Source organism: Hyla sarda, chromosome 8 (genome assembly GCF_029499605.1).
Source record: "Hyla sarda isolate aHylSar1 chromosome 8, aHylSar1.hap1, whole genome shotgun sequence".
In the NCBI taxonomy this organism is placed as follows: Eukaryota; Metazoa; Chordata; class Amphibia; order Anura; family Hylidae; genus Hyla; species Hyla sarda.
The window spans coordinates 212,700,579-212,761,526 of NC_079196.1; the positions used below are offsets into that span (position 1 = coordinate 212,700,579).

General features: G+C 43.5%; 1 protein-coding gene across 1 annotated transcript; it reads left to right on the plus strand.

The window, feature by feature from the left end:
- The first annotated feature begins 14,238 nt into the window (after nucleotides 1–14,238).
- Nucleotides 14,239–60,656, plus strand: MSLN (mesothelin). The gene is made up of 29 exons (XM_056536172.1): nucleotides 14,239–14,375; nucleotides 15,666–15,781; nucleotides 18,179–18,340; nucleotides 18,445–18,650; nucleotides 21,282–21,376; nucleotides 21,542–21,657; nucleotides 22,107–22,253; nucleotides 22,710–22,915; nucleotides 23,236–23,330; nucleotides 25,045–25,169; nucleotides 25,803–25,924; nucleotides 26,683–26,836; nucleotides 26,980–27,192; nucleotides 27,275–27,436; nucleotides 28,110–28,256; nucleotides 28,517–28,566; nucleotides 31,406–31,526; nucleotides 36,162–36,247; nucleotides 37,239–37,368; nucleotides 40,110–40,300; nucleotides 44,025–44,115; nucleotides 44,842–44,953; nucleotides 48,290–48,471; nucleotides 49,349–49,495; nucleotides 52,873–53,006; nucleotides 53,117–53,250; nucleotides 53,340–53,434; nucleotides 58,033–58,237; nucleotides 60,458–60,656. The coding sequence occupies exons 1-29, from the start codon at nucleotides 14,303–14,305 to the stop codon at nucleotides 60,529–60,531; spliced, it is 3,891 nt and encodes a 1,296-aa protein (XP_056392147.1). The 5' UTR covers nucleotides 14,239–14,302; the 3' UTR covers nucleotides 60,532–60,656.
- Nucleotides 60,657–60,948: the final 292 nt, after the last annotated feature.

Consider the following 60,948-nt stretch of genomic DNA (forward strand, 5'->3'; position numbering starts at 1 on the left):
TGTAAATTACTTCTATTAAAACATCTTAATCCTTCCTGTACTTATTAGCTGCTGAATACTACAGTGGAAATTCTTTTCTTTTTGAAACACAGAGCTGTCTGCTGACATCACGAGCACAGTGCTCTCTGCTGACATCTCTGTCCATTTTCGGAACTGTCCAGAACAGCATATGTTTGCTATGGGGATTTCCTTTTGCTCTGGAGAGTTCCCAAAATGGACAGAGATGTCAGCAGAGAGCACTGTGCTCATGATGTCAGCAGAGAGCTCTGTGTTTCAAACAGAAAATAATTTCCACTGTAGTATTCAGCAGCTAATAAGTACTGGAAGGATTAAGATTATTTTAATAGAAGTAATTTACAAATCTGTTTAACTTTCTGGCACCAGTTGACTTAAAAAAAAAAAAAAAAAAGTTTTTCACCGGAGTACCCCTTTAAGTGGACTCATGATGGGGGCTGTTGCAGTTTTGAAATAGAGCATACATCCCCAATGGAGTAACCAGGTGACTCTGTTCAGCCAGTGAATAGGGTCCACTGCTCCTAATAACAGTATATGTTGGCAACACGTTTTCGGTGGGATGCAGTCAAATACTATTAACGGAGGCCAGAGAGTAGTGGGATTGTAGCCTAAAACAGTGGTGTCCCTACGATATCCAGCAGACACTTATGTTAATAGATAGTCGTGTAAATTATTTCTTTATCTTTATGTCAATTTTCTTGTCTTTGATGAAAGTCCCACCAAAAAGTTTGGGATCCTGAAGAGCAACATTCCAGTCCTCTTGACTGCCCAAAAATAACGTAAATGTGGTTATGTATAAGCTCTTCCCAGCACAATGACCTGCAGCCACTCCACCCCTCCTATAATAAAGCACCTCTGGTGACAACCATCCTCACTGAAGGGCTGACAGCTGCAGGACAAGGTAAGATGCACCCTGCCCGGCACTCATTATGATGCAAATCTAATGTTACCTGTAATATTCACATATATTCAAACTATTGCCGGGAATAGATGTGACCATTGTTGTCAATTTGCCCCAAATTCTTGCTATTTTGAACTTCAGCATCTGTTGTCATGTTTGCATTTTTGGAGTTAAATTTGCTACCAATGTTTTGATTAATGAGAATGTTGTAATCTACCAACATCCAACCAGCTGTCTGGGCATGATGGGATTTGTAGTTTTGCAACAGCTGGAGAGCCGCAGATTGGGAAACACTCTCCTATAGAATTGCCAGATGCAGGAAATTGTCTGACACATACCTTATGGAACAAGTTTGTAGCGTTGATTGACCATAATCAATCATCAATGGGATATAAAGCTTCCATGGGTTCTGAATACACCTGTATACATGTAGTCAAGGGTCATGAAGCTGCTGCATGGCCCCTGGAGACAGATGGAGACCATTGTAAGAGGCTCTTGTCTCTTTGCCCAAGGTCGGCTACGTGAGTCACCATTATAGGATAAAAGTACTAGGAGGACCTTCCATTACAGGTGCTTATGTCTAGTAGCTCCTGGATGGGTCCTCAGAGGGGCTGGTGTCTAGCATCTAGTACAAGGGGCATCAATTTGATCACTGCAATGGAGCTCCCCATCTTCTATGTACTCCACTACTTGTAGTACCTCTTTAGTATTAGTAGTTATGGTTTTAAATGTTGTGAGTCCATATGTGCAGTCCATAATTCTTCTATATCTGTGGGACGATGGCTGAGGGTTGAGATGGGGATTGTCCATGCCAATGAAACCCTGTTATTTTCTGAAGCATGTCATGGTTATAGTAGTTGGTAAGGAGCTGATACCCTTGAATGGGGGATTCAGATTCCTTTCAGACATTTGTCCTTGATAAGAAGGATCTGGTATTCCTAGTAAGTGTTTCTAGTCAAATACATTTTCTGTCCCCAGCCTCGTCTTCACAGTTTTTGGATGTTTTCCTGCTTCTACCTGATCTGATTCTATCATAGGACCTCGTGTCTTGTATAACTGTAGGGCACTAATATCCGTCCCACAGTCTCTGCTTCTTAGGGCACCTTCTGTATATTCTGTAGTTACACCCGCAAAGGACTATTTCAGAGATTTGTCATCTATGGAGCTGTTTTACCAGATTCTCCGAACTCCACAATAGTATTAGAAAATGAGTGACGAGATGGGGCATACTTTTGTTTGAAGCAAGCCCCTGGTTGATGAGTGTAGTCCATAATTCTTCTATATCTGGGGGACGATGGCTGAGGCTGGAGATGGGGATTGTACATGCCGTGTCCATGCCAATCTGGAGCCCCCTCCCATAGACTTGCTGGCTGACCCCCGCAGTGAGAAAACAGCATTCGGGACATTTAGTTCCAAACACTGGCCAGTGGAGTACCCCTTTAATGGCTCCACATTCTGGCACATATAGAGCTCACCTACTCTTTCTCCTTTATAGGAAATATAGACACGGTTGTCTTTATGGGACATTTCCACCATTCATGGCATATCCACAAATGTGGGTCCCAGCTGGGAGTACCTCTTAAAGTTTTGGGTGGGAATACCCTGAAACCGAACCAAGTATGTCATGGTTTTAGTAGTTGGTAAGGAGCTGATACCCTTAAATGCAGGGGATTAGAGTCCCCTCAGACGTTTGCCCCTGATAAGAAGGATCTGGTATTTCCAGTCAGCCTTTCCAGACAAAAAAATGTGGTGCCCCCAACCTCGTCTTTCCAGTTTTTGGATGCTTTTCCTCTCCCACATGATCTGATTCTTTCATAGGACCTCATCTCTTGTATAACTATAGGGCACTAATATCTGTCCTACAGTCTCTGCTCCTTAGGGCACCTATTCCCTGTAGTTACACCCGCAGAGGACGAGTTCAGAGATTAGTCATCTATGGAGCTGTTCTACCGGATTCTCTTAACTCCACAATAGTATTAGAAAATAAAGAAAGAGATGGGGCACACCTTTGTTTAAGTAAGCCCCTGGTTGATGGCTCATGGGCCATCAATACAACAACTATCAATGTGTAAATTTTGGTTTCCTTTGTAAACAGACACAGGTTCAGGTCCACCTATGGTACTCAAGAGGATTTTAGGTGAAGTAGTGAAGGATAGCTTTGAGATGTCACATGGCAGGGTAGTCTTGCTCACATGAAGGTGTTCAGGGTGCCCAAATACTATTTTGTCAAACAGGTGATACCCATGAAGTGCAAATCAAAGTAAAATCTAATTTCTTTTCATCGATTTGTGATGTATAATTTTTAAGCAGATAAGTTAAGGGTTGGTCATTGTCCCTTTCTGAGTTGTATTGATAACATTTACACTGACTGGAAAGTGTCTTTAGTGATGTACCTGGTAGTAATGCTGTTGCATTTAGGACACAAGAACAGTCCAAATACATGCTCTCTACTATGAGGGGCCTATACAGGTTGGCTTACTATGATGCAGACCATTGCATTAAAGGGTTACTCCACTCCCCAGTTCCGAACGCTGTGTGCGGGCTTCCATGTTCACGTCCGTCCTCTCGTGATGTCACGGCCTGCCCCCTCAATGAAAGTCTATGGGAAGGGGGCACGACAGCTGTCCCCGCCCCCTCCCATAGACTTGCTTTGAGGGGGCGGGACGTGACATCACATGACGGGGTGTGGCGTCACAAGGGAGCAGGCGTGAACAAGGAAGCCCACACACACAGCGTTCGGAACTCAATGTTCCGGACGCTGGGTAGCGGAGCAACCCTTTAACTCAGTTTTGCGTACTCTGGAGAATTTCTTTGATGTGTTAGCCACATAGGGCTAACACTGACTGTAGTTTATTGAAGAGATTAGTGTATGCAGAGGGGCCCTTGTACAATGATTCCCCTCCTCTGATGAGTAGACACTCCAGCTTGCAGCTGTAATAGGATATCAAAAGTACAATGGAAGGAATTTATCAATCTGTGGATGCTTTTTGGCACTGTTCTTAGTTAAAGTATTTATGATAAATTTGGAGCAGCCAAAAAAACATCTGGGTCACAGTTGATGAATTAAAGGGGTACTCCAGTGGAAAACAAGTGGAAAACACATGTTTTCAAATCAACTGGTGTCAGAAAGTTAAACACATTTGTAAATTACTTCTATATTAAAATCTTAATCCTTCCAGTACTTGTCAGCTGCTGTATGCTCCACAGGAAGTTGTGTAGTTCTCTCCAGTCTGACCACAGTGCCCTCTGCTGACACCTCTGTTTCTGTCAGGAACTGTCCGAAGCAGGAGAGGTTTGCTATAGGGCTTCGCTCCTGCTCTGTTGGCTGTCCAGGCATGGTAGGTGTTAAAGTTTGCAACATCTGGAGAGCCACACTTTGAGATCACTGCAGTATAATATTAGATGTTGTACAACCCAAAACAATGGCAGATCTTTCCTTGGCACCAATACTTCCCACTATAGATGTTTTTTTTTTTAGATATTTTGCATAATGTTGGATGTTACCATGTTCTATCGATGACCTTTGCGTTATGTTTTTGCAGGCAGCTTCTACTGACGCCAGCATGAAAAATCACGCTAGACTCTTTTCCGTGCTTCTTTGCTCAGGTAGGTCTGAAGGGCTTCACCATGGTGTCCCCAGGGATACTGTAAAAAACCTTTCTGCTTGATCTGAACTATCTCTTCCCTGTTCTCATATACTGGTCATGTGATCATTGGGATGGCGGTAGTAGGAGGCTATGGCTGGTTTCAATTAGACCCAGCTCAGCCCTAAAATTAGCTTAGGGTGTGTTTACTTTATTTGCAGTGGGTTTCAAGCACAAAAAACCCTGAGGTATTCTCGTAATTGGAGAGTTTTCCTGCACTCATATACTGCCTGAAGTGCACAAAAACACAGAGTACATGCTATAGGACTACCTGCAGATCTTCATGCTTGAACCCCATAACAAGTAGGGTTGTCAAATTGGCAGCATATACAGCACATGTGAACATAGCCCAAAGGAGCAATTTCCCCCTGTAACTAGGGCTGCTGTACAGTGTAAAATACTATAAAAAACTAATTTAAATGGGCACTGTCAGATCAAAAAAAATGTATATGTACTGATGAAAATTAAAGACCTTTTGTAATATGGTTGTTAAAAAAAGTTCATATTTTATAAAGAAAATGGCTCCTGAAAATCCAACCACTAGAAGTTCCTTATACTTACTGGGACACTAACTAGTCCTGCAGCAGCATCAGGCTTGTCCATGAGTCATGGACAAGGCTGCATGAGCAGACACACCAATCACCTCCCACCACAACAATGGAGGACACGCCCCCTCCCAACAGACACCAATCACCTCCCACCACCACAAGGGAGGACATGCCCCCTCCCAACAGACATCAATCTCCTCCTACCACCACAAGAGAGGGACAAGCCCCCTCCCACCACACACCAATCACCTCCCACTACCAAAAGGGAGGGACAAGCCCCCTTCCCCTTAGAGGATTTCTAACACTGTGAGCTAATGGAAAGAGGGATTTTTATAATAAATATACGGGATAGAGGCAGAAAAATTAGATGTGCATGGTAAGGATTAGCTACTAAGTAACATAATAATTTTTTTTGGTGTGGTATCTGACAGGTCCGCTTTAAAATAATAAAGGACACCCAATTTTTTTTTTACATTTAGGGGTATTCCACAGAATAAAAAATGAGCGCCTGACCGTGACTTTAGGAACAAGGTCCCCAGTCTCCCATGGAGAATTGGTCACCAGTAAATTGTCTGTGGGAACACCAGAGATACCGAAGTACAGTGCTGTGGTCTTCACTTTTCTCGGCCAAAACACCCTATGCCATGAAGCCCCCAGCCAGGCACAATGATGGTGACTTTTTTGCGCTATACATTTCAGTGCCTGGTAACTCTGCTCTGTGGTCTTCACTTTCCTAAAAGCTTTAATTTCTCAATAATACCGATCACAGATGGGGTTGTATTTCCAGCTTGTGCTGCCCTAGGCACTCGCACTGATATAAGTTCAGTCGATTTGTAGGTAAAATGTGCAGCAGTTGGGCCCCATGTGGTTTCAAAGGCACAAAGTAGCAGCTACATGACTGAAGTGCTGCCCCCCTCATCACTGCCCTAGGCCCAGGCCCATTAACCATTGTCATAATGATAGCCATAACCCAATAACTATAAAGAGACATATAAAATATGAATATTAACCGCACACAATAATGATCACAAACACTATACGATTACCAGAAAAATCTATTCGAATGTGAAATATAATTTTTTAAAACTATATTTAGAAGCATAAAAAAAACGTAAAAATGGTGTGTAAAAATGACATAAAAAAATATTTACTAGGTATAATTGTGGTCGTGTACGTATAACGGGTGCTGAAGTTGATTAAGGTGTGCCTTGGTCGACCCAATAGCTAGGCTTAAAGGGGTACTCCGCTGCTCAGCGTTTGGAACAAACTGTTTTGAAAGCTAGAGATGGGAGCTCGTGACATCATAGCCCCACCCCCTCAGGACGTCACACCCCGCCCCCTCAATGCAAGTCTATGAGAGGGGGCGTGACGGCCGGTTCTGACTTCCTGAACACATTGAAGGTATTGTTGTTGCATTTTACCCTTGGATCTATAAGGAATATGTCTGAAGGTTACGGCCAAATGTAAACGTCCATAATCCCTTTTGTGTTTGCAGGACTTCTGGTGACTTTGTCAGCTGCAGTCAGTACGGTAAGTACCTACCGTAGCATGATATTGTACATTCTTTTGGGACTTTAATTTTTTATATAAGATATTTCATGATTATACGGATTTTCACCCTTATTTTGCCTTTATTTATCTATTGCGACCACCCCCCCCCCCCCCCCCCCCACACACACACACCTTTTAAATAAAATTATAGACAGTGTTATTCAGAATTGGCAAAATCATGTATAGAATAAGTCAATATGATTGGAAGGTGAAACCCAAAAGTCATGTAACGTCCTGGATTATTACTTAGGCATGTGACAGGGCGAGATGTAGTTTTAGGACCTGAACAGTGGAAACTTCACCTGTTTCCTACCATTGACATGTCGGCAATACATCTCTGTGGGTGGCACCTAAGAGACCTAGGTTATTGTGAGTGCATGCAATGTAACTTCAACATTTAACCAATTCATCTCTGCTACTTGTGTACATATACTGTATATGCAATGATAACAAACCCAACAGACAATTTAGTCACAGCGCAGTGTATAGTTTTATCACAACATATTTCTGCTTTGCTAACTTTGCCTATTCTCTGTTTTTTCCATAGTGCCCTGGTGGTCCCGGCAATGGTAAATTTCCATAATGCTCTCTACAAGTAACGCATATATACTGTACATCAATAGCTGTCGGCCAATTGTGGCTAAATATTTGTAGGGTAGGAGACAATCGCCTACCAGCAATATATGGCACCACTTGTCTGGAAAGAAAAAAATATTACTGAAAATATAATAAGCCCTAAGTAAATTTGGGTAGGCTCAGGAGCAGCCCCCATAAACAACCAACAGAACTATAATACATTATAATATATTAACAAAACAAATAAAATAAAATAAAACACACTGAGGTAGAAATGATGGATTGCTGCAAAACTTGTCATGCAGTTAATATAAATGATTACAGGTGTGATCTGATTAGGCACTGGGTCCTCCCACAAGAGGGAGGAAAAGTGCTTTCCCAGCTGCCCTATAGAATGGCTCTCTGAGGTTACTTTTGGGTAGTGTACCTGTTGGTGAGAGATCAGTGACAGCTGGACATGCCTCTATGACATACTTGAAGGCATTTTTTCCAGTTAAAGGACAACTGCAGTGGTACACATTTATATATGCCCGTGCCCGGGCCTCAAAAATGAACAAAATAAACTCATACACACCTTCCTACGAGCCCCTTTTGGTCCGGCACAGGCCTCACGGTCCGGCAGTGCTGACGTCATTCCACTTCCTGGGGACGGGGACGCCGAAGAGCCGTCGGCGTATCACCGGCCGTAGCGATGTCCCGCCCCGGTCGGTGATAGGCTGAGCCCACTGTCATGTAAGAAGCCGGCCAGAGCTTCTTACATGACAGTGGGCTCAGCCTATCACAGGCCGGGGCGGGACATCGCTACGGCCGGTGATACGCAGACGGCTCTGCGGTGTCCCCGTCCCCAGGAAGTGGAATGACGTCAGCACTGCCGGACCGTGAGGCCTGTGCCGGACCAACAGGGGCTCGTAGGAAGGTGTGTATGAGTTTATTTTGTTTATTTTTGAGGCACGGGCACAGGCATAGATAAATGTGTACCACTGCAGTTGTCCTTTAACAGACTTTTAAGAGAGTGTGCATCATGGGGCTGGAAGAAGAAGGATGTTCATTTCAATAAATTGCCACCATATAGACTGTTCTGACCAAGCGGTAGGAAGGTACTGGGAGCAGTGGTTACATGAGGGCACACATGGTGAACAACAGGCTCCAGATGGCCCAGACAGATCAGCAGTGAAGAGGATTGTTTGATCTGCCAACAAGAAAAAGTAACTTCCATAGTTTCCTTGTCCATTATCACATGTGGTGTGTTCATTACACACCCCTACCCCTTCAAGACATCCCCCCTCTGTCCGGACCATTTCCAGACCCTTAGCAGAAGAAAATTTGGTGTCATGGTGCCCGATATTTGTCCTGCCATTGGCAGCCAGCCACCGTCACTTTAATTTGGTGTCATGGACAAGAAAAGGCTACAGGACTGCTACAGACTGGAACCATATCCCCTTTAGTGATGAATGTATATTGTCTCATGCACCTCAATCTGTTGCAAAACTACTGCATTAGATGCTCTAACAACTTTAGGGTGGGAGTTACAGTTTCGCAACAGCTTGAGGACCACAGTTTGGAGACTGCTGATGTTTGATAACCTGTTCTTTTTTGTTATTGCAGAAACCTCACTATGTCAAAATATAGCGGCGTAAGTACCTAATACATAAGCTTTCTTTCTTTTCATTGCAAATTTGCATGCGACCCTGAGACCTCCAACACCATACTTCCCTAAAGACCATTCTGGGCAAGGAGAAGTGGCTGCACATGCATTGGCTTCATAGTCTTCACAATTCCCCCTATACATCTTAAAGTATATTCGAAAGAAAGCTTCGTTAGGAGGAGGATAGAGGCGCTGACCGGAACAAAGGATCAAGAAGCCAGGATAAAATCCATCTGTTTTATTTCCAATAATGCAACGCGTTTCGCTGCGCATGCGCAGCGAAACGCGTTGCATTGTTGGAAATAAAACAGATGGATTTTATCCTGGCTTCTTGATCCTTTGTTCCGGTCAGCGCCACTATCCTCCTCCTAACGAAGCTTCCTTTTGAATATACTTTACATGGGCTCAGGAAGGCTGCAGACGGAATTTATTCTACTACACACCTTTCCTATTGTTGTGTATGTAGTTGCACAACCTGATCTGGTAAGCGGTATTGAATCTACCCAATTGTCTACCCTTACCATCTACGTTACTCTACAAGGAGCGCCTCTCCCGCTTTCTTTTTCAGCCCTATACATCTTAGTAGAGAGGACTGGCATAGGAAAGGTGTGTGTGGCCCTCTCCTCTGGCCTATACAAGTTCTGGTGACAATGATTTTCTTAGGCTTCAAAGAAGAGTTCCTTTCCTTTGGACAGGTCTTCTTTATCTCTTCTTGGTGGCATAGGATCTCTAAATGTCCATTAGGTTCCACTCATTTTCCTAAGAGATGATGCCCTGTGCCCTCCCTATTTCCAATCCCTGCACATCATAGATCAGAAGATCATTTTCCCTGGATTTCCTCTATAATAGACTTTCCCTTCACTGCATAGACTTTCAGAGACATCTTGTCCGTTCTTTTCCAGGCTCAACCTTACAGCAGGAATCTGCAATAATACCTTTGAACAATATGCCTGCTCCAATGTAAGTATTCTCGCCAGTCACTGTAGGGTATGATCCCTATACCCATAGATACCACTGCTCCTATTCGCTGTATCTCTGTCTTTCCTCAGGCGTCTGTCTTGGCTGCTCTCCCAGATGATCTGCCGGTCAACCTGTCCTCCTGTTACAATAATAACACCGTTCAAGCGCTGCGCTCGGTCCATTTCATCTTGTTTTCCTCTAAACTGGACGTCATCAAGGCCAGCGCCGTGCTCTCCCAACTCAACAGCAAGGTGAGTAGTAATGATGCTAGGGCTGCTTTGAATTTTTTAGGGAGAAATGTGGATCTGTGTCATGGTATGGCAGGGTTAGTCAGAAGTATGGAATCACCAATATATCTTCAAGGTGACCCCATTTACATGAAGAATGACAATGGAATTTAGCAAAGAAGAATAATCAACACCAAAGCCTAAAAACCGTCTGTTTTTCCTGGTGCGTGTTGTGGTTTATTCACATTCACACAATGGAAATAGCAAGGCGTGGATGGTATTTCAGTATTAAAACATACAAACATAAAATCTTTGAATGATGTCTAGAATGTGTACACAGGACTGGTTATAATGTTCAGTGACTCTGGTATGTTGAACATGGGGCTTTACATCATTTTTTACGGTAAATCTTCCTTATTCAACTTTTCAGTAGGAGCCCCCTAGGGGTTGTTCAGGGAAAGAAAACTTCTCCTCTATCCTCTTGATAGTTGATAAATGTCTTATCGCAGGGGGTCCCCCTCACTACAGATCTCCAGAAGGGGTTCCAAGCTCTCAGAGAGAGTGTGTGCTACAGATAGCAGGTGCTCTATTCATTTCTATGGTAGCGCCAAAGATAGCCGAGTACAGCACTCTGGTATCTTTGCCGCTTTGATAGAAATGAATGGAATACCCGTTATCTGCAGCACTCTCTCTCTCTCTAAAAGCCAGGCCCCTGTTCTGGAGATCGCTGGGACAGATCTTAATCCCCTGTCCTGTGAAATGGAGATATGTTGTTAACACTACAAATTGGAATTATACATATTCTGAATTATCTTGTTATTTGTAAGGGCCCAATTAGACGGTCAATGCTCTATAGTAAAAAAAAGAGACAGTCTCATAGATCAGCACTGGTGTACAGAGCCTTTACATGGCTGAAACATCGCTGGATCATTTGTGTGGCCTTCTGATGCACTAAGCCATTGGCAGCACATCCCCTAGGAATAAGAGAAAGGAAGCCATGCTGGGAACTAGACATAAGAGGGGAGCCATGTTGGGACCAGGACTGAGATGGGAGCCCATAAGTAGCACCCATCTCACCCCATTCACTTGGATTAGGCCATGTCAGTCTGCAGAGGACCCCCTCTTTGAAGTTAAAGGTGTTGATGGCGAGGCCTTTTGACCTTGTATCCATGTGTTTGGTGTTTCTTTATGGGGGCTTCTATGCTATGTAATGTAAAAATGTGATTGTTCACAAGTCAATCTTTTATGTCCTGTTTAATTTGATCAGTTTTCTAGTATTGGACCGGTCTGGAGGAAACTGTCATTGGATGGGATCTGGTACCTTATGATTCAGAACCTAAACCACTCCATGGCTCTGTCACCATGGGTCCCCAGTGATGTCCAGCCATTCCTCATCAATGTTAATCCCGGCATGATCCAATGTCTGCAAGACATAAATGGGAGCTGTGCGGCTTTCCAGGAACTGTAAGTAGTCTTCATAAGGATATATTCTACTTACTGGGAGGAATTCATTCATAGAACACATAGTACTGCAGTGTTATTCTTGGCATCCTCCATCGCCATAGTGGGAAGTATAATCCTAATAGACAATGGGGCAAAAGTCATCTCACTGGTTGGTGCAGTGATTGGGGGGTGTTAGTAGTCTTTGCCCTGAGCACACTCTTTGTAGTAGTGTGTCTGGAGGAAGGTAGTGTGCCTTTGATGAGGGTAGTGCAGAGACTCAATTGCTCCAATTGGGGTACTTACAATACTTTAGCTGCAATATCCACTATGGGATGCATGTCTTAAATTAGGTGTATCATGGAATGGGCCAGGCCTGAAGCCTTTGCAGGTACCCGAAATGCTAAGAGGTTTTTGTACACCTTTGAATGTTAAATCACCTTACTAAAAATCCTTTCTAACTTCAGATAGGGAATGCACTAAAGCCAGGCGTTTCTCACTCCTCCTTACACTAAGATGGTCTACACGTAAACTGCTCTAAGCCAGATTCCTTCTCTCTAGCTAAGATAAAGGTTGGGCTAGGGAGGCTCCTCTCACACATAAGCATAATACATTGTATAGGTAGTGCGTCTTTTGAAATAGAGACCTCACTCGTAAGAGATAACATAGCTTTGCCACTAGAAGGCAGCAAAATAAAACGTAGCAACAGTACAGCAATCTTAGGATACGGCAGACTGGAGGTGGATCCTCTATGTCAGCGGGGGATTGGCGTGGACCGTGTCGGTGGACCGGTTCTAGGTTGCTATTGGTATTCACCAGAGCCCGCTGCAAAGCGGGATGGTCTTGCTGCGGCGGTAGCAACCAGGTCGTATCCACCGGCAATGGCTCAACCTCGCTGACTGCTGAGAAGGCGTGGGACAGAAGGACTAGACAGAGGCAAGGTCAGACGTAGCAGAAGGTCGGGGCAGGCGGCAAGGTTCGTAGTCAATGGAGATAGCAAGAGGTCAGGAACACAGTAATGGCAAACACAGTAAACGCTTTCTCAAGGCACAATGGCAACAAGATCCAGCAAGGAAGGGAAGGGGAAGTGAGGTTATATAGACAGGTGCACAGGTGGAAGCTAATCAGACAGATTTAAATCTTAGAGAGCTGGCGCGCGCACGCCCTAAGGAGCGGAGCCGCAGGTGCCAGGACGTGACAGCCGGGGACCGGGACAGGTGAGAGACTTGGGATGCGAATCGCATCCCCGCCGGCAGGGTCAGTGCAGCGCCCCCGGTCAGCGGGTCTGACCGGGGCGCTGCAGAGAGAGGAACGGAGGAGCAGGGACCCGGAGTGCTCGGCGTAACAAGCCATATGACAACCAATATTATATGGGAAGCAGGGTTTGTGCTGGGATACTGCACACTTCCTAAAAAATATTCCATATTTAGCAAATAATAGTTATCCTTTGTGTGCTGAGAAGTTATTCAACATTTCAAATTTTTTGTACCTATTTTCTGTGGTTGTTTAGGTCTCTGGGTGCTGAAATTCAGTAGGATCATGCATTGTTTACTTTTAGTGGATAAAGATCTTTATTGGAAAGATTAGGATAAGATAGGATTCCACTGAATGTTCTTAAAAATCATTTGAATTTAATTCTTAAAATCTTTTTTTTTTTGTTATGTTGCAGAATTCTGCTACAATAATAACTATGGTATATAGTTTTTCCCATTGTTCTGCAATTAGTTCCCTATAATGAGAATGTGAAAACAAAATGTTATAAATCTTTGCTAATTAATATAAAAAGAAAAACTAGAATATTCCATTAACATAAGTCTCTCCAGCTCTGTCAGGTTGGATGGGGACGGTCGGTGGAAGCCATTTTCAGGTCTCCGTAGATGTTGCATTGGGTTCAGATTTTAATTAAGAATTTCTCTGTACTTTGCTTTTTGCTCTTTGTTATTTTTTGTACTTGAGGCGGCTTTCATGTGTCTCTTTTTGAGGAGAAGCTTCTTTCTGGTCACTTTGCCATAAAGCCCAGATTGGTGGAGGCTGCAGTGATGGTTCTGGACCTTCTGGAAGTTTCTCCCATCTATACACAAGATCTTTGGAGCTCAGCTGAAGGGACCATTGGGTTCTTGGTTACCTCTCTTACCAAGGTCCTTCTTCCCCCATTACTTAGTTTGTTGGGGCGGCAGCTCTGGTTGTTCCAAATTTCTTTCATGTAAGAATTATGGAGGTCACAGTGTTCATAAGGAACAGACAGTGCAGCAGAAGTAGTTTTGTGCCCTTCTTCAGATCTGCGGCTCAACCCAATCTTGTCTCTGATCTTTACAGGCAGTTCTTTACCCTCATAGCTTGCTTCTTTGCTCTGATATACATTGTCAGCTGTGAGACCTTATATAGACAGAGCTGTGTCTTTCCATATCTCGTCCAATCAGCTGAATTTACCACCGGTGACTCCAATGAAGGTGGAGAAACATCTCAGAGATGATCAAGAGAAATGGGAGGAGTCAGGGCTAAATCTCATGTGTCATAACAAAGGGTCTGAAAACTTATGCCAATGCAAAAAAATGTGTTTTTCTTTCATAATAAATTTAAAAAACTGTTCAAAATTCACAAAATTATCACTATGGGGTATTAAGTGCAGATCGATGGAGAAAATGTAGAATTTTGCTGCTATTAGAATACGGTCACCGCATAACAAAATGTAAAAAAAAGAAAAAGGGAAAAAATCGAAACACTTACCAAATGCATTGTACATATAACCTCTTTTTATTATTAGGGTGAAGAATCTGGACAGTGTGTTCCCCAATATGACATCTGCAAATCAGTCAGACCTTTACCCGGCTTTGGCATCCTTCCTTAAAAGTCGCATGAGTCTGTCAGGTAAATTATAAAGTATTTAAAAAAAATATATATATGTTATTTTATTATTATTACTATTTTCATTATTATTATTATTACTATTATTAATCATAATAATATATTAATGTTAATGATAATGTAATAATAATGTAAAAATATTAATAATAATAATTTCTAAAAATAATAATGCACCTATTATGTAGCTGTCATATGACTAAGACCGGACTACACACATATATATATATATATCACATACATATTTTAAAGGTAATAGCGGGATTTGCATTTGACGTTGATTTTCATTTCAAAGTTGCATTCTATTTACATGTAATACAGATATTTGTATCAACATTCCATGTAAAATGTTTCCACTTCTGCTAAGTGCCCGAGGGGCGGGGCACGACAGTCATTCTCTTTGGTGTTATTTGAATACCCGTGTCATGCCCCGCCTTCTTAGGAAAAAGTGAACATTATGCATGGAGTGCTCCTTTAAAGGGGGTTATCCAGGAAAATACTTTATATATATATATATATATATATATATATATATATCAACTGGCTCCAGAAAGTTCAACAGATTTGTAAATTATTTCTATTAAAAAATCTTAATCCTTTCAGTACTTATGAGCTTCGGAAGTTTAGGTTGTTCTTTTCTGTCTAAGTAATCTCTGATGACACATGTCTCGGGAACCGACCAGTTTAGAAGAGATTTGCTATGGGAATTTGCTTCTAAACTGGGCGTTCCCCGAGACAGGTGTCATCAGAGATTACTTAGACAGAAAAGAACAACCTTAACTTCAGAAGCTTATAAGTACTGAAAGGATTAATATTTTTTAATAGAAGTAATTTACAAATCTGTTTAACTTTCTGGAACCAGTTGATATATATATATAAAAAAAAAATTTTTTTCCTGGAATACCCCTTTAACTTCAAAATGTTACCATATGTCTAATTGGGGCCGGATGTCTCTAGCAGTGGCAAAACTACAACTCTCAGCATGCCCGGACAGCCTTCGGCTGTCCGGGCATGCTGCAAGTTGTAGTTTTGCAACAGCTGTAGGCACCATGGTTGGGAAACACTGTATTAGAGCATACGAGAGCAGGGACTCTCATTCTGGACTACTTCAGCTTATTTCATACAGTATACGACCATTCATCCAAATGGCCCCAGCAGAGGCCCCCTTTAACCATAGCTGAACCTATAGCACCATACCTAACCCTATTACTATTATACATTCTAGACTTTCGCGTTAGTGGCTCAGTATCATCCCATTGGTTAAAGTCCCTTTCCTCTGTTATTCTATCTGTGTAGGTTCGGCCTGTTCTCAGAATGTCAGCAGCAGCGCGTGGATACAAGGGAACTTCGGAAGATTTGCGCAGTTTGCAAATTTCAGTGATTTTGCTGCACTGAATGCAAATTTCAGTGCTGTAAGTAACAGAAACAAGTTTTAAAAAATTTAAATATATATATAACTGTAGGGGTCTGTATTATCAAAGTTCTTCAATTCCTAATAGCGCATTCTGAACTGATGAAGGCAACGTTCAACTTTGGAATACAGCTCTGGAGGATGACCATTTATTACTGTTATATGTTCTTTTTTCAGTAGGATATCCTGTCCCTACTCCCTCTACCACAAATGGCCTAGATGGCACCAATAACACGGTTGCATTTACACTGCTGCTTTGTGAGTTGGTCACTCCGTGCATTGGTAGAGCCGGGGCACCGGGCAGCAGATCGCAGGGGGTCCCAGTGGTCGCACCACTCGCAATCAGGCTCTTATCCCCTATTCTGTGGACAAGGGATAAGTTCTTAGGTACCGGAGTTCCCCTTTAAAGGGGTACTCTGGTGGAAAACTTTTTTTAAATCAACTGGTGCCAGAAAGTTAAACAGATTTGTAAATGACTTCTATTAAAAAATCTTAATCCTTCCAGAACTTATTAGCTTCTGAATACTACAGAGGAAATTCTTTTCTTTTTGGAACACAGTGCTCTCTGCTGACATCATGACAACAGTGCTCTCTGCTGACATCTCTGTCCATTTTAGGAACTGTCCAGAGCAGCATATGTTTTCTATGGGGATTTTCTCCTACTCTGCTGACACCTCGGTCCATTTTAAGAACTGTCCAGAGTAGGAGAAAATCCCCATAGAAAACATATGCTGCTCTGGACAGTTCCTAAAATGGACAGAGATGTCATTGTCAGCAGAGAGCACTGTGGTCATGATGTCGGCAAGGAGCTCTGTGTTCCAAAAAGAAAAGAATTTCCTCTGTAGTATTCAGCAGCTAATAAGTACTGGAAGGATTAAGATTTGTTACTAGAAGTAATTTACAAATCTGTTTAACTTTCTGGCACCAGTTGATTTAAAAAAAAAAAAGTTTTCCACCGGAGTACCCCTTTAAGTGCTTTCCTCCCTGTCTAACTGCGATTTCCATCTCATTGTATAAGACAGGTTCATAGACTCATAATGAAGCCCGTCGTATGCAGCAAGACAAGAACAAAGTGAGCCAGGGAATAAAAGACATAAAGAATGTGTCCAGCGCAAAAAAAAATCCAATTTATGGGGCCCCAGCTCTGCGCCTGTTTGTGATGTTTCGTACCAAGCTCGTCAGCTGGCCAAAACACGTCACCTCCATTCACAGCGTTCCTGTGTCTCCACCTCTCCTATGGATATGAATGGAGGGGGCATGTTTCAACCAGTTGACGTGCTGGGTACGAAAGGGGCATTAACAGAGCAGAGTCGGAGCCCTGTACGGGAGATGGCGGGGGTTCCCTGCGGTTGGACCCCCCGCGATCATACACTTATCCTCCATCCTGATGATAAGGAATATATATATTTTTGCGCTGGACATCTTCTTTAAGTGTGCAATTCTCCCGAGTGGCTCTGATGATCAATGGGAGTTTGAACACCCAAACCCAACTACCCCTGACCAATCCAAACATTTGAAATGTGACAGGAAAACTTTTAAAGGGGTACTCCACCCCTCGACATCTTATCCCCTATCCAAAGGATAGGGGATAAGATGTTTGTTCGCGGGGGTCCCGCCACTGGGAACCCCCGCAATATAGCATGCGGCACCCACCTGTTTCTGGTCCGGCCCCTACCATAGACTTGCATTGAGGGGATGGGGCGTCACGTCACCCGAGGGCGGAGTCGTGACGTCACGAATTTCCGTTCCCGAGGTCGGGACCCAGACCCTCCAGCGCTTCCGGACCAGAAACAGGTGGGTGCTGCATGCTATATTGCGGGGGTCCCCAGCGACGGGACCCCTGCGATCAGACATCTTATCCCCTATCCTTTGCATAGGGGATAAGATGTCTAGGGGTGGAGTACCCCTTTAAGTACTCCATTGGAAAAAAAAAATCTAAATCAACTGTTGCCACTAAATTAAACAGATTTGTAAATTAATTCTATTTCAAAATCTTAATCCTTCCAGTACTTATCAGCTGCTGTATACTACAGAGGAAGTTCTTTTCTTTTTGAATTTCCTTTCTGTCAGACCACAGTGCTCTCTACTGACACCTCTGTCCATGTCAGGAACTGTCCAGTGTAGGAGCAAATCCCTATATCAAACCTCTCCTACTCTGGACAGTTCCTGACATGGACAGAGGTGTCAGCAGAGAGCACTGTGGTCAGGCAGAATGGAAATTCAAAAAGAAAAGAACTTCCAGTGCTAATAAGATTTTTTAAATAGAAGCAATTTACAAATCTTTTTAACTTTCTGGCACCAGTTGATGAAAGTGATGAAAGAATGTTTTCCAGTGGAGTACCCCTTTAAGCGGCAGAGATCGGTATTGACTCATTGATTTATTTATCATGTTCTACAGCTGGATGCGCTGCCCATCCTCACTGTTCGACAAAGGGTGAGCTTTAGCTTGGAGCTGAACGCCTCTAGTGACCCTGCCGCTGCAGCCAGCATTGTTGGAACCCTACAGAACACCAATGATCTATATGACTTTTTGGCTTCTCTTAACACTGGCGTTGCCTCAGTAAGTGTCCATGGCATCTCTTGACTTCAACCAGAAACGTTTCCCTATTCAGTTGTGAGGAGCTTCAGTCATCTATATTTACACTGTGACAAAATATCTTGCAGAAAAACATAAGCTCGGTGAATGCGGCTTTGTCCCAGGCTCTGCTGAATAAGACATTTGATGCCATAAAAGCCAACATCTCCATGTTCAACAAGTCAGACTGGACCCAGCTCTTCCAAGATAAGCTCAGCGCCCTGCTCCCTCAGATCTCTTCCCAACAGATCAGCCTTATTCCTCTTAACATCACCTGCGACTCCTACCAGGTCATGTAAGTACTGTCAACGCCTTTGGTACAAAGCCAACGATGACCAATACATACCATTCAACATTCCAAACACACATGAACAGGATATTTCTATAAACCTTGCCAATCTGAGGGTCCAACTTGGATTACATTTTGACACATACTAATTTGTAACTATTTTCAATTGAAATTTAATTTAAAGGGATGTACTATAATAGTCCTTTGATAATTTGCTCTATTGGAAGATCAGAACCCTAGAGTCATTTCGGTTGCTAAATTTTCCAGGTAGAAAGGAATCCTATTCAACTGGTCTTGTGTGGTAGACAATTACATATCTAAGACAAAAAGAAGCAGGGCTCCTCATAGGGCAATATGTCTGATATGTGGAGAAATGTAGAAGAAGGGAGACCCTGTAAGGGGTCTGCTAGCCTTTTCTGGTTGTGTCTGCTAACCACTATGCAGGCAGAGTATAGGCGGTGCAGTCTTCTGGGTATCGGCATTGGAGAACATGTCCCCCGAATGGTGCAGTTGTCCAGTTGAGGAAAGAAATACAGGTAATGTGGTGCAATCCACCAGTCAGGAAGTGTTATGTAATAATACAAGAATCTTTCTATTGTAGAACCAAACACAGCGTGTTTCTGGGCATAGGAGCCCTTCGTCAGGTGTACTGGTGTGCTTGCACGCCAGGACACCTGACAAAGGGGTCCTATGCCCAGAAACGTGTTGTGTTTGGTTCTACATTGAAAAGATTTTTGTGAAATTATCTATCACTGCCTGACTGGTGGATTGCACCACATAGGCTTTTTTTCTTCCCTCAACTGGGCAACATGTGTGGTAGACAGTAAGGATATCCCGATACCGATATTGGACATTTGCATGAGTACTTGTACTCATGCAAATGTCCCTGATATCTAATCGATACTTGCCGGTGGGACCCCCGCCGGCAGATATCTTGGAGGTGCTGAACTATGAAGCGCACCCAGCAGCTAAGCGTGCATCCTAGCCGGGACCTGTGGCTAATGCTGAACATCACCGATCGCTGAGATGTCCGGCATTAACACTTTAGATGCCGCAAAGTTGATCACGACAGCTAAAAGTCCTGAAGTTAACTGTTGGTTAGCTCAGGGATGCTGATCCCGCTGTGAAATCGTGGTGTCCCGTTCAGCTGTGTGGACGGCCGGAGGTCCCTTACCATGCTCTGTGCCGTTCAATTGTCGCTCCTTTACTGCAGCCATCCTTTGCAGGCAGCAGTAAAGGAGTGCCGATAGCACTGATCAATGCTATGCTATGGCATAGCACTGATCAGTGTATATAACCTACAGATTGCATGTAATAATGCTTTATGATGTCTAAAAATTTGGAAAAAAAAGTGTAAAAATTAATAAATAAATAATAAATGTGCATTAAACCTTTCCCTAATAAAAGTTTGAATCTCCCCCCACTTTTAAATAAAATCTGTTTATATATATATATATATATATATATATATATATATATAAATAAAAGCCCTTCCTCTAATAAAAACTAAAAAACACTCCTTTTTCCCATAAAATAAAAAAAAATTTTAAAACCCTGTCACATGATCTCGGTAATTGGTATCGGCGAGTACTTAAAGAAATGTATCAGTACTCGTACTCAGTCTTAAAAAAAAATGGTATCAGGACATCCCTAGTAGACAGGCAACCCTACTCAACATGTAATTGGCTAAAAAGCTGCACATGATCAGAAATAGTATACTCCTCTGCATAACTTATATGATGGGTGGGAAAGAATTTGGGCTTTTGATCTCCCTATTATAAGAATTTCTGTAAACGAGTACACTTCCTGTTATATTTTATCTAATTTAAAGGAAATCTGTCACCAGTGTCACCTGCACTAACCTGTCGGTTAGTGCAGGTGGCACTGATGACAATGGTACTCACCTTGTCCCGTTCCGTGGCTGGGATCCTCGGTAATCTCCTCCGTTAGCTCCGCTCCAGGCACCCATCTTGGGGCACTGGCGGAGCTTACCGACATCACCGCTGCTGTTCTCTCACAGCAGGACCAGCAGGGAGCAGCAGCGGTGACGTCAATAAGCTCCGCCCATGCCCCAAGCCGCTGCTGCTCTCTGCAGGGTCCCGCTGTGAGAGAACAGCAGCGGTGATGTCAGTAATCTCCGCCTGTGCCCCAAGCCGGGTGCCCGGAACAGAGCTAACGGAGGAGATTACCGGAGATCCCTGCCATGGAACGGGACAAGGTGAGCACCGTTGTCATCAGTGTCACCTGCACTATCTGTCCGTAATATATTAAAGATTTAAAAAAGCATAAAATTGCATCTTATGAATAAGAAGAATAAATAAAGCACATTATTTTTATAATATATTTTACAAATAAATTAGAAAGGAAGATATTGTAATCTTTATAGATTTTTGGGCTACAACATTGGCAACATGTTATGGGGGTTATAAGATAACTGGGATCTAGCAGACCCTGCAGCATTAGAGAATTGGTAGAGTCCCCGAAGAAATACTGAGTGTCTATGGGTAGTCTAGAAGTATTGTATTATCTTGCATCAAAAATAGGTACTAATATTTTTTACTGGAAAACTAGAATTTTTTATTTATTTACTGTATTTGGCTAATATTTTATTATTATTATTATTATTATTTTCAACAGACTGAATAGTTTGGACTTGAATTTTCCAAAAATGAGTTCAGGAAATCAAAAGGACATTTATAATTCTCTGATCAAACCTTTTATGACTCAAAAAGGTAAAAATAATTCAAAAAAAAATCTCTTTTTGTTTTTTAATTTTAGAATTTTTTTTTGTCATGTTTCATTTTTGTTTTTTCATGAGAAAAAAAGAAATACAAATAAAATCAGTAATATTAAAATAGGAAACAAAAAAACCTTCTACTTTGTTTTTATTGTCTAAGGTCCGTCCTGTGCTCAGAATGTGGGAAGCGGTGCACTAATCCAGCAAAATTTTGGAAAATTCTCTCAGTTTGCCAACTACAAAGACTTTGTGACCCTTAATGGAAATTTCAGTGGGGTAAGTATCAATAAATGTGAAAAACTTTTTTAACCTAAAAAAAATAATACATTTGATGACCCATTCACTTTGAGCTTAGAGTCCTATGGTAATATTGGTAAGGTCCATTGTGACTCTAAAGCCAGAGGTGGCCTTGTCTAATTCCATACAGTTAAAGGAACATTGTAAAGTGTATAGAAAGGCTGTATGACACCCCCAGTACTTTTAGGGGAAGATCATGTCAACCATGTTTTATTTTTTATTTTTTATATCTAGCCTATTGTTTTTTCCAAGTTAAGAGATGCCAGTGGTGACCCACAGTCTCTCCACCCTACCTGTCATCATAGAGGTCAATAAATTGATCAAAAGGATTAAAACATTTCTTTTTAGAAAGACACTTTTTAAACAAATTTAACAAGTCTCAGAGTAAAAAATTTACCAAATTGACATTAAAATCTTATTTTATACAGGGTGATGTTCTGTCTTCACTCACCATGCAACAAGTTATCGACTACAGCTTGGACCCTAACATTAATCAAGCAGCGGCCGCCGGGATAGTTGGAATGATAACAGATGTGAATACCTTTTTGGCTTCCTTAAAAACATCTGCTTCATTGGTAAGTTATGACCATTCCCAATAGGAAGGTACACCACTGCATCGCTGAGGAAAAAAATCTTTGCCAAAACTGCTGCAAAATTATGTAAAATTGACAGTTTTACGAGGTTTTCTAAAAACGTACACATTTCACAACACTAGGAGGAGCTAATGAGCTCATTGAAGACATTTCCGTCTTCAGTTGTCTGTTGTAAGCTTCCTCATAAGTATCTGGAATTTTAGCATTTTCCAATTGAAAAATGTTACGCCCTGCCCACAGGATAGGGCAATCCAATCAAGGGGGCAGCTAGTGAAATCCAGAATGGGACCCGAGTCTCCCGTTGCTAAGGTTGTTTGTTTGGGTGGAAAAAAGTGTCTACTTCATACATGTTGAGCATGAGCTTGAGTCACCACAGTCGATAAAACAATGGTATTCACGATGCAATAGTTTTAATCGAAAAATGTTTTCTGTCTGCAGAATAACGTCAGTTCTTTGAGTCCATACCTGTCCCAGGGTCTCCTGGACAAATCCTTCCAAACGCTGAAGCCGAACTTCAACTCCTTCAGCAGCTCTGACTGGACTCAGCTCTTCCAGGATAATATAAGCTTGGTTTTACCAGCGATCAGAAAAGATCAACTCAATCTCATCCCCAATAACATTAACTGCGCCTCCTACCAAACCATGTAAGTGCTTTAAGGCAACTTTTTGTATAACATCTATCAGGTCATAGACGGACAAAGCCATAATTTACTACAGAACAATGAGGGAGAGTGATAACAACCTGTCTATTGGAAAAGTTGCTGAGTTGCCCATAGCAACCAATCAGAGCGCTTCTTTCATTTTACAGAGGCCTTTTCAGAAATGAAAGACACCATCCGATTGGTTGCTATGGGCAACTTAGCCACTTTTCTCCTGGATGGGTTTTGAAAAATCTCCCCCAATGCGATTCCTGAGTAGAATAATAGGTAATAATAACAACATCCATGTGTTTTATCTCCTGTAGTTTCAACAGTCTGCAAACCAGTTTCTCAAAAATGGCTTCCAACAACCAGGGAGACGTCTACAAGTATTTTATCAGACCGTATTTAAAGCAGAAAGGTGACTTCATATATCATAAGCCTACAGGTTATTTTCACTTTCTTTACAGGGCCTCGATCTTTTCGCCATGGCGGAACCTTTGAATTTTTTTTCTATGTTATAATTCTACTGACCTAGATTTGTTGATGGTCAGGTGTATAACTTAAAATTCCTGGGCCACCGTACAAGATCTGTAGCAGGGCCACCACCTACCATGTGCCATTTATAATACTGTTATCTTCCTATGTAACAGAAGGTCTTTCAGCACCAGGCCTGGGCAATAGAGATGCCACTGGCTTATATTTATTAATTGTCGGATTTTTCCAGATCAACCAATCACAGCTCAGCTTTAATTTTCATTTTTGCAATTAAAGAAATAAAAACTGAGTTGTGATTGGTTTATTTGGGCAAATTGGGGAGTTACTTATCCTACACCAAACCTGAGTTCCATTTTGTATAGCACTCCAGAGCTGTACTCACTATTCTGCTGGTGAGGTCACTGTGTACATACATTACATTACTTATCCTGTACTGATCCTGAGTTATATCCTGTATTATACTCCAGAGCTGTACTCACTATTCTGCTGGTGAGGTCACTGTGTACATACATTACATTACTTATCCTGTACTGATCCTGAGTTATATCCTGTATTATACTCCAGAGCTGTACTCACTATTCTGCTGGTGAGGTCACTGTGTACATACATTACATTACTTATCCTGTACTGATCCTGAGTTATATCCTGTATTATACTCCAGAGCTGTACTCACTATTCTGCTGGTGAGGTCACTGTGTACATACATTACATTACTTATCCTCTACTTGTCCTGAGTTATATCCTGTATTATACTCCAGAGCTATACTCACTATTCTGCTGGTCACTGTGTACATACATTACATTACTTATCCTGTACTGATCCTGAGTTATATCCTGTATTATACTCCAGAGCTGTACTCACTATTCTGCTGGTGGGGTCACTGTGTACATACATTGCATTACTTATCCTGTACTGATCCTGAGTTATATCCTGTATTATACTCCAGAGCTGTACTCACTATTCTGCTGGTGAGGTCACTGTGTACATACATTACATTACTTATCCTGTACTGATCCTGAGTTATATCTTGTATTATACTCCAGAGCTGTACTCACTATTCTGCTGGTGAGGTCACTGTGTACATACATTACATTACTTATCCTGTACTAATCCTGAGTTATATCCTGTATTATAATCCAGAGCTGTACTCACTATTCTGCTGGTGAGGTCACTGTGTACATACATTACATTACTTATCCTGTACTGATCCTGAGTTATATTCTGTATTATACTCCAGAGCTGTTATCACTGTTCTGCTGGTGAGGTCACTGTGTACATACATTACATTACTTATCCTGTACTGATCCTGAGTTATATCCTGTATTATACTCCAGAGCTGTACTCACTATTCTGCTGGTGAGGTCACTGTGTACATACATTACATTACTTATCCTGTACTGATCCTGAGTTATATCCTGTATTATACTCCAGAGCTGTTATCACTATTCTGCTGGTGAGGTCACTGTGTACATACATTACTTATCCTGTACTGATCCTGAGTTATATCCTGTATTATACTCCAGAGCTGTACTCACTTGTGGGGGTCACTGTATACATACATTACATTACTTATCCTGCCCTGATCCTGACTTATCGTATATTTTTTTTAACCATTAGATTTTTCCTTCTCTTTTAGGTTCTGCAATAACGTGTTACAACCAAAGTGATGCTAAATCATCTGCTTGGCTTGTGAATAATGTGGGCCCCTTTATGACTTACACCAGTGAAGAAGACTTGCGCCTCTTTGCTAATCCTTCTATGGTAAGAATATGGCACCATCGAGACAGGGGTCTTTAACCTGTGACCCTTTTTCAGTGGTATAGTCCTCTCAAACCTATGACTATCCAACTGTTGCAAAACTACAACTCCTAGCATGTCCTGACAATCTTGATAATATAAAAAAAAAAACAGCTCCTATGCAGACCAATGTGTCACCATGGTAACAGACTACTAACAAACCCTATGTAGTCTGGCCATGTGTTACTCCACTCATTCTATCTTCACCTCCTCTTGTTATTTTGCAGACAGTATAAGAACAAAGAGCACATGACTGCAGGATCAGACTACACAGGCTTTGTTTGTAGTCTGTAACCATGGAGACAAATAGATCCGCACAGGAGCTGTAGACAATACAAAACATTTTTTTATTTAGACTATTTACAAAGTAGGTTTCTTCTTATTTTAGATCAGTGGTTTCAAACTGCGGCCGTTGGCTGTCCGGCATGCTGGGAGTTGAAGTTTTGGCAACATCTGGAGGGCCACAGTTTGAGACCACTGTTTTAGATGCTTTTAGAGCTTTAAAATATGTTGCAAAAATATACACACCCTTTATGGGTAGTAATGTGCACATGGATTGTGGTAAGTCTGCTGATCAACCATTGCTTGTTCTCACAGCTACAATCTTTTGCCAATGATCCATCCTCTCTACAACTCGCAAAACAGCTGAATTTCCCCAAAGAAACCGGAATTTATTTCACCTCTCTACTGACCTCAAGTCCATCCTTCAACCTGAGCAGGTAAATAATTCTGCTATGTGTGAGATATAGATAGATAGATATGAGATATGAGATAGATAGATAGATAGATAGATAGATATGATATAGATAGATAGATAGATAGATAGATAGATAGATAGATAGATACGAGATAGATAGATATGAGATAGATAGATAGATATGAGATAGATAGATATGAGATAGACAGATAGATAGATAGCAACAGGAGAATACAGCAGCACACTGCTAGCACAAAGATATAGATGAAACATGAGTATATAGATAAAACATGAGTATATAGTTAGAACATGAGTATATAGATAGAACATGAAAAGCTATACAGCTGTAATGCAATAAATGAAGATATGAAATTATGAGGTACTTAGCTTGCAAATTTGGTGCCAAATAGCGTGGACCGTCCCACCACGGTAAGGTGACCTCATTCTGGGACGGACCCTACACTGTGTATATGCCTCTGTGTGAACAGTACAGCAGGCATTGCAAGGTCTGAAACATCCAAGGCACCTTATATACACCTAATAGAGGTGGGTGGGGTGCAGGAGATATGAGATAGATGGATAGATATGAGATAGATATGAGATAGATATGAGATAGATATGAGATAGATAGATAGATAGATATGAGATAGATAGATAGATAAATTTTAATCAGCACAGAATTATAGACCTAAAAACAACATGGAGTTTAAAGGTAGAGATTCAGTTTATGGATCCTATGATCCTGTGATCACCAGCTAAACCTCTGCCCTATTTCTCCAGCCTGCCGGACACATTCCTCTGTTACCTGACGCCATCAGCTCTGACCAGTCTGAATGCACAGACCGTCCTGGACGTAACCAAAAGAATAAATAAGCAATGTTATAATACTTCTGCGGGACAATCTGCCTCCACTCCGACCGCTGATGATGTGCAGGTAAGGGAAATTTGAAATTCGGGGGAGATAAAGTTGGCATGAAGGCCACTAAAGGTGCACACTAGTGGAGGAAGGTGAATTGTGATTTTAAATATAATAAAAATCTAAATTAATTTTACAGCTTCATACTTATTTGTCCACAGGTGGCCATCTCCCTGGTCAGCAAACTAAGCAATTTTACTTCTGATACTCTTGTAAATCTGGGACAATCGGCTGTGGGTCTGTCCCCAGGACAAATCAACAAGATCAATGGCAGTGACCTAATAACCAGCGTGACCACTCTGGCCTCTGTCACTGGCTGGAGCGTCGGGCAGACCAAGTCCATAATGAAGAAGCTCCTGGACTCCAATTTCAAGGTGATTCACAAGTAAATCATAGATCTCTAACGTTCTGTTCCTTATCTCTATGAAATGTAACCGGTCCCCATTGCTTCTTCAGGTTGAGAACCTCACCAATTTAGGAAGCTTAGTAACAGGACTACCAAGTAATAAACTAAAAGAATTGGCCCCAGAAGCAGTTCTTAACGCTGTGAAGGATCCACAATTTGCCAGCAAACTCTCCGGCGCCCCCCCAACTTTGCAGAACATGTTTGTCTCACAGGTAAGTTCAACATAGGAATATGTCGGCACTTCCATGGGATCTGCGGTGGTGCATGAGGTAGGGTAAAGCCACTGGTAGAAGAAAGATAATACCATGCACTCACCAGTGATGCACAGTGAAGATTCATTATGCCATAGTGTAGTACAAGGACGCGTTTCGGTGTGGGAGCCTTCCTCAGCTGTCTGCCTATGGCAGAATAAATCTTCACTGTGCATTACCAGTGAGTGCTGGGTATCCTCTTTCTTCTTGTCTCACATGTAAGACATTTACACATATGTCCGCCTTGAAAGTCAAGCTTGAAGATACCTCAAAATTTCTCTGGGAGTCATTGTCCTTCTCAAATGTAAAAACCACAATGCCCTTATCCTAAAAACCATGGACTTTATTTGTGTAAACTGACTATAGTGTTATTATTGGGCTTTATTAGCTCTCCCACCCTCTAATGATGTTGAAATGACTCTGCAAATTCTTCCACAAGGTGTCCAGCAAAGCTGACATGTGAACAACAGGAGAAAAAGAAAGCAGCTTATTGTGACTCTAGTGGTCACTGTGAGGATTGCAATATTCTGGAATGTTTATGTGATGGAACATTCTTTTTGATACGGTCAAAGGACAAAACAAATGTGGTCCTTCTATCGCTTTCTCTAATCTGGCGTTGTCCTTAATTCTTTAGATTGTAGCTGCCAACTCGACTGCATCCAGTGTTGTTAAAAACGTCCCTGCCAGCCTGGCAGGTTTTATTCCCAAGTCCCTCCTGCTCTTCAAATCAGAGAAGGCATCTCTACAAGATGTTAATGGCAAATCATGGAGCCCTGACCAGGTATGAACACGTCGGTGACCCATTGGCTATTTGTGGAGGAAGGTATGACCATGGGGCCAGCCTAAACAGACATGGCTACCACTATTATACAATCATAAGCATAATGTCTAAATTTGCCTTGTTTGGCTCATGTACACATACAGGGGTAACTTGAAGCTCCTGGGACCCAATGCCTTTCAAGTACCATTTGAGACTGTTGCTTCAGCACCCCCTATAGGTGTTTATGAAAAGCCCTGAATCATTACTTCTTTTTCTTTTAGGCTGCCATGTTTTTTGATGACATTGTGACCACCAACAATAACTACACACAGTAAGTACATCCAAAGACTTGTCGATAAACCAAAAAAAGTAGACAATGGGGAAATTACCCCTAGTAGGAAATCTAAAAACTTTTGACATGTGAGGTGAGGGTGTGATGAGGGCAGATGGTATTACCCTAGGGGCAGATGGCATTAACCCCTTGTATTTGTGATGCCAGGGCTTGGTTAACCTCTGCACCACCCAAGGTATGGCTGCTGGATCTTGGGCTAGGCGCGGGGCAAATAATGACTCTGATGCCAAGTTACGGAACAACAGCAGCTTTACTGAGGCAGACAGATGGAATAGTCTTTACAGCTCAGTTAGGCCCAAGGAGGTGACCAGTGACTTCAGAGACTTGCGGGCTCGCTGGAACTTGAAGTGTACTTTGACTGAATACTGCAGACCCACGCTAAATTTAGACAGATTTGACTGACTTGACTAGGACTGACTAGACTTCACCCCATATGTAGCTTACCAGGCTTTGACGTTCACCTGTAGGGCACTTGGTGATGGAAGCGTGGCTGCGTGGTCGGCCTTGGGTCTCCTCAGGACACCAGACACTCTCAGGTCTTGACTGTTCTGTATTCAGCAAAGACTGGAACTTAAGAAAGCTAGCTAGCTCCTCCCTTAGTTTATATAGGAGGCCTTTTGGACGGGTCCTATAGATCACCACACAAGTCACCTGGTCAATGACACCTTCCCTGGTTACATGACCTGGCAACAACATTTAAAGGCATATGAACATTATGAAGATAATCTCATACATAACACAAGGAACCTATTAACCATTTAAGATGTATACAATAAGGATGGACTCAGGGGACACTGAGATAGAGTCCACCACACAGGACAGAAAGGTACAGGAGTGCAACTACACTATGTACTGTGCCACCACACATGTGACACAGATATGTGAAAGTTTTGATGGGTTGGGGTCTGGGTGTAGAGCCTGGAGAAGTGTGCAGCTGGGCTTTTCACTTCTTGGCACACTGAGCTGCCCGGATTGTTTCTTATGCAACAAGTTGGGCAGATCAGAGAGGCCGTAAATGTGGCCAAAAGCGAACCTGTCTGCATAAATAAGCTATAGTCCCAGGATTTCACCCAGGACTTTTCCAGGCAACCAGATCACTCTGAAAGTGGCACCAATTGATGCAGACAAGTAAGTTCGCTCAACACTACATACAACATTTACGGCCATCACTGTAAGTATATATATATATATATATATATACTAGCTGAATACTCGGCGTTGCCCGATTTTTCCTTCCTAATTCTTGTTGGGGAGGAAAATAAACCAAGGAGGAAGCTTTTGACTTCATATCCCGACCTCATATATTGTTGTCATATCCCAACCCCATATCACAACCTCCTATCCCGACCTCCTATCCCGTCATCATATCTCGACCTCCTATCCCGACCTCCTATCCCGACTTCCTATCCCGTCCTCCTATCCTGTCCTCCTATCCTGTCCTCCTATCCCAACCTCCTATCCCGTCATCATATCTCAACCTCACATCTCGTCCTCACATCTCGTCCTCACATCAAGTCCTCATATCCTGACCTCCTATCTCTACCTCCTATCCCGACCTCCTATCCTGTCCTACTATCTCGACCTCCTATCCCGACCTCCTATCCCGTCCTCCTATCCCGTCCTCCTATGTAGTCCATCTAACCCAACCTCCTATCACAACCTCCTATCCTGACCTCCTATCCCGACTTCCTATCCCGTCCTCCTATCCCGTCCTCCTATCCCAACCTCCTTTCCCGACCTCCTATCCCGACCTCCTATCCCGTCCTCCTATCCCGTCCTCCTATCGCATCCTCATATCCCGTCCTCCTATCGCGTCCTCCTATCCCGACCTCCTATCCCGACCTCCTATCCTGTCCTCCTATCCCGGTCCTCCTATCCCATCCTCCTATCCCCACCTCCTATCCCGTCCTCCTATCCCGTCCTCCTATCACATCCTCATATCCCGTCCTCCTATCTCGACCTCCTATCCCTTCCTCCTATCCCGTCCTCCTATCCCGACCTCTTATCCCAACCTCCTATCCCGACCTCCTATCCCATCATCATATCCCGACCCGTAATATGTGTACCAGTTATTGAAATATCTCTAGCCGTACGGAAGTTATGTGGGAACATACATTTCCCATTGATTTGCATGGGACTTTAAACAAAAACCCTGACCCTCACAAATGGGGGTAGTTAAGGGTTAAATTAACTATCCTTTATTTTAAGTGGACATATAAGTAACATGTGTGCCAAGTTTCATGTTAATATCTTTAGCCGTTTGGACGTGATGCTGGACCATACACGCATACATACATACACACACACACATACATACACACACATACACATACATACATACATATATACACACACACACATACACACACATACATACACACACATACACATACATACATACACACATACACATACATACATATATACACACATACATACACACACACACACACATGTTGAGTTTTATATATATAGATATATATGTGTATATGTATATATATATATATATATACACACAACACATTAGAGATATATATAACACATTAGAGATATATATACAACACAACACATTAGAGATATATATATATACAACACATTAGATATGCATATACATATATATATATATATATATATATATACACAACACATTAGAGATATATATATATATATATACAACACATTAGATATATACATACAACACATTTTATATATATATATATATATATATATATATCTATATACAACACATTAGATATATACATACAACAAATTAGAGATATACCTACAACTTGCATTCACATTGTCTCCGTTTTTTCAGGATTTCTTCTTCAGTCCTGCAAGGCTTTAACTGCGCTACCCCGAATAAAATTTCCAACGACCAAGTCAAGATGCTGGGGAAGGCTATGAAGACCCAAAAAGTGTCATTGACTCAAGATCAGGTGAGTTATGGGGCCCAAGTTTTACTAAAATGTTTCCATGTGTGGTGACAAGAGGTGGTGTTGGTGGAAATACCTTATCACTTCGTGATGCCAGGGCACTGTTATCCTATACACAGTCTGAGGTTGGAGACAGCTTCTCCTGGGCCAGACACAGGGAGTAAATGAACACACCGATGTCAGGTTACGGATAACTGTGTTTACTGAGCTGGTGCAGATGGTAATACACAAACAGCTGGCCTTGGTGAGAGAATACAGCGTAACCCCTTGGGAGCCCTGTTGCCTTGCTGAGACTTCTGCTGCATACAGCAAACAAATTTATACTGACTTGTGAGACGGAAGATTAAGTCCTGGTTGCTAGGGTCCTGTCAAGGTACTGAAGACCGTTCTGCAGAGGCATGAATTTCCTCCTTGTGAGTATTCCTTGCAGGATGACCAGAGAGATTAAATTTGAGCTCAGCCTCTCCGCAGAGCACACAACACACAGCACACCTGAGCTAAGCTGTTGCTCAGGAGCCAAACTAGTGAATGAACCCTAAACTGACTAACTCATCCCCCCACTATACTATACAGGGGAGACTTTTGGGGTTCTCATTGGCAGCCAGAGTCACATGGGGTTCACTGCTCACATTTAAAGGTACAGTCACATGAAAACATATATACATATAACAATAACATAATTAATTTAAGAAAATATATTATCTGACATTATAGTACACATAATTAATTTTAATGGTAGAACTCTGGTGGTCCCAACACCTTGTGCTGCCAAGCTGCCCGAGACGGTCCAAAGCCGCATTACAGCTATTAGTGCTGGGACACCACACATGTGTTACGCCTAGCGCTCCGGGTCCCCGCTCCTCCCCGGAGCGCTCACGGCGCCTTTCTCCCTGCAGCTCCCCGGTCAGCGCTGACCGGGAGCGCTGCCCTGTCATGGCCGTTGGGGATGCGATTCGCACAGCGGGACGCGCCCGCTCGCGAATCGCATCCCAGGTCACTTACCCGTTCCCGTCTCCTGCGGTCATGTGCTGGCGCGCGCGGCTCCGCTCTCTAGGGCGCGCGCGCGCCAGCTCCCTGAGACTTAAAGGGCCAGTGCACCAATGATTGGTGCCTGGCCCAATTAGCTTAATTGGTTCCCATCTGTTTCCTGGCTATATCTAGTCTCCTCCCTTGCACTTCCTTGCCGGATCTTGTTGCCCTAGAGCCTAGTGAAAGCGTTTTTGTGTGTTTATACCCTGTGTACCAGAACTTTGCTATCTCCCCTGACTACGAACCTTGCCGCCTGCCCCCGACCTTCTGCTACGTCCGACTTTGCTTCTGCCTACTCCCTTGTACCTCGCCTATCTTCAGCAGCCAGAGAGGTGAGCCGTTGCTAGTGGATACGACCTGGTCACTACCGCCGCAGCAAGACCATCCCGCTTTGCGGCGGGCTCTGGTGAAAACCTGTAGTGTCTTAGAACCGGTCCACTAGCACGGTCCTCGCTATCCCTCTCTGGCACAGAGGATCCACCTCCTGCCTGCCGGCATCGTGACAGTAGATCCGGCCATGGATCCCGCTGAAGTTCCTCTGCCTGTTGTCGCCGACCTCCCCACACTGGTCGCCCAGCAAGCCCGACAGATTGCCCAACAAGATCACCAGCTGTCGTACTTGACCACCATGACTCAGCAACTCCAGTCGCAGCTACAGCAGATTCAGTCTCAGCTACAGCAGCAGCAACCATCTCCTCCGCCAGCTCCTGCACCTCTTCCGCAGCGAGTGGCCACTCCTAGCCTCCGCCTGTCTTTGCCGGACAAATTTAATGGGGACTCTAAGTTTTGCCGTGGCTTTCTTTCCCAATGTTCCCTGCATCTGGAGATGATGTCGGATCAGTTTCCTACTGAAAGGTCTAAGGTGGCTTTCGTAGTCAGCCTTCTGTCTGGAAAAGCCCTGTCATGGGCCACACCGCTCTGGGACCGTGATGACCCCGTCACTGCCTCTGTACACTCCTTCTTCTCGGAAATTCGAAGTGTCTTTGAGGAACCTGCCCGAGCCTCTTCTGCTGAGACTGCCCTGCTGAACCTGGTCCAGGGTAATTCCTCCGTTGGCGAGTACGCCATACAATTCCGTACTCTTGCTTCTGAACTTTCCTGGAATAATGAGGCTCTCTGCGCGACCTTTAAAAAAGGCCTATCCAGCAACATTAAAGATGTTCTGGCCGCACGAGAGACTCCTGCTAGCCTGCATGAACTCATTCATCTAGCCACTCGCATTGACATGCGTTTTTCTGAGAGGCATCAAGAGCTCCGCCAGGAAAAAGACTTAGATCTCTGGCCACCTCTCCCACAGTCTCCACTGCAATCTGCGCCTAGGCCTCCCGCCGAGGAGGCCATGCAAGTGGATCGGTCTCGCCTGACCCTGGAAGAGAGGAATCGCCGTAAGGAAGAGAATCTTTGTTTGTACTGTGCCAGTACTGAACATTTTCTGGTGGATTGCCCAATCCGTCCTCCACGTCTGGGAAACGCACGCTCACACTCAGCTCTCGTGGGTGTGGCGTCTCTTGATGCCAAGTCGGCTTCTCCACGTCTCACGGTACCTGTTCGGATTTCCACTTCAGCCAGCTCTCCCCTCTCAGCCGTGGCCTGTCTGGACTCTGGAGCTTCTGGGAATTTTATTCGGGAGTCCTTTGTGAATAAATTCCATATTCCGGTGACCCGTCTTGTCAAGCCACTCCGCATCTCCGCGGTCAACGGAGCCAGGTTGGACTGTACCATACGTTTCCGCACGGAGCCCCTTCTTATGAGCATCGGATCTCATCACGAGAGGATTGAACTTTTGGTCCTCCCCAATTGCACCTCGGAAATTCTCCTTGGACTTCCCTGGCTTCAACTTCATTCCCCAACCCTGGATTGGTCCACTGGGGAGATCAAGAGTTGGGGGTCCTCTTGTGCCAAGAACTGTCTAAAACCGGTTCCCAGTAACCCTTGCCGTAACTCTGTGGTTCCTCCTGTATCCGGTCCCCCTAAGGTCATTAAGGACTCTGCCTGCCACAGGAAATGCCCCTCCCCCCCTCCCAGGCAAGCTTCTGTGTCCCCTCATGGCCCTCGTCCTGGTGTCACACTGCCCCGTGCCAGGTCTCGCCCTCTGCCCTCTCTCTCCATTCCTACTCCTGCGGTTCTGCCTGCCGTTGAGGAATCCCTCCTTCCTTTCCCGGTGTCCTCATCCCAGGGGAGGCAGTTACCCGATAAAGAGAAGGGGAGACCTAAGGGGGGGGTACTGTTACGCCTAGCGCTCCGGGTCCCCGCTCCTCCCCGGAGCGCTCACGGCGCCTTTCTCCCTGCAGCTCCCCGGTCAGCGCTGACCGGGAGCGCTGCCCTGTCATGGCCGTTGGGGATGCGATTCGCACAGCGGGACGCGCCCGCTCGCGAATCGCATCCCAGGTCACTTACCCGTTCCCGTCTCCTGCGGTCATGTGCTGGCGCGCGCGGCTCCGCTCTCTAGAGCGCGCGCGCGCCAGCTCCCTGAGACTTAAAGGGCCAGTGCACCAATGATTGGTGCCTGGCCCAATTAGCTTAATTGGTTCCCATCTGTTTCCTGGCTATATCTAGTCTCCTCCCTTGCACTTCCTTGCCGGATCTTGTTGCCCTAGAGCCTAGTGAAAGCGTTTTTGTGTGTTTATACCCTGTGTACCAGAACTTTGCTATCTCCCCTGACTACGAACCTTGCCGCCTGCCCCCGACCTTCTGCTACGTCCGACTTTGCTTCTGCCTACTCCCTTGTACCTCGCCTATCTTCAGCAGCCAGAGAGGTGAGCCGTTGCTAGTGGATACGACCTGGTCACTACCGCCGCAGCAAGACCATCCCGCTTTGCGGCGGGCTCTGGTGAAAACCTGTAGTGTCTTAGAACCGGTCCACTAGCACGGTCCTCGCTATCCCTCTCTGGCACAGAGGATCCACCTCCTGCCTGCCGGCATCGTGACAACATGGATATAAGCAGACAACCTTTAAGGGGCATTCCGCTTAAGGGTGAAGTACCCCTTTAAGTTTACAGCTGTAGCTCAATAGTTAAAGGGGTACTCAGCGCTAAAACATCTTATCCCCTATCAAAAGGATAGGGGATAAGATGCCTGATCGCGGGGGTCCTACTGCTGGGGACCCCCGTGATCTTTCACGCAGCACCCCGTTACCATCAGCCCCCGGAGCATGCTGGATAGGGGATAAGATGTCTTAGCGCCTTAGTACCCCTTTAAATCAATTATTAGCGCTACAAAAAGTGCCAGTGTAGCCCAATGCTAGCGATGACAACCCTGTGGGTCCAAACACCATTACATGTGAAGTATTAGAGCGTGTTCACACATCAGATTTACTGTTCATGGTTTTCTTTAGCAGAAATCTGAGTCTGAGCTGCAGCAGATCCACAGGAGAGTTATTCTCAATGTCATTTAGTGGGGTACATTCTTGTTTCTGTCCGAAATAAGCCACATGACACTCTTTTCCACAGTGGATTTGTATTTTGGCAATTATCTGCCATGAAAATTTGTATGTGTACAAGGTTGTGGAAAGATTATATGCTTGGGGGTAGATGTCAGTCTAAAAATCTGCATTAAATCTGACCAATGTAAACAGGACCTAACTTGCTGTGTCTTTTTATGTGTTTACAGCTGACATGTCTGAGCAGACAAATAACCAAGAGCGGCTATCCAACAGATCTGACCTCCTACCCCCCGGAAGTCTTCCTATTCCTAAAGTAAGTTCTTCTAATCTAAAGATATACTGAAGCAAAATAAATTGATATAACATACATTATACATAGAGATAGATAGTTAGATATGAGATATATAGATATGAGATAGATAGATATAAGATAGATAGATAGATAGATAGATATGAGATAGATAGATATAAGATAGATAGATAGATATGAGATAGATAGATAGATATGAGATAGATAGATAGATAGATATGAGATAGATAAATATGAGATAGATAGATATGAGATAGATAAATGGGAGATAGATAGAATATTCATTTTCCAGAGTTAAGTTCCCTTTATTCTAAGGATATACTGTCGCAAAATTGATAGATATGAGATACTAGATAGATATTAGATAGATAGATAGATAGATAGATATCCACACCAACGAAAAAGATTCAACAGCACACCACACTTGGAGTGCTGCGGAATCTATTTAGTTGGTATGGTTATCTGCTTGCGACCTGAAACCTGGGACATTTATCAGCTGGCACCCACTGATATCTCACTTGTGTGGTAGTGCTCCCCTACTCTATTCTTCTAGATAGATACTGTAGATAGATATGAGATAGATAGATAGATATGAGATAATTATGAGATGGATAGATAGATATGAGATAGATAGATATGAGATAGATAGATATGAGATAAATAGATATGAGATAGACCAATAGATATGAGATAGACAGATAGATATGAGATAGATAGATAGATAGATATGAGATAGATAGATAGATAGATATGAGATAGATAGATAGATAGATAGATAGATATGAGATAGATAGATATGAGATAGATAGATATGAGATAGATAGATATGAGATAATTATGAGATAGATAGATATGAGATAGATATGAGATAGATAGATAGATAGATAGATAGATATTAGATAGACAGATAGATATGAGATAGATAGATATGAGATAGATAGATAGATAGATATGAGATAGATAATCTATAATGATTAGTGATGTATTATTACAGCTCCACAACTTATTCCTCAACCGCAAACTGCACCGATTTCTTCACCAATGTCGGCAAAGCGAACATCAGTGTCCTACCTAAAGGCTCCAGTCTGCGCAGTAAACTACTGCCAAACGCCTTGTCCTGTTTGGTAAGATGCATTTTCTCATGATTTTTTTTTTTTTTAAACATATTTTTTTTAAACAATTTTCTATAAACAAAAACAAAATAGCATGATGTGCAAAATATGGAAATATACATGCAGAAAGCACTACAGTACAGAGAATGTAAGAAACACCTCCACCTGGAACAAGAATGCCCCCCAATACATTAAACATTTAACCCCCAGGTTATCAGTAGTGGCAAATCTGGAGTAGTATTTAAAACATCATAGATACCAACATAGCACCTAGAAAGTCAATGATTCTGGGCAAACGCTATTGATCCATGGGCTCTACGAACCAATTCACACATGTATATGGACCCATATGATCAAGCGTTAATACTGCAGACAGGTAGAACAAAGCATAATGTCCATACTTTTATACGGATGATATATGGATACAGATGTGCACATGACTAAGGGGACGTGCCCCTGAAACGTAGCGCGGCAGGTTTGTACTCGTGTCTCTTTCCATCTGACCGAGGTATGTGCTTTTTCCATCTTGCATTATGAATAACGGCACTCATATGTCTGATACTGAATATATTGTCAAGAATTGAATACATGAAGGATTTATCATCCGTATAAAAGTATGGACATTATGCTTTATTCTACCTGTCGGCAGTATTAACGCTTGATCATATGGGTCTATACAAATCTGGAGTAGTAGCATCCATCCATTTAGCATAAAGACAACGCAAGGCAACTAAGAGGACAACATGAACAAACCGTGGAAACCTCAATTACCCCTCCCTTCCTCCCTTCGGTGGGCATAATTGGTAAAATATAAGCGATTGTAGTGTGAAAGGGACCTGTACCTTCCCATGGTCCCATATGTACGACTGTATGAGACGTCAGTAATTGGCAGAGTGGGAGCCCTCCCAGATCCCATGATACATGTTTGTGAGCGGGACTTTACAATGGGGAGGGCAGTATGTTAAAACCATATAAAGCTTTGTGAGCTACCTTGAAATAAGTCTCCCTCCACCTCTCATTGATAATATTTTTCCGTACAGCGTCCCACCCTCTTAAAACCATGTCAGTAATGTCAGTGTCCCTGGTTCATCGCTCCCACGTACGGAATACATGTTTGGGGTCGAATTTGAGAAAACGTTTATGGAAGGCTGCATATGAATCAGAGATTGATCGTCTCTGGGGTTCACTACCAATAATGTCATCTAGGGTGGGGGTCGGGGCTTCCTTCGACAAATCCCGCAGTCTGGAGGAGCAAAAGGCATGGACCTGATTGACATAGAGTGTGTGGGACAGAGGAAGGTCAAGCGTACGAAGCATCGCCCCACCGTCTGAACCCCTTTAGAACGCCATAAGCGCAACCACGGGGAAGACCTACTTTGAGGGAATTCTGGATGATCATGCAAGCGCATCCTCTTGGACATAAGAACCGGGAGGCCAAAGACCTTCCGCCCTTCCTTTCAGGCCACTATGGTATCTCGCAATAGCGCTGAACCCTTAATCCCTGTTGGGAGTTTAGCATAAGAGGTATGAAGAAGTGTTGGCAAAGACCATGGGGTAGGAAGTGCCGCTTCCACCGCTAGATTGGAAAAGTAATTGGAGGCATGAAGCCAATCAAGCGCGTGGCGCAATAAGCAAGCTAAATTATAACCCCTAATATTTGGGAAGTTAACCCCCCCTACCTCCGCCTTGCAAAGCATGAGTTTCTGCAGGGCTATGCGCGGGCGCTTGCCCTGACATAGAAAGCATTGAAAGGCAGTGTTGAGGCGCCTAACATCGGTATGCTTAAGTATGAGCAGGAGCACTTATAGTGGATACAATAAGCGAGGGAAGCTAATCATTTTAACGAGATAGCAACTACCCAAGAAGGACAGAGGTAATGTCTCCCATCGCTTTAATTCAGCAAATATATACGCAGGCTGGGTTGCTGCCTGGGACTGGCCCCCGAACACCATCCATTACCGCAAGTACCTTCCTAATATTCGTGACCGCCGAGCGGGTCTTCATGAATCCCACCTGGTGGTCTGCCACTAGGGAGGGTAGAAATCTGGCCAAACGATCCAGCAGGATCTTAGATTTAGCAATTTCCCATCCTGGTTGATCAGGGAGAGGGGGCGGTAGGAACCAGGCTGTAAGGGGTCCTTGCCAGGTTTGGGTAATGGAGCTAAGTCGGCGAGAGTACTCCCGTGCGAAATATGTCCTTAAAATATGCCGTAAAGGGGGGTTCCACCTGATCCAATAGGGGCTCATAAAATTTGCCAGGATAGCCATCTGGCCCTGGCGCTTTCCAATTTGCCAGTGCCCCTTCTGTCTGTCGATACGGCGCGGGTATGAGTAACGGGGTGCAGGAGCTCCAACACTGCGCTCCTCACATGCCCGCGCCGGAACTGGAAGTCTTCTCATGATTTTTAACATTGAGTTATTTTCAGCTCCAATATTCTGTGCTGATTAAATAATACTATTTGTATCTTTTTACCTGTCCAGTTCTTCCAATACAGAACATCAAATCCTGTGCAGAATAAGCTTACTGCATACTGGTTTATTATAAAGTTCAATGTAAAATCAGTACGCAGTAAGCGCCCCCTTGTGGTGGGGGCACTTACTGGTGTTCTGTAGCAGCAAAGCAGAACTTTGACCCCTATAAAAGATATATTAGGGTGGAAATTTTTTCCAAATTGATTCCATAAGTGTTATTATTATTAATAATAATAATAATAATGTTAATACTAATTATGATTATTTATTTCTTTTTTTAGAATATATCAGGGTTTTCTCTGACAGACAGCAATGTCCAGGTGTTGGGTCAGCTCTGCTGTGATCTTAACACGTCCTACATTGCCAATTCCTCTGCCAGCATTCTTACTGTGCTCTCTCAGTGTCAGTCCTTAAGTACTGAACAGCAAACGTCCATCCTGACCCTCCTCAAGCAGCAAACCTCAGTGTATGGGTAAGTCATATGTTTTTTATTGACAGCCGAAGCTGTGCCAAATATTTGGTTAACTCCATTAGTTCTTACGCATGATCTGGCAGGTGAAGGGTTCAATGGGACAGGTATCTTCGGTGGTCTCTGACTACCCGTGTTATGCTCCAGCCCCTCAGTGTTTATCTTTGATCTGGAGCATTCTTTAAAGGGGTACTCCACTGGCCAGCATGGAACTAAATGTTCCAAATGTTGTTTTCGAGCTGCGGGGTCGGCAAGCCCCCTTGTGATGTCACAGCCACGCCCCCTTAATGCAAGTCTATGGGTGGGGCCAGCCATCATGCCCCCTCCCATACACTTGCATTGAGGGGGCATGGCCGTGACAGAACATGGGGGCTTGGCCAACCTCCACAGCGCAAAAACAGCGTCTCGAACATTTAGTTCCACGCTGGCCAGTGGAATACCCCTTTAAGCAATATGGTGATTTAGTACATGCCGGTAGCAAGTGTTATAGGGCGTCCTATTAGAGCCACTCATCAGCGGGAAGAAATGAGCTTATCATTGGCTGACTGCACCTCTATCTCTGTCCTTAACATGAAACAAGGCACTGGCAAAGGTGTAGCTTGTTGCTTCTGGGCCCCGATGCAAAATACCGGATATCACCGATCGCAGTGATGTCCGGTATTAACGCCTAAGAAGCGGCGATCAAAATTGAACGCTGCGTTTAAAATGTAAAAAAAAAAAGGCTTCCCGACAGCTCAGTCAAACCACGGTGTCCCGATCAGCTGAGGATACATGAGGAGGGTGCCTACCCTCCTCCTCGGCGTCCCGTCGGCGATTGATTGCTCCATGCCTGAAATCCAGGCAGGAGCGGTGGAGCACCGATAACACTGATCAATGCTATGCTGTGGCATATCATTGATCAGTGTATGCAATCAAGGTATTGCATGTTATAGTCCCCTATGGGGGCTATACAAGTGTAAAAATAATGTGTAAAAAAAAATAGTTAATAAATGTGAATTAACCCCTTCCCTAATAAAAGTTTGAATCCCCCCTTTTCCCATTAAAAAAAAAAATGTAAATAAAAATAAATATAAACATATGTGGTATCACCGCGTGCGTAAATATCTGAACTATAAAAATATATCATTAATTAAACCGTGCTATCAATGGTGTACACGTAAAAAAAATTCCAAAGTCCAAAATAGCATATTTTTGGTCACTTTTTGTGCCATAAAAAATGAATAAAAAGCGATCAAAAAGTCACATCAAAACAAAAATGTTACCGATAAAAACTTCAGCTCACGGCACAAAAAATGAGCTCTCATACATCCCTGTAGGCCGAAAAATAAAAAAGTTATAGAGGACATTTTTAACTCCTTAAGGACTGGGGGCGTACCTGTACACCCTGAGTCCGCTCCTGTTCTATAACGCGGTGCCACAACCATAGCGGGCCGGGCCAGGCTGGGACTCGTAGCTAATAGCGCGAGGCATTGATCGCGGTGCCTTGCTCTATTAACCCTTTAGAAGCGGCGTTTAAAGTTGCATGCCGCGTCTAAAGTGAAAGTAAAACATTGCCGGTTATCTCAGGGGGCTGTTCGGGATCGCCGCGGCAAAATCGTGTAATCCCAAACAGCTGTAGGACAGCAGGAGGGTCCCTACCTGCCTCCTCGCTGTCCGATCGCCGAATGACTGCTCGGTGCTTGAGATCCAGGCATGAGCAGTCAAGCGGCAGAATCATTGATCAATGGTTTCCTGTGAGAAACCAGTGATCAATGTAAAATATCAGTGTGTGCAGTGTTATAGGTCCCTATGGGAGCTATAACACTGCAAAAAAAAAGTGAATAAAGATCATTTAACCTCTTTCCTAATAAAAGTTTGAATCACCCCCCTTTTCCCATTTAAAAAAAAAAACAGTGTAAATAAAAAAAATAAACATATGTGGTATTTCAGCGTACGGAAATGTCCAAATTATAAAAATATATCATTAATTAAACCGCACAGTCAATGGCGTACGCGCAAAAAAATTCCAAAGTCCAAAATAGCGTATTTTTGGTCACTTTTTATATCCTGAAAAATTTTATAAAAAGTGATCAAAAAGTCCAATCAATACGAAAATGGTACCGCTAAAAACTTCAGATCACGGCGCAAAAAATTAGCCCTCATACCACCCTATGCGTGGAATAAAAAAGTTATAGGGGTCAGAAGATGACACTTTTAAACGTATACATTTTTGTAAGAGACATTTCGCATAAGCAGCACAACAGATGTTGTCCCGTCACTTTCCCCCCTCCAACACCTGTGTATGCCTCCTTCCGGAATAAAAGTCTGAAATTGCATCTACATCGAGTGCCGTGAGTTCCTTTCTACGTCTGCTTATCTTGGGACTTATAGCCTTCTGTGTCCCATCACTGAGCACCGTATGGCCTAATGCATATACAGAGATGGTTGGTGCATTGTTAGAGTCGTGTTCACACGAGAGGTAGTGCATATTAGGAATAAGTGCAGTGCCGACTGTGTTTCTAATTCTACTATATATATATATATATATATATATATATATATATATATATATATACCGTATTTTTCGTCCTATAGGACGCACCGGCGTATAAGACGCACCCAATTTTTAAGGGCAAAATCTAAAAAATAAAGATTTTGAACCCAATAGTGGTCTTCAACCTGCGGACCTCCAGATGTTGCAAAACTACAACTCCCAGCATGCCCGGAGTTGTAGTTTTGCAACATCTGGAGGTCCGCAGATTGAAGACCACTGCATAGGAGGTCACCGCTGCCCTGGATGTCGCTCCATCGCTGTCGCCGTGTCCCCGTCGCTCTGGAACGTCTCTGCTGCCGGCTGGGTATCCTCGCTCTCCGTCGCCGCCATCACGTCGTTACGCACGCCGACGCACGTACGCGACTACGTTATGACGAGGAAGGAGAGCGCCGGCATACAGGGGAGAAGACACCGAGGAGGCAGGTAAGGTCCTTCCCGGTGTCCTGTAAGCACTAACCTGGCTATTCAGTCGGGCTGCTCGGGACCGCCGCGGTGAAATCGCGGCGGTCCCGAACAGCCCGAAACAACAGCCGGGTTAGTGTCACTTTCCCTTCAGACGCGGCGGTCAGCTTTGATCGGCTCGTCTAAAGGGTTAATACAGGGCATCACCGCGATCGGTGATGTCCTGTATTAGCCACGGGTCCCGGCCGTTGATGGCCGCAGGGACCGCCGCGATAGGGGTGTATTCGCCGTATAAGACGCACCGACTTTTTCCCCCCAGTTTTGGGGAAGAAAAAGTGCGTCTTATACGGCGAAAAATATGGTATATATATATACATGTTTTACTCATAAAAACTCCAAAATCCCTTCCATAGATATAAAGTACCATGATAAAATCCTGTCTTCCAGCAGCCATCACTAGTTTACTGTAGAAGGAGAGCGGCGCAGTTGCTCATTGCAGCCAATCAGATCGCTTCTTTCATTGTTAACAAAGCCTATGAAAAACGAAAGAAGCGATCTGATTGGTTGCTATGGACAACTGCACCACTCTTCCTCTACACAGGTTATCATAAATCTCCCCCAATGTCTATGTAAAGGATTTGGAGCTGCTTATCTGAAAATATAAGCTCCGGCTGCTATAAAGATATGAAAAGAAATTTATCGATACAGGATTTAGGGCCTATATAGATTACAGGCGTTTAGTTCTAATTCTGTATCCAAAGCTCAATTGTCAGCTCTTGTGTTCACTTCCAGGGCCTCCTCCACATGGACAACAGACACATTAAACTCTCTTGGAGTATTCAGTGGATTTTTAACCTCAGACATTCTGAACAATATATCCACAGTAAGTATTCAGCTATAGGGACCATTATATAGAAATATATCATGTACAATGCAATCAGATGGGAATTTCTGGACAAACTGGATTTCCTGATATTTTAGCATCCCATCTTAAAGGGGTTATCCAGTAAAAAAAAAAACTTTTATATATATATATATATATATATATATATATATATATATATATATATATATCAACTGGCTCCAGAAAGTTAAACAAATTTGTAAATTACTTCTATTAAAAAATCTTAATCCTTTCAGTACTTATGAGCTTCTGATGTTGAGTTGTTCTTTTCTGTCTAAGTGCTCTCTGATGACACGTGTCTCGGGAACCGCCCGGTTTAGAAGCGGTTTGCTATGGGGATTTGCTTCTAAACTGGGCGGTTCCCGAGACACATGTCATCAGAGAGCACTTAGACAGAAAAGAACAACTCAACTTCAGAAGCTCATAAGTACTGAAAGGATTAAGATTTTTTAATAGAAGTAATTTACAAATCTGTTTAACTTTCTGGAGCCAGTTGATATTTAAAAAAAAAGTTTTTTCCTGGATAACCCCTTTAATGGATTTTCCCATTTTCTTGCTTATTGATTGGTCTACACACCTTGGACTAAAAGGCACCGTGATGGCTCCCATAGGGGCTGTGACTCGGCTTTCTTTAGGAGGATTAGGGGGTTCATTCTCGGTTATGTTACTAGTATTTTTATTTGTTTACAAAATCCATTTTACTAGGTGTCATTTAACTCCTGGATGAAATCGGCCATACAAACCTCCAACTTGACCAGAAGCCAGTTTGTCACCATTGTCTCAAATCGTACTCCTTCTAGATCTCGGCGAGCTACAGGTGAGTGAGCTACAAAGTGAGGAAAGTAGAGCAGTTCTGGCCTTTCCTTCTCTATTAAAGAGGTTCTTCAAGTCAACTGGTGCCAGGAAGTTATACAGATTTGTAAATTACTTCTATATAAAAATGTTAACCCTTCCAGTACTTATCAGCTGCTGTATATTCCAGAGGAATTTGTGTAGTTCTTTCCAGTCTGACCACAGTGCTCTCTGCTGACACCTCTGTCCATGGCAGGAACTGTCCAGAGCAGGAGCAAATCACCATAGCAAACCTCTCCTGCTCTGGACAGTTCCTGACATGGAGAGAGGGGCAGCAGAGACGACTGTGGTCAGACTGGTAAGAACTACATAACTTCCTCTGGAGCATACAGCAGCTGATAAGTACTGGAAGGTTTAAGATTTTAATATAGTAAATGATTTACAATTCTGGTTACCGGTTGTCTTAAGAACATTTTTATTTCTCCGGAGAACCCCTTTGAATTAAAAGAGAAAAAAAGTCCAGGAAAGAGGAAAGGAAAAGGTAAAGGGATGGCTAAAGGAATAAGAGGGGAAAGGTTAGGAAAAGCGGCTAAAAGAAATGCGAAAGTAATATCTAAAAGAAAGAGGATGAATAAAATAACGTGAAGGGAAGGGTTAAAGGAAAACAGTCACCCGTTCACCCGCATTATAACCCGATACACCGGGTTATAGTGCTGGTGAACAGGAGACCAATGTGTGGTCAGGGTGGTATGAGGGCAGATGGAATTATCCTAGGGGAAGATGGCATTAACCCTTTGTGTTCGTGACGCCAGGGCGGGTTTTACCTCTACACCACCCGAAGGTATACCGCTGGATCCTGGGTTAGGTACGGGGGCAAATAATGACTCCGACGCCAAGTTACGGAACAACGGCAACTTTACTGAGTCAGACAGGTGTAACAGTCTATACAGCTTGGCTAGGCCCAAGAAGGTGACCAGTGACTTCAGAGATCACAGGGCTTGCTGGGACTTATAGTGGACTTGGACAATTTGATGCAGGGCCACTCTGACTTGAGACAGACTTGACTTGGACTGACTTGACTGAGACTGACTATGACAGATTTTACCCCATTTGTAGCTTACCAGGCTTTCCCTTGGACCTGGGGGGGGGGGGGGGGGTAATGGACTTGTGGATCCGTGGCTGCGTGGTAGACTTTAGCCCTCCTTAGGACACCAGACACTCTCTACAGACTTGACCTCACCGCAACTCAGCACTAAAGAGCAAGAGGAAGCTCCACCCAGGGAGGGGGAGACTCGGGAGGGGTCCCATAGGTCACCCTGTAGGTCACATGTCACTGGTACCTTCCTTGGTTACAACACATAGCAACATTACTTAAAGGTATATAACATTATATGTAAATTACATTGAATAACATAGGCACTTAAGGGAATATACATAGGAGACAGATAAAGGGGGGCCCAGGGGTCATATAATGGAGATTGCTGGACAGGGCAGCAAGGGTACAGGGGAGCAACTCCTGTACTGGGCCACCACAGATGCGGGGTCTCGAACTGCTATACCTCCCTGCAGTCCGGAACTCCAATCCTCCGAAGATCCCCCTCTTTCAGTGCTAACTTGCACTCTGGAGGCGAGCCCGCCGACTGGATTTAAATATTCATAAGCGCTTATAAATATTTAAATCCAGCCGGCGGGCCCGCCTCCAGAGTGCAAGTTAGCGCTGAAAGAGGGGGACCTTCGGAGGATCGGGGTTCCGGACTGCAGGGAGGTATAGCAGTCAAAGACCCCGCAAGGGTCTCCTGTTCAACCGCACTATAACCCGGTGTATCAGGTTATAATGCGGGTGAGCGGGTGACCGTCCTCCTTTAAAGGAAAACTGTCAGCCTGTTCACCCACACTAAACCCAATACACTGGCTTATAGTGTGGGTGAATAGGAGTTCAACGAGGGGTCACTTACTTAAATATGTCCAGTAGGTCTCGCTGGACTCCTGTTCACCCACACTATAAGCCAGTGTATTGGGTTTAGTGTGGGTGAACAGGATGACAGTTTTCCTTTTAGAGAAGGAAAATGTTAAGAAAAGGTGAAGGAAATGGGAAAGGAATGTCTAAAGGAATGGATAAAAGAAGGAGAAAGTCTAAAGGAAAAAAAGGAGTCACATGTGATTCTGTGTTAGTCCCAATATATCACACACTATTCAGCATTCAGCAAATTCAGCAAATTGCGGGCGCCGGCACTAAGACCGCACAGGAATGCATCGTCTCATAGACAGCAATGCATTCGGTGCAGAGTCCGCAGAAAGACTGGACAGGTTCATTCTTTCTGCAGACACGGAAATCGGAAATTCTACCGTGTGCCCAGCGCTGCAGAATCCCATTGAATACAACCTAGCTCAAGAAAAGAGCAAGGAAAAGTGTAAAAGGAGATGGTAAGGCCATGTTCACACATCGGCGCGGAAATTCCGAATTCTGTGTCCCAGAGAGAATTAACATGTCCATTCTTTCTGCGGACTCCGCACGTCTATGAGACGGGGCATTCCCGTGCGCTTCTAGCAATTAGTGGAATGCCCCTATAGAGATTTTTCGTGCAGACATGCCGTGGTGTGAACATAGCCTAAGTCTTACGGAAATGGGAAGAGGACGGCTGAAAGAAATTAGAATGGAATGCCTAAGGCTATGTTTACACTATGGAATGTCCGCAAACTGTGGTCTCATAGAAAGCATTCCATGCAGAGTCTGCAGAAAGAATGAACATGTTCATTATTTCTGCGGACATGGAAAACAGAATTTCTGTGCCGGAAACATCTGTCACGGAATCTCCGCCGTGTGCACAGCACAGCAGAACTCTGCTGCAGCGGAATCTCCAGCAAAATTCCAATTAGGAAATTCTGGAATTCCGGATGTGTGAACATAGCCTCAGCCTCAAGAAAAGGGCAAGGAAAAGTGTTAAAAGGAGATGGTTAGTCTCAGGAAAATGGGAAGAGAACGGCTGAAAGAAATTACAATGGAAAGCCTAAGAGAAAAGAGATGTGTAAAGCAAAAAAAAAGCCAAAGAAGAAGGTAAAAATAATAATAAAAGACATAATAAAATATGAAGAGGGAAAGTAAAACGGCTGTCTGGGCATGCTGAAGTTTTGCAACATCTGTGGGGGTCCCAGTTTGATCAGCAATGCAGATCTGAGCAGATTCTGCCAAAAGAATGTTCAAGATTTTAAATCTGAAATTCTGTTGCAGAAATGCTCGATGCAGCAGAATCCCATTGAAAATCATGGAAGGCTGCTGCAGCGGAATTTCAAACAAGAGTCTCTTGGCTCAGACATTCCTTAGTGTGAAATTATCCTTAAAACTAGAATTCTTCCATTTTAGGTTGTACTACTGGTAACATCACAGCTGACAATGTGAATGACAACCTGCTCCCAGTGACTTATACCGCACAACAATTAGATGCCTGCCTAGACAACGATATACTGGTGAATTACCTGTCAGTACTGAGCAGTAAGATCTTCACCAACGAGCAACTCATCGTCCTGAAGAATAAGCTCGATGCGGTAAGTTACCCCATTCTCACCAATTTTGCCGATCCTTTGAGATTAGTACTTCCCCCTTTGCTCACTTTCCATTCCTCTATTTCTGGAGTGGCCTTTTTCACTATTACTTTGTTACTTACCATTTACTTATCCTTTTTTTCCTTCCCGTTTTTTGTCAAGATGGAGTAGCCCAAGATTTCATATTACTGTGGGAGGGGATTTCATTTCTGTTCATAGTCGCCCTCTGTAGGCTAATCCTCCTTATTAGCAAGGAAAGAACATTTACTTAATATGGATACAGAAAAGAACTCGTATTGGAACTCACCCCTTTTAAAGGGGTACACCGCCACTAGACATGTTATTCCCTATCCAAAGGATAGGTGATAACATGTCTGATCGTGAGGGTAACACATCTAGCGGCGGAGTACCCCCCTTAAAGGAGGTGTGTGCAAATACAAATTCTTTTCTCTGCTGCGGCACCCCAGTCATCCGGTGCATGGAGTGAACTCCACTCTGTGGTGGATGATTGGCGATCAAAGCCACCACGCCCCCTCCATTCATGTCTTGTGTGCTAGCCGTCACACCCCCTCCCATAGACATGAATGGAGGGGCGTGGCGTGACGTCACGCCACAGGGCCGGCCCAGACATCACAGGGGTCCCAGTGGCCGGACCCCCAGCGATCTGACATGTCATCTGCTATCCTTTTGATAGGGAATAACATGTCTAGGGGCATCTCCCCCCCCCCCCTACGTTATATTCTACATTAGTAAGATAGGTATATCGGGTATAGACAAAAGGTTGTAGTTTTATAGTTTGAGCTATAGTGCCACCTGCGCTATTCTTCTGTGCCAAACATTTACTTCATGTACTGACTATGGGTTGTGTCTTTTTCCCCAGCTCTATCCTTCAGGTTACCCAGATACCATCCTATCCAGCCTCGGTGCGATCACTAAAGTATGTGGAGACGCTGACGTGAACAAGTGGAGCATAGGTTCAGTGGACACCTTCAGCAGTTTGCTTGCCGCCGAGCTGTCTACTAGTCTGGTAAATGAAAAACTCACCGTATACCATTGTTCCCCAACCAGCTGTTGCAAAACTACAACATTGATGAACCCATTCGCGACATCCACAGTACATGTATAGAGAATGTGCTCTGGGGAAATTTTAAGTTATAGTTTTGCAACATCTGATGGTTCTCTGGTTCAGTAGTTTTAAAGCTTTTATCAAGAGTTTTTTTTTTATTATTATAAAAAAATAAAAATAAAAAAAGGACCCAATTTACATGGATTTGCAAAAAATGCATAAAATATTCCAGTCCAAATCCCAACCAACACAGCACCTCAATATAGGCATCACAGAAACATACTTTAAAGGAGTACTGTAGTGAAAGATAATTTATCCACTATTCAAAGGATAGGGGATAAGTTATAGATCACGGGGGGTCCAACCGCTGGGACACCCTGACATCTCCTGAATGGGGCCCTAGCAGTATGCTGGAAGGGGGCATGCTGACACGCCCCTTCCATGTTTCCCAGAGATCCATGGAGGGGGCATGTTGGCCGCAGCTTCCTGCGGGGGTCGGAACAGACGCCTCCAACAGATTGCTGGGGCCCCATTCAGGAGATCATGGGGGGTCCAACGGGTCAGACCCCCCGAGATCTATAACTTATCCCCCGTAGATAGGGGATAACTTATTTTTCACTGCACTACTCCTTTAATTTTAACACCACCACCTCACCCGATCCTCCCAGGCCTTTGTCGGTATTGACACCAGACAGATCACCAACATCTCCAAGTTGATTGAAACTTCTTACCTGCTTTTTTTTGGAGGATTTGGCCAAAATTTCTTCATACCCCCATATTTTATTTACAAGGTGTTTCCAGTGATCCAGCACTGGCAGTTTCTCAGTAAACCAGGTCCTCATTATTAACACCTTAGCCACCAAAAAGAGTTTCAGACATAATAAATTCAAATCCCAAATTCCACCACTTCGCCCACAATTGCCACCCTGACTGACAAAAAAAATTTCCTCCAAAACTTTTTCCAAGAATTCACCTGTTCAAAAAAATTTTTATTAAGAGTTTTAAAGTTAATACAAATAAACATAAAACAAACAAACTAAACAAAGTGACACATAACAGATATCTCACATGTACTCGACAAAGTCGCAAAGCAATGTATAATAATGAGTCCAAGGTAAGGTAAATAATGCAAATATATAAAATGCACAATATCTTAAACAAATACAATAAGGCTAGGTTCAGACTACGGAATTTCCGCCTGCAATTTTGCTTTGAAATTGGAGGCGGAAATTCCGCTTTCTAAAATGTCTAGTGTAGTGAATGATTTTCTGTTCACAAATTCACACTTCGGAATTTGTGAAGCGGAAAATCCGCTTTGAAAATCCGCTTAGAAATTTCCGCCTGAAGAAGGTGTTGCTCTTTCTTCAGGCGGAAATCCGCGCAGAACACATTGCAGTCTATTGGTCTATACTGATTCAGCCGGCACTGGCCGCACTCGGAATCTCCGGGCGGAAATTTTCTGCCTGGAGATTCCGTAGTCTGAACCTAGCCTTATCGTTAATTATGTTAAGATAATAAAGGAAAGTATAGTATATCTGGATGTCCTCAGTTTGGAGACCACTGATCTACTTGTTGTGGTCAATATAGCTCACAGAATCTTGGTGTTTTGACAGAGGGAGCCCCCTTCTGTCACCGAACTGCCACCCCTGTAGTGTGATCGTATGGTGCCATTGGGTTGTCACGGCAGTGAAGGCCTACAGGGCTGGCATGTTTGTACTCCTATAATAAACTGCCCATCAGAACACAAGGTGTAATAGGATATCAGTATAATGACAGTACACTGCAATACATTAGTATTGCAGTGTACTGTAAAAGCAATGAAACAATCACATATTCAAGTCCCCTGGGGTGACTAAAAGTTTAGTAAAAAACAAACAGTGAAACAGTTTTCTTTTAAAAATATAATAATAAACATCAATATTAATTAAAAAGCCCCCTCTTTAACAATTTCATAAATAAATAAATTACAAAAAATTATTAAAGTTATGGTTTTTCCACAACTGGAGGAACAGTGGTTTGGAATAAAAAGAAAAAGCTGCTGTGATCAAAAAGTGTGTACATCAAAATGGTGTCATTAAAGTGTACCTTTCATCAACAAAAACTTTTTATACAATGTAGATAATACCGTTATATGTATATTTGTAATATACATTGGTTAAAAAAAATGTGTATATTTTTGTCCCTATAGCTGTTGTCTCTGTGAGGAGTCCAAATACAGGAAGTGTGGGTGGACAAGCAGGGCTCTGTGGACTAAGGAAAAGCAGGACAGTGTGCATGGAAGCTCTATGACACTCTCTAGGCTCCCACAGCAGGATGATTGACAAGCCAGGAGTCTGCACAGATCCCTGCTTGTCCCGCCCTCACTTCCTGTATTTGGACTCATAGAGTCACACAGACAATAGCTGCAGGGACAGCATTTTTTTCAGCCAAAAATATACACAATTTTTAACTAATGTATATTACAAATATAGATATAATAGTATTATCTACATTATATAAAAAGTTTTTATTGACATCAGGTACACTTTAACAAAAAAATGTTTTCCCCGCAAAGGGCCCTCCATAGCTTTGTAAGTGTAAACATTAAAAAAAATTGTGAAAGGGCTAAGAATATGTAAATTATTATTATAATAATTATAATTTTTTTTATAAATTGTTTTTTTTATAAAACAAAAAAACACCCACATTTATATGAATTCAGGAACCCTGGAATGACACTGAGTAAATCTTGCCATAAAAAAAATAAAATAAAAAATCACTACAAAATGGCAGAATTTCTTTTTCAGGAAGTTTTTGTTTTCAGTTTTGTGTGCCTGTGGCTTCCACTAAAGGGAGCTTACGGCATACAACTTATACTTTTGACTCAGTAATAAAACAGTATGTAGTCAGCTCACCCTAGTGCCAGCTGCAGGTGCATACAATTTAAAGGGATACTCCACTCCTAGACATCTTATCACCTATACAAAGAATAGGGGATGAGATGTCTGCTCGCGAGGGTCCCGCTGCTTGGATCTCCACGATCTCTGTGCAGCACCCGGCGTTCATTCGGAACACTAGGTACGGACGGTGGGGGTCGTGACGTCATGGCCACGCCCTCATGGTGTCACACCATGCCCCCTCCCATATACTTGCATTGAGGGGGCGTGGCGTGACATCACGAGGAGCGTGGCAGTGACATCACAACCCCTGCCGCCTGCTCAATGCGTTCAGAACAAAATGTTTAGAACGCTGGGGCAGCAGAGAACCCCTTTAACGCTATTGTTCTAAAAAAAAATAGGCATGTTTTGGAGCTCTGACCCCTTAACCAATTTGCCCTCTTCTCTCTTCTACCATTTCAGGCCACTAGTATAATTGCAAAATACATTAGTTTGGGGAATCCGATAAATGCAGCTGCTCTAAATGTGATCGGGAGTCAATATATCTGCCTCCTGAGCAGCGCTCAACTGAGCCTCATCACCACCACTGCTATAAGGTGAGTGCTCCTCAAACATCAACCTGCAAAGAGGCTGCAGGCTTCAGATATAGATATTTCTATTCAATGCATCCCTAACTAATATACTCTACCGTCAATGTCTTCTGCAGTGATGCCAAAGCCCTGGACGTTTCCGCATGTAACCAATCTGTAAAAGATGCCCTGTACACTACGGCAAAGGCGGCCTACCAGGCACAGAATAGCCAGGTGTCTATCTACTACAACCTCATAAAGCCATATCTGGGTGAGTAACTCATCAGTGCACACAATACAATTTCACGATGGACTTTATACAATTACTATAATACCTGATAAAAATGGCGCCAACTACAGGTGGAGCACCGGCCGCAGACCTCAAGTCCCTGGCTGCAATGAGTCCCAGCATGGACGTAGGAACCTTTGTGAAATTAAATCCATCCGCTGTGTTGGTGAGTATGAAATCTGATGCTCTATAGGTTTTGTACCCTTCCTCATCTTGCCAGGTGTTGGCGCTGTTGGCACTGGAGAATTGCTGTAAACTTTGTTAGCTAAAAACTTACATTGAATTCACTGGACACAAAAGGCATTGCAACTACTATGTCCATATAAAGTGGTCTATACCATCTATAAACAAAGGCATATGCAGAAGCGTGGGGATCCAGTAGCAACCATTAAAATGGGACATGTACCCACCACCACACCCCTATATTGGGGAGATAATGGCAGTTTAAAAGGGGTACTCCGCCCTAGGTATCTTATTCCCTATCCAAAGGATAGGGGATAAGATGTCTGATCGCAAGGGGGTCTGGACACTGGGAACCCTGCGATCTCAAGGCCGGCACCTCAACGTTCTGAACACGGAAGCTTTGAGCTTCTGTGTTCGTGATGTCACGCCCCGCCCCCTCCATTCATGTCTATGGGAGGGGGCATGAAGGCTAATACATAGCCATTACGCCTCCTCCAGTAGACATGAATGGAGGGGGCATGAGGCCTGTGGTTACCCGTCACGGAGGGGAGTTCACAGTTGGGAGAGGTTACAGCTGATCACTGGTGTTCCCAACAGGGTCACTTTGTGTTCAGCTCATTGTAAAAGGACCACTCATACAAATAGGAATTTCCCCCAATATTAAAGAGTACTCCGCCCCTAGACATCTTATCCCCTATTCAAAAGATTATTGGGGCCTATGATCTCTGGTCCCGAAAGCCAGTAATCCGCATGCCGAATTACAAGCGACCACAGTCATCATGCCCCCTTCTTAGACATTAATAGGGGGGTGTGATGACCACGGTCGTCCATAGCCTAGCACAACTAGGACGTGGGGGTGATGGCATGGAGATCGCGTAGGGTCCCAGTGGTGGAACCCCCAGCGATCAGACATCTTATCCTATATCCTTTGAATAGGGGATAATATGTCTAGGGGGTGGAGTACCCCGTTAAGTAAAAACCAGGGGCTCCTGGTATAGAAAGATAGTGCCATATCTGCAGCGATAAAATATATATATATATATATATATATATATATATATTTGATCCCCTGCTGATTTTGTACGTTTGCCCACTAATAAAGAAATGATCAGCCTATAAGTTTAATGAGAGACAGAGTAACAACAAAAATCCAGAAAAAGGCATTTCATATAATTTATAAATTAATTTGTAGTTTAATCCCCCATCAATCAGCAAGATGTCTGTCTCCCAGGTGTCTTATACAGGTAACGAGCTGAGATCAGGAGCACTCTCTTAAAGGGACCACTCCTAATCTCAGACTGTTACCTGTATAAAAGACACCTGTCCATAGAATCAATCAATCAGATTCCAAAGTCTTCATGACCAAAGAGCCATCCAAGGATGTCAGGGACAAAATTGTAGACCTAAACAAGGCTGGAATGGGCTACAAGACCATCTACAAGACCATCGCCAAGAAGTGCAGTGAGAAGTTTACAACAGCTGGTGCCATTTTATTAGAAATGGAAGAAACAGAAAACAACTGTCAATCTACTTCTGTTGGGGGCTCCATGTAAGATCTCATGTTGTGACGGACTGCAACACCCCCCAGGGCCCCTCTGCTCAAGAAAGTTCATACAGTATCACAAAACACAGGATTAGATACAGTGCTGATTAGAAAGTGTCACAACAACTAGATTAGTCTGAGGTTTACCAATGAACATCTCATTTTTTTTTGATTCAGAGATTTATTGGCAAACTTTATTGGCAAGATCCTCCAGTGTAGTTCTGGGCTGATTCCTCATCGTTCTCATGATCAATAAAATACTCCATGAGGTGAGATCTTACATGGAGCTTCGGACCAAAGGAGATTGACAGATATTTTGGGTTTCTTCCATTTGTGAATAATGGCACCAAATGTTATATCTTCTCACCGAGCTGCTTTGCGATGGTCTTGTAGCCCATTCCAGCTGTGTGTAGGTCTACAATCTTCTCCCTGACATACTTGGATGGCTCTTTGGTCTTGACCTTGGTGGAGAGTTTGGAATCTGATTCATGGTTTCTGTGGACAGATGTCTATATACAGGTAACAAACTTAGATTAGGAGCACTCCCGTAGAGAGTGCTCCTAATTTCAGCTCATTACCTGATATTACCAGAAATCTTGCTGATCAACAGGGAATCAAATTCCGTATTTATTGGCGTATAACACGCACTGGCGTATAACACGCACCCCCATTTAATAGGGAAATTTAAGTAAAAAAATACATATAAAATAAATGACAGACTAAATGCCATATCATCCCTCTAATTTTGATTTTGCCTGAACTTCAGTTTGGTCCCCCCTTCCAGTGCCACATCATTCCTCCCCTTTTATCAGCCCCTGTGCCACATTTACACCTATCCCCCCCCCCTCCACACACTGTCTCATCATTCCCCCACTGTCTCATCATTTCCCCACTGTCTCATCATTCCCCCACTGTCTCATCATTCCCCCACTGTCTCATTTTGCCCCCCTGCTCATCATGCCCCCTGCTCATCATGCCCTTTCCCCCTCTGTTTTTGATATATATATATTTTTCCCCACAGGCCAGGTCCGGTGTCGGGTCTTGCGGGCTGCGGTCAGTGAAGCAGGATGAGTGACGTCCTCTGCCAGCTGCACAGCATCAGGGATGTCACTCATCATTCGCTGCAGCCACCGCTGGTCAGTGTGGCCGCAGCGCCAATTGCTTATTTAACTTCAGCACCGCAGCCACCTTAGAATAGACACAGCGGCAGCAGCATTGAATGAGTGACGTCCCTGATTCTGTGCAGTGGAGCTAGCAGAGGACGTCACTCATTCTGCTTCACTGACTGCAGCCCGAAAGACTCGACACCGGACCTGGCCTGCCGAGCGCGGCTAGGTAAGAAAGATAAAAAAAAAATACAATAAAAAGCAGGGGGGAAAGGGAGGAAAATAAAAAAAAAACAAAGCGGGAGCCGCGCACTGGTCACTGATTTAAAGTGTACATGGCCAGGCTGCTAATCCTTAACAAGCAACCGCTGCTGCAGCCACTTTAAATCAGTGACAAAAAGATTTATTTGCCTTGAATTTAAAGGACATCTGCAGCGTGATTAACACTTATCCCCTATCCACAACATAGGGGATTATTGTTTGATCGCGGGCGGTCCGACCGCTGGGACTCCCTGTGATCTCCTGTACGGGGCCGTGGCTGTCCCGTGCAGGGGGCGTGCGAGCCACAGCATGACGTTGCAGCCGGCACGCCTCCTCCATACATCTCTATGGGAGAGGCGGGGAGGCAGCGTTCGTGCCTTCCCGTCTCCCCCATAGAACTGTATGGGGACGGGGAGGAGACGGGGCATCACTGTCGACCTCTAGGTCGACGCTGCGCGCCTTAGCGCTCACCATGAGCGCTAATTGCGGCGCCCCGTTAGGGAGATCGCGGGGGGTCCCAGCGGTTGGACACCCCGCAATCAAACACTTATCCCCTATCCCGTGGATAGGGGATAAGTGTCATACCGCTGCAGTTGTCCTTTAAGTTTTAAAAGTGCGTGTTATACACCAATAAATACGGTACTTATTTTACTCAGTAAGGCTATTTTCACACTTTCGTTGTCACACGTTAGTGTGACGGCCGTCAGGTGCTGCCGGGGGGAGAATAGCGTGAGAAAAAATACTGCTTGCGCCGTCTTTTTCTCCCTCTACTCCCGCTGAAAAACAGCGGTGCCTGATAGACACCATTGACTAAAATGGGGTCCATCTGGACCTGCTGTTGCCCGTTGAACCCCGTCAAAATGACGGCCATCAAACTCGGGGGGAAAAAATAGAGTTTGACGGCCGTACTTGACGGGGTGCAACGGCAGTGAAAAAGTAGCCTAAATTGTAAATCAATTCATAGCTTATTTAAAATGTGTTTATCTGGATTTTTTGTTGTTCTATCGCTCACCGTTCAAATAAACCGAAGGTTAAAATTACAGACTGATCATTTATTTTCTGTCAGTGGGCAAACGTACAAAATCAGCAGGGGATCAAATACATTTTTCCTTCACTGTATACAGTCAGGCAGCAGACAGGGAGCGAAGGAGAATAATGTATAATCACGATTGTTGTCTTTGGAAATCTACTTTACATTTAATGATGTAGAAGGAAAACTCGGTCTGCTATTAAACAGGCCCAAAATTCTGTACTAATCAAATAATTAACTTATAGTTAATCAGCTACTAATTAACTTAAGTAGCTGATCAAGGGGGTCGACCGCTGGGACCCCCTTGATCAGCAAGCCAGGACCCAGTTACAGTGCTCCTCACTGAGAGAGCTGGGGTCCAGTCCTGGAGATCGCGGCGGGTCCAAGCGATTGGACCCCCCACGATCAGCTACTTATCCCCTATCCTGTGTATAGGGGATGAGTTTACTTTTGCCTGAGTTCCCCTTTTATTTCTTTATATATCTAAAGTGTGGTCAGAGTTCAGTTTTGCTGAGAGGGTGCAAAATCCACCACATATAGAACTAGAATGAAGTGTTAAAGCCCTGCCAACAGAGGGAGCTCAGGAGAATACTGTACTCAGTTTGAAGCTGCCATAACACGTCCGTCACTTGTTCCTCCAGGGTCTGACAGTCAGCGATGTGAAGGGTTTACTTGGCAACAACACGGTAGATCTGACGACTCAGGTAAGCAACAGCGTCGTGAGCAACTGGATCGCCATACAGAAACAGTCTGATCTGGACACCCTGGGCCTGGGCATCCAGGGAGGAATACGGGACGTCGCAACAACAACACCTACGACAACTAAGACTACGATTAAACCTACGAGTAAGAACATCTTCAATGTTTTTGTCTGCTGTTCCTAATATATAAGAAAAATATAATATAAATGAAATGTTAATTAAAGAAGAGTTCCAGATTTTATTTGCCTATATTTTGCAGAAATGGCTATTATTGTGCTTACTTAGCTATTCCTTGTGCTTACCTCTTTTTGCTGATGTGGCAGGCATGGGATAGGCTCCATTTTGGTTTACAAATATAGAATGATGTGGGTTCTGTGAAGCAGCCTACATTTCCCATAAATCATCTATCTGACGAACAGATGGTTTACCAATCCAGTTTGTCATCTAATCAGACTGCTAGTGCCGGAGATTGTCCTGGTGAACTTATTAGACTCATTCGTGGGTTGGTATCAGTTCACATTATATGCAGTTTTGAGGCATTTTAGTACTTAAAATGCGTTTTTTTTAGAAAAATATTGCCATATGGCAAAAAGTAATTTGACCTATAATCACAGTGTGTGAACACAGCCTCAGGGAATGTGCTGTAACTACTATTAATTCTGATCCCATAGAGATAGCAGCAGCAGTATACAGATAGAGCTGGAGGGGAGGTGTATAACTTCTATTTATCCTGATTCCATAGAGATAGCAGGAGTATACAGATAGAGCTGGAGGGGAGGTGTATAACGAATATATATATATATATATATATATATATTTTATATATATATATATATGCTGACCTCATGAGATAGCATCAGCAATATACAGATAGAGCTGGAGGGGAGGTGTATAACTACTGAATATCCTGATCCCATGGAGATAGAGCTGGAGGGGAGGTGTCTAACTACTATATATCCTGATCCCATAGAGATAGTAGCAGTATACAGATAGAGCTGGAGGGGAGGGGTATAACTACTGTATATCCTGATCTCATAGAGATAGCAGCAGTATACAGAGAGCTGGGAAAGGAGGTGTATAACTATTATATATCCTGATCCTATAGAGATAGCATCAGCAGCAGTATACAGATAGAGCTCTGGGAGGTGAATGACTAATGCATATCCTGACCCTTTAAATATAGCAGCAGTATACAGATAGAGCTGGAAGGGTATAACTACTATATATCCTGATCCCACAGAGATAGCAGCAGCAGTATACAGATAGAGCTGGAGGGGATGTATATAACTACTTTATATGCAGATCCTATAGAATTAGCAGCAGTATAAAGATAGAGCTGAAGAGGAGATGTATAACTACTATATATTGTATAGCTGGGAGGGGTGTGGGGGCTAGAAGGAGATGATCTGTACACGATAATGTTATCCTGTATTCTAAAGGAAGTAAGAAACCAGGTCTGACATCCTGTTACTCACATTAAGCACAGTAACTTTTTTTGAGTCAGACTGGTGGTGATCACATGACCAAATTAGAGTAATGAAACACAAAGATGCAGCTGTGCTGTAATAAAACAAGTGCTGCTGTATGACTAGTGATGGTGAGTGTGCATGATATAGGCAAAAAAACAAAAACCTGGAGTGCTTCTTTAAAAGGGATCCCCCAATTTTATATTAAAAAAAAAGCACCCAAAACAGCGAGAATTGGTGGAGGCAAAACAGCAACTAAAATGAAATTCCATTCTTTTTTATAATGTATGGTTCCCACTGGGGACGATTGTTGCTTGACTACCTAGATCTTGGCCACAAAGATTGACAGGGTTTAGGTAAAGGGACATTGGCAGCCCATGGCGTCTGCTAAAATTCCGAAAAAGGGGCAGGGGTAGTACATTTTTTTTTGACTCAGTATTTAGGGTCTATTCACTCAGCGGAATTCCGCCTCAAATGAAAGCCCAATACACTTCTATGGGATTCCGCACTCCTGTTGACACTTCGGAATTTCCGCTAGCGTTAACGGGAGTGCGGAATCCCATAAAAGTGTACTGGGCTTTCATTTGAGGCGGAATTCCGCAGTGTGAATAGACGCTTAGGGATTTCACAATTCAAAGGGTTTAGAACAGTGTTTCCCAACCCGGGTGCCTCCAGCTGTTGCAAAACTACAACTCCCAGCATGCCCGGACAGCCAACGGCTGTCCGGGCATGCTGGGAGTTGTAGTTTTGCAACAGCTAGAGGAACCCGTGTTGGGAAACACTGTTCTAAACCCTTTGAATTGTGAAATCCCTAAGTTGCAGTACAACTCTGATTATGCCCTGGCAGCCTTCAGCCAGTCGAATTCACGTTCTAATGTGTTGTTCTTTCACCCTCACAGGCTCATCGACTTCTGTTCTCGCCCACGGCCTCTTGGTCCTGTTGGCCGTTTTTGGACTATTCGCGCTTTCCTAAAACCTGACGCAGAAGACAATCTCCTGACCGTGGATTCTGTGGACGCCATGATTCCAAAAATTCTCCATTCTTCCTTGTTATAGCTAAAGAGGTTGTCCAGGAATAGAAAACCAGAGCTGATTTCTTAAAAAAAACAGCACCACCCTTGTCCTAAGGTTGTGTGTGGTATTGCAGCTCAGTTTTAGTTAACGGAGCCAAGTTGTAATACCACGCACAACCTGGGGAGATGTGTGGTACTGTTTTTAAAAGATATTAGCTCTGGTTTTCTTTTTCTGGATAACCCCTTTGAAGAAGAAAGCAGCCATGTTTGTCTAATCTTGTATATTCCCTTTGATTGCACTGCCCTCTTCACATTAAAGTGAACATGACTTTAAAGGGGTATTCCAGGATTTTTTATTTATTTGACTATCCTACAGG

Excerpts from the sequence above, each read along its gene's own strand:
- MSLN (XM_056536172.1), top strand. The coding sequence starts at position 14,303 with ATGACATCTGCAAATCAGTCAGACCTTTACCCGGCTTTGGCATCCTTC. Across the intron at positions 25,925-26,682 it reads CCATCCTTCAACCTGAGCAG|CCTGCCGGACACATTCCTCT; the intron begins GTAAATAATTCT and ends CTATTTCTCCAG. Across the intron at positions 53,435-58,032 it reads TAAATCCATCCGCTGTGTTG|GGTCTGACAGTCAGCGATGT; the intron begins GTGAGTATGAAA and ends TTGTTCCTCCAG.